We start from the raw sequence: 60948 nt of genomic DNA, 5'->3' as shown, positions 1-60948 counted from the left end.
CTAGAATTGCAAGGTTCACAGCCCAGTTGCATAAGTGGTCACAACCGTTGGATTGTAAGCAAGGGTAAAAAAATAAATAAAAAAAAATAAAAAAACTTCCCACAAACTAGTCAACATGGTCAATTGAAAGCCTGTACAAAACGACCCTGGAATAGTCAAATGCAGCTTTACTGCGGATGAATTAAGCCAAAATTGCATAAACATCCAATGGTAAACAGTATACAAATGCAATCAAGGTTGCACTCACACTAGGCCATCTGGCCGTGGCCGTCGCAACTGTGGCCTGGCCGCGGAAGGCTCTTGTACATACACCATGACGTCGCAAGCATCCAAACAATTCTACCAAACCTTAACCAACTAGTGAAAAATGGAACAAAACTTTAGCACACACCCAGTGACTAATCACTTGTCCAGGGGTGTTCCAACGTGGTTTACCAGAGGGCCTTGTGGACTTAAAGTAAGCCACACATTTGAAAGAGACAGCACGGAATGACGTTAAACTAAGCTAATCTACAGGTTACTAGTGCTAGTGCAATTACATGAGCATTTTGCACAATATTTGTACTCCAATGCTACGTAAAGCAGGCTTCTTCAGAAACCCGTAGCTTGCTACATTGAAGGGCAACTGTAACAAATCCTGACCAAGACCGAAAGATGGCTCTGGAAGCCACTACGGCACACGCAGCAGATTACTGCGTGGACCGTGGTGGCTTCCAGATCAACCCTTCGGTGGACCATTCATACACATGTATTCCGAGGATGTTTGAAGACTAAGTTGGTATGGGGGGGCCCAAGGGGGCCCCCCCATAGATCTTGTCAGTCAGTCATCTAACACCTGTTAAGAAAAACACACATACATCACAAGATACAAATCAGCAAAGCTAGGTTAACAAACAGCTGCAACATGCATGTCAAGGTGCAAAGAGCAGGGTTACTCATGGCTTGTGTCCGAGGAGACAGCCCAAAAACTTCAACATTTAATAAAGGAAAATAACTTTTACTCACTGCGGTGGTCAGTTTCGAAGTACCATGCATGCTGGTAGCAATATTGGTCTGGGCTGCTCAGTCAAATGCCCACAAAAACAAAGACGCAACAACGCATGCTTCCAGTTTGTATAAAGTGACAATAGTGATCTGCAATCTAGATCGAAAACTTTCAACACTACCTAAACTCAACCTCGATTGACACAGGCCGATGCAAAGTAAACCAAACCCATTGTGTCCACCTTTAATAAAGGGGTGCGTGACAGGTGATCTCAATAAGAGCTAATCAGAAAGAACACACTGTGATCGGCCATGAGTGAGACGTTCAAAACGAGAACGAGGATTTAACACCAGACGGAATTGTTACAATTCAAATTCAAATTTCTTTAATATTGGATAGGTTATGATATCAATGATTTGGGCTTTGAGTAGGCCTATATTTCTTAAATATATTTCTTAAATTTTTTCAGCCCTTCACCTTTTGATATGAAATCTATAATATCATCTTCTCTATAATTTGCCCAACACATATTTTATTCTTATTCTTTATTTTGCCATTCATATTGAATCTTTACTGTGTTTTATTGTACAACACAAACATCGAATAATTATTGATAATACTCTCCCATTGTGTTGATATCCATCTCCTTGGCTGCATTAAGACGAGGCTCGGGTCAGAGCAAAGATCGGGATCCACACATGATAAGGGATAAAGTTATTTATTAGAATAAAGTAAGTATCATGAAATCTGTAAAGGGATTAGTGTAGCGTATGGAAGATTAGAAAATGTGCGATTATATGGTTGGGACAGAAAGGTTTACGGATTATCGCGTGATCTCGTGATCTCGCGTGAATACGGCTGGCTCGCAAGGCAGCGCTACGCTGCCGTTACGCGCCCGGTAGGAATGGACGCAGGGCAGAGGACGCAGCCGTTCCGCGGCGCGTACGCGTCCGGTGGAATCCCGGTGTCACCCAGACAGACAAAACAAATACTGGGAACAACAAACCATCTTTACCATGTTGGAAATACCCAAACAAAATGCAACAAACCAAACCTGAACAGCAAACCAACATATGTGACCAACCAACTGAACTACTGACCAAACACACAATTCTTTCGACTAGCCGTATATGGGCAGTGGAAAGTGTGCTGTGGGGATGTTGAATAGTGTTAACATAAAACAAAACATGGAACCAATCCAAAGGTCCAAAACCTTAAGGAACCACCCTAAACAGAACCCAAGCCTACATGCCTCTGTGGAAAGAGAGAGAGACTGGCTAAAGCCTGCGTGGCAGACCTGCACAGGTGCACCTCATCAGCTGACAAGCCTCTCAGCCCCGCCCACTGGCTACCTGCAGCAGGTAGGCAACACAGAGGACCCAGCAGACGAAGGAGAGAGAGAGAGCAGTCACAGCTGTCACATCTGTTGCCTGAAGATTCTTTGTTTGTCTCCAACAAAACCTTCCAAACAGATGAATCATTGGCTCATCCCAGAAGTGTCAAATTACTTCTGTGTGTCAAAACGGGCAGGGTGGTCGTGGACTCCTGAAAAATACTATGGTTGTTTTGTATGTAGAATAAGATGCCATTGTACATTTTAAAAAAAAAGGGAAGACTTTCACAATGCAGGATTCTGGGAATGCAGTGATGGAATCCCGATAACACCTGTTCCCTAATAAATGGGCTCAAGATTCTGAGTCTGCCTGCAAGAGGTTGTGTGTGTGTGTGTGGTGTGTGTGTGTGTGTGTGTGTGTGTGTGTGTGTGTGTGTGTGTGGTGTGTGTGTGTGTGTGTGTGTGTGTGTGTGTGTGTGTGTGGTTGGTGTGTGTGTGTGTGTGTGTGTGTGTGTGTGTGCGCTTGAGAGAAAAATTCTATGTTCCAATAATATAATGTTAACATAAATAAAGAACATTCTGAGCCCCAAATGTCCTCAAATCCCAGCAGCCCCACCGCGTCTCCCAGTGCTCCCCCCCCCCCCCCCGAGACGAGGAGCAAATAAAACCACAGGAAAGCTCCACGGCTGACAGTAGCGTACCAGCGTGCGCCTTGCTGTGTGTCCTCTCCATAATGACTTATCAAGTGGATCCCAACAAGCCAGCAAAGTGGATTTGCTTGCAGGCTGGCAGCACATCCACTCTGCGAGTCCCCCCTTCCCCACTCCCCCCCCCCCCAAGCCAACCTCCCTCGGCTCTATAAACAAGTGAAAGCAGACCTCTAGACTGGGACTCTAATCCTTTAAGTACGCCACATTCTTCATTCCTGTCCCAGCTGCTCTTGTCCCTTCCAATCCTGCCACGGCCATGCCCTCGCTGTGTCTCTCCGGCTGCGCCTGGAGCACGTGCTGCAGGAGGTAAACAGTATTTTCGATTGCCAATATTGAGCGGTTGAATGTTGACCTGTGAAGGCTGATTTATTAGGGACGAATAAACACAAGAACCGGACAAGAATGGAGGAGAAGACGCTTGAAATATGGATGAGTGAGACCATTGAGGCGTTCTTTATCGGTAGCATCTCTCACAAAGCCGTACTCTTAAACGTGTACAAATTGAAGGCTACACTGATGAAGAGGGAAATAATACAGATATTTTACCTGGGTTGAATCCAGTAGCTATCATTTATGTGCAAAGCCAAACACACCGTCCTATACAGCACGGTCCGTCGTATTTTAATACAAACTGGGATTCTCTTTTTCGACGCGAGTGTTGAAATAGGATTCACAAAAGAAAAAAAGAGAAGAGCAGGCAGAGTTATTGTGTATACTCCACTCCCCAAAAACAACAACATCTGCCCGGGCTACCTTCCTGCACCCGGGTTTGTACAGAGAATCTCTTGAGACTGACCTGGATGGCTGCCGGCTGCACTCACAACCCCACCAGCCAGTAATTGACTGATAGTCTTGAGCACGGGTCCTGGTGCGGCCATTGGCATCGTCGCAACCGGAAGATTATCACCTGGAAAAAACAATAATGAATGGCTCTTGGCTGAGGAGGCGAACGTGAGCTGGGGGCTGTTTCCTCCTGGGGGAAAAGACCAGGGAAGCCAGAATGCTCCAACAGCAGGGCCTAAAGATGAAAGGAGAGGCAGGGAGGCTTGCGGGTGCAATTCCCAGAGCAAGCAGTGATTGTTTTTCTTGAGAGAGGCGATCTGCTGGCCCAGTAATTAGCACTGCAGTCTCAGATCCAAGCAGGCTGCTTGGAGATATGGAAAAAAAATATTCAAAGACACACACAAGACAAACACACAACAGCGGAGGGAGAGCGAGAGCGAGAGAGCGAGCGTGAGAGAGAGCCGTGCGCCCACTCTACAGTTCACTCAAGTCTCTCCCAACAAACCGCTTGGGAATTAGCTTCCCAGTTTGACAGGTGTCCCTTATGAACAAATGGAATTAGTTGAAAAGGTAATTGTAGAAGATTTTTTCTAAACCTCTGAAAAAGAGGAAATGAAGATTGATTTTTGTGTTGGTTTGTGTGTGTGTTGTGGCCCAGATAACCCTATTAGTTAAATCCTTCTCTTGCTAAGAATAGATAGGCTTATTAAAGTGTTTAATTATTATGTGTCCAGTAAGACCAGACCCCAGATGAAGCATACTGTGCATAACAATCTGTTGAATGACGTGGTTTCAGTAGGGCCCTGGAATCATAACCCAACCCAAATCACTTTCAAGAACTCATAAACAAGCATTCTTCTGAGTTAATAATTAAGGAATGTTTAATAGTCCAATGGTATTATTGCCGCTGTGAGGAAAACTCGATTCATTTAAAAAAAAAAGAAAAGAAAAGACAGAAAATAAGGATGGAAAACATTGAATAACATAAGACGATACAAAATGAGCTGGGTTCTATATCTTGGGTTGATGGGTTGGTGACATTTTCTAAACTCAATCGCTAAAATAATATTTTCGACTGGTCCTAACAGATAAGACAACGAGGGGTGTCTTAAGTTGTGACCCCTGAACCCTGCCGACTGCTACACATGAAGATCAGGCCCATGGCTTTTCATGTGCGGGCTTTATAAAGATGTATGACATTTCTGAGGGCTCACTCTGTCAATGGCCCGACGCTGGTACAATCGGGAGGCAGCAGCACATTTATGGCGGCTTATATCCACTGTGGACCTTACACTGCACTCTTTCTTTCCTTTTTCTTACATTTGGTTTTGCTATGGTGCAGTAAATCGTACACTACAATTCAGTTTGGTCTGTGCCGACCGAGAGAATGTCAAATAAAACATTTAATATAGTGAAAAATCAATTCATTATTTTTCGTGACGCAATAATTCTCACTATTACCTGGCTTGAAGACAAATTTGCGATAGGCTTCGTATGTTGTTTTGAGTTTCTGTTGCTCTTCCGTTATCGGAAATGTCACCGTCTCTGGTGGCCGTGGGGGGGCGCTAGTGTGCAAAGTTACATCATATCTCTTTAAACACGAGGTAGTTGGCGTTCATCAATCAGACAATACAGTACTGGATCCGATGGAAATTTCCCTTTTCTGTGGTTTTTGGATGAGTTGTATGGATGAATACTTACTATCTTACCACATTCTCACTGCTGTTGGTGGTGTTTACATTTCTTCGGTTAAATTCTTCATTACCCTGCAGAGCATTTCTGCATGCTTCAAGTAAGCAAGCAAGCAAGTATTTGTATAGGAAGTCGGCCTCGGACGACATTTAATGTGTCTCTACAAATATAGCTTCAGACACTTCAGACACTAGTAATAATAGCAAAATGGCGTCTGGAAAATCCCACGCAGTGACCTCAAACTGACAAAACGGTGATAAGAGCTGAAAGATACCGAATGCTAATGGCACTTTGATACACTTCACCGCAGCAGTGCTTTTTTTTTTTTACAGGGGAGAGCATCATTAGAGGTCACACAACGTCCAGTGTGAGCGTCGAGAAGCGCTGAGGTCACGGCGGGTAGTGAGGGCTCTTCGAGGTACCAGACTGGACGTGAACGTCAGCCGAAGCAGGGTCGGCTAGCAACAGCTCTCCTTCAGCCCCCTGAGACGAGGTGTCCACGTCATCGTCCGAGGTGGACGGATGTGTCAGGATAATCCGAGGGATCTGCCGGATGATTGCCAAGCTTTAGAAACAATATTTTGCCGCACAAAGGTCAAACATGAGTTTTGTCATTCGTAGACCAATATATAACATGACACACACACACATGACACGGTTGTAAGCTACGTGCCTACAACCGCGAGGTAGAGCGGGTTGACTGGTAACCGGAAGTTTGCTAGTTCGATCCCTGAGCAAGACACCTCACCCTGAACTCTCTTGACGAGCTGGCTGTCGCCCTGCATGGTTGACTCCGCCGTGAATGTGTGAAAGAAGTCGCTATTGAAAGTGTGCTTCTTGTGTCGTCTGTGCATGCATCCCCCATACCGTGGGGAGCACGCCCTTGAGATGGAATGCTTCATGCTGTATGTGCAGAGAGTGGCGAGCCAGAGAGAGGGACTCAGGAACCTCCATAGTTCTTCTAGCTTTGTGAGACCATCCACATGTTTGCGTATCAACTCACAGGAAGTAAGGGATTGGCTCGCTTTCCCGGATGCTGTCCCATAATACTCAGCATCCACTGGCTAGACAAACCTCGATGGTGAGTTGAGAGAGGGTTGATTGGCTGCTAATTGGTTGTCTGCGTGGTTGTGCCTTCTGTTGATTGGTTTACCAGGTGGAGGCTGGAGTATAAAATAAGGCAAGCCAGTAGAGCCAGCCTAAATCCCACTAAGAGGTGGGTGTCAAGCCAAGGAGTAGTGCTGCAATGTGAATAAATGTTTTACCCTTTCTTGAGTCTGACAGGGTGGTGGGAGGTGAGCGTTTTATGGTTTTAGTTCCCCCGAGATGAACCTCAAGATAGACCTCTTGCTGCGAATACTTTTAGATTTTATGGTTCAATCAAAGTGAGAAATGGGATTTTCTTGGAGACATAATGTAGAAATCCTTCCTTGAATTTCCAAAAAAAAGCCGTAAGGAAATGATGAAATAACCTTCCGGTGGCTTGATGCAGCACTCACCGTCATGGTGCCTTTCTCCCCTTCAAAGGGGTTTGTTATCGTCCGTGCGTCTGGCTCCTGTCGGAATAACTTCCAGCTCGGTTCCATCTCCAGATCTAACTGCAACGCAGGAGGAAGGAAAACAGACAAATATGTGAGGTGTGTATGAAAGAATTTTTTTACAATTGTAGGGTACCAAAGTTAAGCTGTGTTAGCTGTGGTGGTTAGCCACTTACGTTTCCATTACAGGACACACTATCGACCCTCCCGGGCGTGTGCACGCCCTTCGGAGTCTGGCATCCCACCTCCTCGTGGTGGAATCGCTCTGGACTCAACTTTACACCCGTCTCCCGGGCAGCTGGGTTGTCCTGGACACAAACCTGGATTGGCAGCCCCTTCTCCCTCAGCACTTTCATCTTAATGCAACTTCCCGCGTGCCTGAGGGCACTCACGGCTTCGTGGTGGGCCATCCCCTGAATGTCAAGTCCGTTAACCTGGATGAACCGGGGAAAAGGCAGTTCCTCAGGGCAGGTGGGAGAAAGTAGGAGCTTAAAGTGGACGGCTGTTTGTTAAACCTTTGATGGTGTATTCCCAGCCAAGATTAACATTGTCAGTCTATTTAAAGGCTATTTTATGAGAGGATGAAAACATTGATCGTTTTGTTGAGCTTTTTGTTCCTAGAAGCCTACCTCTCTATGGATTCTAACCTAGCTTGTGTCAGGATGCCCTCTGCAGGTCAAAATAATAAAAACAGCTATTTCTCATGAAGTTACGTGCAAAAAGTTAGAGTAGCCTTAGTAGTCACTGCGACATATATTGTATTTGCCTCTGTTGTGTCAGTCAGTGAATTTCAAGTCCATGTCAGTAACAGAGATAGTGTTAATTAAACAATAATCATTTTCTCCCGCACCTCCAGCAATCTGTCTCCAACAAGGACCCCTGCCTTATCGGAAGGACCTCCTTCGGAAACCTTCGAGATGAAGATGCCCTGAAACAAAAAAATAATCCACGTCAACCTAAAAATAAATTCGGCCAAAAAGTGATTATCACAGTGGAATATGGTCTTAGCTTTCGCACCTTAAGCCTTTTGGTGGCTAAGCTGAACTAGTGCCTACCTCATCGTGTTCTCTGTAGGGTAGGGAACCTTTCCCACCAGCGATGCTGAGGCCCAAACCACTGCTCTGCCCGCACACTTTGATCTGTAACTACAAGGTTTCCCTCCGTTAACAACGTCAGCAAAGTGACAACTTCCAGTGGCTTTGAAGCCGACATCACCCCTCACCCCCCCCCCCCCCCCCCCCCCCCCCCACCAACAGGAGACACATCAGAGCTAACGACGGCCAAGCTCCGCCAACAACACATCGCCTCCTAAAAAACACCACGAGACGCACAGTAGATCAAGCAGTGAGGATCTGGAGCAGTTACTCTTAAAGGCGCTTTGTAGACGCGTGCTTCTCGGGGTGGTGTTGGGGCCTGCAGTTCTCTGGGAGACTGGTACACCTGGTCTACCGAGGAGGAGGAGGAGGAGCTTTCGGGGGCCTCGGAGAGACCTCCACCGAGACCGGCCCCTGAGTCCGGGGCTTTGAACCGGGATGACTTCCCGTCCTCTCGGATGTCCCCCCTGAGGCGGCGAAACCCCCACGTTGTGTCGCTCCCTGAAAATGGTCTTTCTCCGTCCTTAGGTGGGGGGGGGGAGAGGGAGAGGGGGGCATATTACCTGTGGTGGCATCAGAGATCAACAGTACCACAGCGAGGGAGCGAAACATCCTTCGTCGATTACAAAAAATACATCTGATATGGTATTTATTCATTTGGTATTTAAACCACTGGAAGATTGCTTCCCTAGGATTGTACTGTATGTTGGACACAAACCTGGGTGCGGTGGTTCATTGCCTCATCCTTCTCAGCGCTGGGGGGCCTCCCAGAGGCCTCCCGGGCCGACACGCGGTCGCTGGCCGGGGGCCGCGGGCCGCTACACTCACCCCCAGCATCGTCATGCCCCGGGAGCTCTCGGCTCCCTGCCCAGGGACGGAGGGCCGAACTGGGCCAGGACGCTTTAGAGTGAGCCTTCCTACCAACCTGGAGACATTCACAGGATAACCGTTTCATGTGCTCAAAAGAAATAAATAATAAAGAAAATGTATCATCCAAAGCTCATCTTTTTTTCCCCCAGGTGTACCAACCTACAGGGCGAAGGCAATCTGGGTCCTACTGAAAGGGGGCGTACGCTGCCCACATTACATGCTGGTCGTGTCGCTGCGCTGCGGCACTCTCCCATTAAAAGGCCATTTGGCCGGCTGCCATATCGGGGACATGCAGATAGGGCAGTGACAGCCCCTGAAGCAAGCGAGCAGCGCTGCCTCGCTAACGGCAGGGCTGTCGTTTAGAGGTCCTTAGTGATGACTGCCAGAGTGGGGAGGAGGTTTACACGTTTCCATTGTGGGGAACTTTGATTGCATTTGAAAATGCCTCAAACGACGTGTGAGGAATTACAAGGCTGCTTCTGTAAAACCCACGTTTCTTTATTCCACTCAATCTTTACCGGATTAACTTTAGCTTCAAAAAACAAAACGTTTACATGGTGTTTGTCTGTTGGGGGAAACGACTTTTAAAACGTGTGGGCTTGTAAAAGCAAAGTCAAGAGTGTTTTATTGCATTAGTCCCACCCTAACCCGCTACCTAATAAATATAAATGTGTTAGTTGCCCTGTGCTGTATTAAGAACACTGCCATACAGTTAAAGGAATAAAATATATTTCCATTGAGGTTATTTTAAGTCGTCTATATTGAATTGAATTGGTTGGGGAACACGCAGAAATATGTTGCAGCACATGTTATGCGGGTCGCACACCAGACGAGCCACAGACCGACAGACCGACAGACAGGCATGCAACATGCATGCAGAACAAGAAACATCAAGAGTGGCTGGGATAGACGGACACAACAGGTTGTCTGAGGGAAGAGAGGAATGGGAGTGAAATTAATTCGGCAAATCAACACCAAGTGGTTGAGGAACGTAGTAGTTTCGGTACGTTTATATGTATCTAATACTTTTTCGATTTTATTGATTGATGGTGAAGGAGCGATGAGTGTGGACATGGAGAGATTAGTTACTTTGTTGACCTAAGGTGAACAAACAAAAAGCATACAAGGCTTAGCACATCTCAAACGAGAAATTCAGGGTATGGTGACTTTGAAGAAGGAACTAATGAGGCACTGCATGACTATGAAGAAATAACAACTAGTTTTTTGCAAAACGTTGCAGCCATTTTTATTGGATCAGTGGTTAAAAGTAGACCAAATCATTTGGCTCAGCATCCATGCTATTTCAGAACTGTTTTGTGCAGTTTGATCAAAATGGAAAATAATCATCAAAAGAATAGACATCCAACCAATTTGTCTGGCCTTTGGCTCACAATCAAAACAAAAAACAAATGTATTCCGTACCATAAAATAGCCTTTATGTAAAATGCAAGAAACTTTGTTAAGTGCATTATAATAAAACCTCTAACAAGTAATAAAAAAAAAAGGATCCTTTTGCAATGATTATTCTATACAGAGCTGGCGATTGGAAAAGAAACTTGAACCATTTTGGCATCCATTCGATAAACATTGCAAAATGACTCCATGAAGCACAGCATAAATTATTATACATATATACCTCAGCCTCATGATCCCCCATCAAACGCCCTCTAGTGGACACGCTGTGGTACTGTGGGTTTTTTAAACAAATCCATGAGTCCAAAACCATTTCAAATCACCCTAAAATCAGACCCAAAGCTTTAAGGAGGGTCAACAGACTAGACCGTCGGTACACCCAGCAGTTCACTTTAAATAAGACATCAGTAAAAACGCATGTTTTTCAATGCTTTTACACTTTTACTTTTACAAATGTACCCAATTTAAAGAAAGAGTTTAGAAAATCGAAATCTAAGAAATGTGCTATACATTTTATTTACATCCGAGCTGCCCGAAAAGTAAAAAAGTATAATTATTCACAAATGACTATACAATAATCCTCAACTCACTCGGTCCACAAAACCTCACGTCTTAATGGATCCTCAATAAGTAAAAAGAGTTACCCAGTGTTTAACAAAGAACAAAAATATAATACATTTAAAGATTCTTGCAATATTATATCAAGTCCTTGTAGTGCAACTACCTAACGTTTGTCTTTCTTATGTACAGAAAAAAAGGCCTTTTTAAAAACTAGTAAAAGTCTTTTAAAATATCTCATTTAAAAAGTATCAAGTTTGTGCAGATTATTGCCTTGGAAATTATTCAAAAAGAGAGAGAAGGCACGTGAAGGAGAACCCTGGCCGACTCGCGAGAAGAACCACGACCCACCGGGACCGGGCTTAAGACGGAGCAGGTGACCGGTGTTCTGAGGAGGACCAGACGAGGGGGAAGGCCACACTGGGGACTGCAGGTCAACCAGGGGTCAATCAGGGGTCAACCAGGGGTCGAAGGTCGGTCGGAGGGCTTGACGGGGATGGTGGGGTGCAGGGGAGGGGTTGGGGATTGTGCGAGACGACGAGGCAACAGAAAACGAAAGGTAAAAGTATTTTGGAGGTTGAAATAAATAAGCGTCGGGTCAGACAGACGTGGTGACCCCGTTATTGACCTCGTTCTTGTTGGAGTCCAGGGCCTTGGCGGCGTTCATGTCGTTGCGGAGGTTTTCCGCCACCTTCTTCATGGTCTTCAGCTCGCCGGGGTGCGGCGTGGCACGCCGTTGCAGAGTTCCCTGTGGGACGGCGAGGGAAGCGTTAGGATAAGAGGGGGGCGCTGACCCCAGACAGGAAGTCTGGGGAGTGACAGCAGGAAGCGCAGGGCGGTAGTACAAGTGAAGAGATCCAACATTTAAACAAGGGTTGGTTAGGTTATTATATTTAAATGCCAGCCTCGTGTGGGGAATTCATCAACATTCCCAGTGCATCGACATGTGCATGCATGTACCCGTGAACTACAAAGCAGATGATAAGTGTGCTGTATCTTGTGAGTTACACAATCTCTGGTAGTTCTTTATTGGATGGTGTAGTGTGACATTTTTTGTGTTCAGATTTTGCATGCGGGCTTGACACCGCTTGTCTTTTCTGAGAAAGGGGAAAACAGAACATAGCTAATTTGCATACTAATCTCCATTCATTCCTAAAATACTTTGCTGTATAATATCGTCAGGAGGAGAAAAAGAGTTTAGTACTTGTTACAACTACAATGCAGCTACTGCTCATTAACTCAAAGGATTTGCAAAATTGATGGTTTGAAATATAAAAAGGGGCAATTTCAGCTCAACAGGACGATTCAGAACATCATAAATCCATTCAGACGTAAATTATCCTCAAAGCGCTACCTCTCGCACTAGTCTTGACCTTGCGTTTAACACGACCATTATGTTGGGACAATAGTTCCCAAAGACCGCACTTAGCCAGACCAATTCGCTAATTAGTACAGGGGCGGTATCAAATGGGCACAGGTAAACAAGCCTCAGGACACAATTGGATGAACCTACAACCAATCAGAGCAACGAAACGTGTGACACGGCAGCGGCAGCGCTTGGTAAACACCTCAACAGCGCCCCCATAAGTCCTCCGTGCTCCACAGTCACCCTCGCACGTGTCCGAGCAAATCAAACAAGAGCCTGCAGGTTCATTTACTCCGCGAAAACAAAAAGGGATCTTTCCCTCTGCTCGGTCAATGTCTTCTCTTGGCACCAGTCCCCCCCCCGTCCCCGTCCCCGTTTATCTCACCTGGTCCTCTTCGTCGTCGTCCTCGCCGTCCTCCAGGAAGTGGATGGCGCTCGTGCGCTTGGCGGTGTGCTCGTCCCAGTCCTCCTCCACCACGTCGTTCAGACTGGTCAGGCCGCCGAAGCGCGCCAGGTTATCGGCCACTGCGCCGAGAAGGGAAAACACCAAATCACACACAAGTACAAACACGCACTCAAGACGCCAGACCCCGGAGGGGCCAGAGTAGCAGATCTTACATCACAGAACGGATCGGGTGACGTCTCGTATCTCTGTGATTACAGCCCCTGGCAGCTGCAGAGGCCAGACGGGCCTCAACAGATCCTCCAAGGCTCGAGGGGAGAACACACACACACACACGAGAGCGAGAGCGAGAGAGAGAGGATATCTGCGTCTCATCGCTGGTTCAGATTCGAGCTTAGTCGGAAGAAGCTTATCACGACGCGACCCACGCCTGGATCCTCAACCCTTCTCCCCCTCACCACCTCTCTCCCTCTCCCCCTAACACCTCACCCCTCACCCCTACCATGGATGTCCCGCATCACTCCACCCGGCCCAACCTCTGCCTTAGCTAACCACACCCATCAGAAACCCAACAGGGGTAAAACGAGCTAAATAAAGGGCAGTGGTGGAACCAGGAAGCACATCAATGGGTTTAATGAGAGGCGACACTCTGATCTAAACAGGGGAGCCAGCGCTGTTTTTTTTTTTTGAGTGAGCGTACAAATGGATTTACAAATGAAGCATTAGATGGCCACACGGCAAAGCCGGCCCTGTAGCTGCTCCTAGAGCCCTCTTCACACGGCTGGGTTTGTACGTGATGGACGCAGGCCAGGCCTGCCTAAGCTGCTTTCAGTTGTCCAATCAAGTTTCTGAAGGGAGAATAAATCATAAGAAACACCCAAGGCCTCAGGGAGGGGGGAAGGGGGGTGTTGATATACTATGGTCGCTGTAGGTCCTGTCATTGGTTGGAGAGAGAGATTGAGACAGAGAGGGTTGGAGAGGGTGGGAGGGAGCGAGGGAGGGAGCGAGAGAGGGAGACAGGGAGGGAGCGAGAGAGGGAGACAGGGAGGGAGGGAGGGAGCGAGAGGGGAAGACAGGGAGGGAGCGAGAGAGAGCGAGAGAGCGAGGGCGAACGAGAGATAGCGAGGGCGAGAGCGAGATGGAGAGACAGGGGGTGAAATCACAGAGCACAGAGTGATTCCTAGATCCCAGAAGTGATAATTCGAGGGAGGGAAAACCTTTTAGAGGGATAAAAAAGGTCCACAGATGTTCCTGTCAGCCCAGACTTGACACAGAAGATAATTGGAATAGCTCCAAGTCTGTTCTTAGAGCGCTGGATGATAATAGTGTCGGCTTGGGCGGTATCACAGCATAGCAGAGTAATAAGAAATACCAAAGGTAGGATTCAATACCGTCCAAAATACAGCAATCCACTGGCTATTCTACAACTCTTTTTCCCCAACATCCAGGAATATGTTATATAACGTGTGAACGGTCCCATGGCATGCCGCTACGAAATCTTCCCCTTATGACATCACAGGTGGGCGTGTCCACCTAGATGTGTGACGGATAGATGGGCAAAGTCCACGGGGTAGGCTGGTCGACTGATCTATCCAGCACACATCTAGGTGGACACGCCCACTTGGGGGGGAAGATTTCCGAAACGGCTTGTAACGGCTAATCACACCACACCTGGTGGCAATCCGTGGGCCCTTTAATATGTATTACGGCCGGTAAAACGGCCGAAATAGAGGAGGTCGTGCGTGTGTACCCTGGAGGACAGCGGTCCACGCACCTTTGGGGTCGGGCTCGCAGGGCTGCTGGGGCAGCAGCACGCAGGTCAGCACCTTCTCCCCGGTGTCGGGGTCCTGGTCCGTCTGGAAGGTGAGCAGCGGCTGGGACTGGTTCTCCGACAGCCACAGGGCCTTGAGCTTCAGCGAGGTCAGGGACAGCGGCAGGTGCACCAGCCTGGGGGAGGAGGAACGCCGCGCGTAAGAGGGACGCATTCTGTAGCGGGCTCGGCCTAGCCCAGGAGGTGGAGCGGGTTGACCGGTAACCTGGGAGGTTGCTGGTTCGATCCCCGGCTCCTCCTAGCTGAGCGTCGAGGCGTCCCTGAGCGAGACGCCTGACCCTGACCCGCTCCAGACGAGCTGGCTGTCGCCTTGCGTTGTCGACTCCGCCGTCGGTGAGTGAATGTGTGTGTAAACCGTTGTAAGTCGCTTTGGATAAAAGCATCTGCTAAATGTCAATGTCGTGCTGGGTGGATACCCGTTTCCTGGCCGAGCAACACACGGCTCAGCTAAAGGAAGCGATATATCAAGCAATTGAAAATCGACATAAGCTGGTGAACCACAACCTTAATATGCCACAAAAATATCACTTACTACAATATTTTGTCTCCAATAGTTGAATTGGATCGTTTTTGGTTGAACACAGCTCAAAAAACCACACAGTAGCCCCAACAGATGGCGTTACAGCAGGCGCGCCCACCAGGGCCGCACCACGGCGGCTGGGAGCAGCCCGCCGCGCGTAGGGCCGTACCTGTTCCCGGAGACGTCGAACACGTGCAGCTCTGTCGCTTGGGAGATCTCCGAGGGGATCCTGGTGAGCCTGTTCTCCCGCACGCAGAAGACGTTGAGGCTGCTGCAGCCGCCGATCTGGGGTGTGGGGGGGGTGGTGTGGGGGGGAGACGGTGGGGGGGGGGGACGACAAGTGAGGGGCTTGGTACGCGTTGAAGCAGAGAAAGAGGCGGCGCCATGGGACCGTCGACAAGAAGCTTGGAGATTTAAAATGATTGAGTTGCGCAACTCGATGGTGATTGGAGCCTTCTGTGATTACCATAATAGGCATCGGAGATCCATGTAGACATTGTCGCCAATTAAACTTTTTACCCATTCACTATTGCAGCTGACCCCATTCTAAGGGTTCGTTCTTGGCAGACGATAGAGTGGTTAAAGTCTTTGTGGTTTCTTAAATTTAGAATGGGAAGCTCATCAAGTTTCTCAAATTCACATTTTCACAGCCGTTAAAAAAAGATCGTACTTGTCACTACCAGAGGAACTACTTTACATATGACTAATGGGAACCCAACCTCAGTGAAAGGATTTGACACACTAAAAATTCCACAGTAAATTGAGCAAGGCCGCATAACTAATACAACCCCATCATAAGCATCTAATCTTTGGACACGGGGACAGCAGCGTTAAATGATTGATTTGGTCAACCAGATAGAGAGATGCAGTCCGGCCTCTGAACCGGCCGTCGTTATCAACCACTAATCCGAGATCGATCATAAAACCATTACAAAGGGTGCCTAGGGTCAAGTGTACCACACACTCGATACCAGAGACCCACGCTATCGCTGGGATGGTGAAGATATGACGCCATGCGCTCGCCATGGTTCCAGGGAGAGAGAGACACACACACGCCGTAAACTCATTCCGGGCCAAGTGTGTCCGACTGTTATTCTCTCCTGAACACTGCGGTCTTTGCGGGGCTCAAACACTGGGCCATTGTACCCGCTGGTTAAAAGGCTATTGAGATTACGCTTTAACAGTAAGCTGCGTCCAATTCGACCTACGAGAGGGTTTCTAGGAGAATGCCTGCCCTGAATAGACTGCGATGCAATGTGCGCTGAACCAACCCCACTAATAAACAGCACAATGAGAGGAGGACAGCGAAACAATCTAGTGTCCTCGATTCTATTGGAAACACAAACCGCAGTTCTTCAAGTGGTTTTCAGTTGGGGTTGCAGAGAAACCGTTGTAATTGTTGTTTTCTGAAATGAAACGGGAAATTAGGATAGAAGTCTTACCTCTTTAGGCAGGGATGTTAACTGATTTCGATCACAGTTGAAGTTGGACAGTTTCTTCAATTTGCCAATACTTCTGGGCAAGCTCTGGAACGAAAGAACGAAGAGGACCATGAACAGCTGGTGGACATGCGACATCACAGAAGGATCATGCACGTGTTCAAACTAATACCGTCCTACTTTGCAAATGCCGCCAAAACGGAGGAAAGAAATGTCAACAAATTGCTCATTTAGATTAAACCTTTGAAATTGTTTTCTGTCCATATTTTTGCAGACTTTTGCGGGAGGAAATCATTGCCATTATTTCGACTGGTTTTAAACGTGCTGGAAAATTACAATTGCAACAAAAAAAAAAATCCTCATATTGGGATTATTCGTTCTTATTGATACAATATGAATTATGATGGCATTTAAATAAACTTGAGCTCACTGCAAACATATCTCTCCATCTAGCTTCCACCATCTGATGTTGTACTTGAAAACACAAGGATTGAGCACATATTTACTTAAAATGGCATGACCTTATGCATATTCCTCCATAAAACTGAATTAGTGAGGATGATGCCTTGATATTGTCTTGAATGATACTGTTCCAGTGGCCAAATATACGTCCATACTGTGGGAGATCTACCTATCTATAAATATCTATCTGTAAATGTCTGTCTGCCTATCTATGTATGGTTTGTCCCCACCCACCTGCAGCTGGTTCTCCGTCAGGACGAGTTCAGTGAGACTCTCACAGTTGCCGATGCCCTCTGGAAGATGCATGAGCCTGTTCTGGTCCACCTTGAGGATGGAGAGACGTCCTAATTTACCTGCAGAAATAGAAGTTAAGTCGTTACAGCGGGTGACTTAGCAACACACAATGAGAACACGATGCTGTTCCATCAAATAGATACTCCGAAGAAGAATACAACTTGCAGCGTTCATTTTACAATGAATAACTTCATATTCTTTGTTTTGCTATTGGAACAAGGTTAGTATGAAACGGATATAAAGTATTCCAAGCTCACTCGAATCAGTTAAGAGGCTTTGTTTTTTGAACTGCAAGTGATACGATTGCCTAATAAAATCTAGAACCAACTGTAAATCTGAATCCAAATCAAATATGGTTGAGCTTCAGGAAGCCTTTGTGAAGTATTGTAGTAAGCCCCTTTTAGGGGGTCATGTGTAGTACAGTAGGTCAAGGCAAGTCCTCAACCTCACCTGAACACTCATCCCTGAACAACAGGCCTCACCCATTAGCCTCTCCTTTCAGCTCACACTATGACTACGTAGTGAGGGGGAGAGAGAGAGAGGAAGAGAGGAGGAGGAGGAGGAGGAGGAGGAGGAGGAGGAGGAGGAGGAGGAGGAGAGGAGGAGAGGAGGAGGAGGACAGCTCACCGATGCTTTCAGGCAGAGCCTCGATGTTGTTCTGCGAGACCAGCAGGTCTGAGAGCTGCAGAAGACCCCCCAGCTCTTCGGGAAGGTACTCCAGCTTGTTCTCCGACACGTCCAGGCACACCAGGCTCTTCATGCTCCCCACATCCTGGAGGGCAGAGGGTCAACTCAGGACTACTAGGCCATTGTACTCATTGAGCCTATCCAGATGACCTGCGCTATATGCAGGCGATCTACCTGAAAACACTTTACTTTAGAGTCACTGACTTAAGTTAGCTTAATTTACATGTGTACTCTTATTTTTTTTTATCTATCAGCATATGTTATTAGATACGGTGGTTGGCTAGATGAATATATTATCTATAATTACGTATATTTATTGATGTTGTATTTTGTGTTTATAATGCTAGTTGCGTTTATTCTATTTTGTTTACTGTGATGTTCGAAGATCTAGTGATGAAACCCTGAACTGGCCTGTACAGATTTAATCTTGATGAATAGAACGTTGGAAGGGTTATTAATGTCATATTTCTTAAAAACCCTATTTAATGTTTAAAGAGTCCAAGAGGGTTGTGATGCCAATGAACGAAGAAAATAAACAGCACAAATACATTGTGTTCAATGTACTGTTTACATTAAATCTCCCAGTGTACAGTATAATATTACAAAGCGTTGAATACTGAAGTCATCTTTTACAAAAACAGCTGATCCAAAGCCGGCCCCTCCCTAGTTAATCACCGAGGAGGGAAAGGCATATTCTCAGTTGCTATTCTAGGCTGTGAACATTTTGCTCACACCTTCATGTGGCTCCCATAAGTAACTCTCAGAGGCAGCTTCAGCTTGGCTTTTGCAACAACCCCCCCAAAGAAAACCTTGTATTTTGGTGTTTTAATGACCACACTTGCGCAGCATTAGCTGCAGGTGGAAGAGACGCCTCGACAGCAGCCAACTCCTTTCGGAAGGGTAAAAATACACATGTCAGCGCAGACTCACCGCAGGTATATCGGCCAACTGGTTTCCATCGAGCCACAAGTCCTTCAGGCTGACAAGGTGGCCTATTGTCTCAGGCTGCGTGGGAGGACGATGGGTAGGAATTGGAAAGAGGGAAAGAGAAAAATTAGACGAATGCAGGGGAGGGATGGACTACGGCATCCATCGGTATTGTGCTGAATTGTTTTAGAGCTATTATTTGAAAGCAACGTGTTTTAATTTACATTGAGTAAAATAAACAGTGAAATTTACTTCTGCAAACCATGTCTTGACATGGTTTGCAGGTAGGTCTTGACACCACTTGACAAGTATGTCAAGTGGTGAACGCAGTGCTCAGGGGGAGTCAATTCTCTCAATATAAATCTGAGCCAACTGCTGCAATATATATACAAACCTCCTGGCCTCAGACTTACCAAGTTGTACAGCTCGTTATTGCCCAGGTCGAGTTCCTCGAGTTTCTGTAGCTGTGATAGCGACCTGTCGGTAACAAAGAAAAGACAGCTCATGAGACCAATTAATGTACTTTCCCATCCTCTGGCCACAGGTAAAGACAAGGCGAATATTCATGGCTAATATTGACACGCTTCTAAAATCAGCAGAAATTACATTTTGAATATATTGAGGCACCAGATAAGAACATTTTTTCTTTTTCCACACATAGATCCGACAGGTGGGGCGGGGGGATAGTGTATAATATGCATAATTCATGAATAAATAAGCAGAGGAAAACGACTGTATAATCCGACAATGCTTACTCTGGTAAATATGTCAGCATGTTCTCTCTGAGCTCCAGTGAGACAAGGTTGGCGAGGCTGGGGGAAAGCAGAAGAAAATAATTATCAGGGAAATCGTGCTATTCCTCTACCGTCATTTAGTGTACTTATTGAATGAGATTTAAATGTCGGTTTGAAAGAACAAAAACAAAAAAGGGGAGGCAGACATGAAATCTGAAACCTTCCCCTGGTAGTAGATATCAAGATTGTAGGAAGAGGGCCCAAGGTGTGTCAGTCTTATCTTGTTATAAAGTCCAGTCCAGCATAAACAACCGCTTCCAGAAAGCCATCAGGACATCCAATGGCCTGCAGCCGGTTGCATGAGCTTGGCGTAAGTTTACGCGTAGTGTAGTTATAACGCAATCGTTCACTAAGTCAACATTAACTCAAATATGGTGTAACCACGCCTGGCCTCTATGACGTTCTGATCTTTTCCCCAAAGCAATATTTCACATCAATTTATTGCCGTTTATGCAATGACAGATAAGAACAGATTATCTTGTCCAAGAAGGTTCTCAAACTCTGCCCTGTCCAGCATTGGCAACTTCCACTTAAGGACGACTGTGGGGTAGAAGGCTCTGACAGAGAGGCACGGAGAGCCCTGCTCTGCATGTACCACGGGAATAAGCTAGAAAAATACAAGTCAAGACTTAGCGCGGAGGATTACCACAATCTCGTACATTTGAACATCATTTTTAATCTAACTTGCATGCACAATTTCTGATGGCCTCAACGAGACTGAGAGTCTATCACAGGGGGGCGGTAGTCACAATGCAGGGTCACTGGGCTAGGGATTACTGCGATGATTCTAGTAAAAAAACTGTCTGCCGTTTGGCTTCAGCATTGGTTCAATAGATTAAATATCTCAAAACGCCCAACAGCGTCAACAAACTTTTTATTTTTACCAATGCTGACGGTGACTAAACCGCAGTAGCAACAAGCGGTTCAGGGAATAGGAAATATTTATCTCACACACACACACACACACACACACACACACACACACACACACACACACACACACACACACACACACACACACACACACACACACACACACACACACACACACACACACACACACACACACACACAAGAGTTCATGGCTGTCTTAGTATAAATGTCACACCCCACCCCCCCTTGAACGTATTTTTCCCGACTGTACGATGGTTTTTATTACGCTGCCTCCTTGGGAGACAGAAGCCACTAACTCAGGGCGTTATGTGAGGCAGACACGGGATGCATGCCGTACCAGGAGGGGAGAGGAGCTGACGAGATGCACGACTCAGGCACATTCCCGCTGTCCCAGAGTCTGTCTCCAACCTGCCTCTTCTACTTATTGCCCCACCTCCCTCTGTCTGTCTGTCTGTCTGTCCGTCTCCTTCTGTCTGTCTGTCTGTCTCTGTCTGCCTGTGTCTGTCTGTCTGTCTCCGTCTGCCTCCGTCTCTGTCTGTCTGTCTGTCTGTCTGTCTGTCTCTGTGTCTGTCTGTCTCTGTGTCTGTCTGTCTCTGTGTCTGTCTGTCTCTGTCTCTGTCTGTCTCTGTCTCTGTGTCTGTCTGTCTCTGTGTCTGTCTCTGTGTCTGTCTGTCTCTGTGTCTGTCTGTCTCTGTGTCTGTCTGTCTGTCTCTGTGTCTGTCTGTCTGTCTCTGGCTGTCTCTTTGTCCGTCTGTCTCCGTCTGTCTGTCTCCGTCTGTCTGTCTCCGTCTCTATCTCCCTGTCTCTATCTCCCTGTCTCTATCTCCCTGTCTCTATCTCTAGTCACTCCCTTCTCTGTCAGTCTTCCTTGCGGCCTGTCTTTTCTCTGTCTGTCTGTTTCTCTCTACCCACCAAATCTTGCATGAGTCACATGCAAATGATGCAAAACCCCGTGCCAAATTACACACATGGTAGGACTTTATCTCACCATTATCATCCCTAGAAGACAAAGACGGTTGCATGGACAAGAATGATCAGCAGCATTTAAAATGGGTTATTAAACTAAGTGCCACGGGTGATGGATTAATATATTATATATTAACAATGCCCGAAGTGATAAGGTAGATAAGGTTTAATTATGTTCTGATGAAGTTATCAGCAAGGTTTTATGAGGTTTAAGACCTACAATGTAAGAGTAGCTCAAAATAAAACATACCAAAACAAAAACACTAAGATGTTTACCCTCAGTGGATATCAGGCAATCTTTTTAATCGAGTCAAAACATTTCCCTTTAACATTTCCCAACAGTGATATCCATCTATGCTTTCTTTTTTTCTTTATTCATAATACAAATGTTGTCTTTGTTGTAAACTTTAAATGAGGGACTGATGGGTAGCATAAGCCCTGCAGTTACATTTGATTCCAAACTAATCTTCTACGTGAACCGACAATTCAGACCAGACAAGAAGGCTTAAGCTGGATTTAGCGCAGACAATATCAAGGTAATACAAAGAAGAAATTAATCCGATTTCCTGGGAAAACCGGAACAATAATATGACCGATATCCCTCAATGTCCCTTCGAAGAATTATTAAAGATTGGATTTGATACGTAGCCAAATACAAAACAGTAGTATAGTATCATAATCCTCTTAGAGGTACACTTATGGTCAAACCAGAAGCATTTAGGGTTGTCCGTCAGTGAATGTTATCCTACATGGTACAATAAAGAACAGATTTAATTATCCTTCTTCCTGCTGTCTGTCTTTGTATACTTAAGTTCTTTCCTGGCCGAGTAGGAAACTAGTAGTGATTCAGAAGTTGATGACAGAACATTTGTAACAAACAACAGTTTGGTACGGCTGTTCGATCTCACAACTGTCAAACTTCCAATCCAGCGTAGCTAAAACAGAACCATAATATCAAACAATAGTACTCCCACTCACAACACTTTAATATCCTCATCACATATTTTACAAACCGCTTTTTTGCTTTTCCAAACCATTTCATTTTGTCTACTTTATATGAATACTAAACCATGTAAGATATTGTGATAATGAAACATGCAATTGTAGGCTTGGGCTTTTACTGCACTATAATAATGTATTCATTTATTTCAGTTGAGGAAAAATTGCTGTAGCGATACATTCATACAACTGTAGCAATAACTACTTGTATAAATAGTGTAAATACTTACTTTCCGATGTTCTCTGGTAGGGCCTGTAATGAAATATCATTGATTGAAAGGCATGTTAAGTTCCGCAGCTCTGGAAAGCTCTCGGGTAGTCTGCAACAAAACAAAAAGAACAAAACAAAAATTAATAATTGTACTCGAATAAGATGGCTGGAAACTGTGTGAAATATTTATCACGAGCACAACATCCACTACAACATTGAAGAGAACTTCACTCATTGCCTCAAGCATGTATCTAGTCTCACGAAAAAATATTTTGAATTATTTAGTTTGATGAAGTACTTAAATCACAGAATTCTGAAAGCGTCCCATCACCAAGGTGACTTTGTGCATCAACAGATACCTCCATGTGACTATCGTATACATTTAGCCACGCGTCAGCTTCTATTCCACAATAAACCGTATGGCAAAAAGAAAACCATCCAACCCTAAACCTAGCACATCAAATATACACAAAACACCTCATCACTAAATCTAGAAGGAGCCCCGCTTGGTGCACGTCGAGCAGACTGCATAGTGTGGTGTTTGTCGTCGTAGCAGCACTCTGAGGGGGTCCAATACCGCGTGCGATCAGGCCTTGTGTTTTCTGCCTTCCAAGCGGAGGCATGTGCAGTGTGGCGCAGACCCCCGCTGAGGTGCTAATCAGGCTAAACCCCGACCAAACAACAGATAGATCACGCCGTGGCAAACGTTTACCAGCCCCTCCAACACATTGTGTGTATTTAAGGATCCGCTGAATTATCGAAGGTGAGTCACACAGGGAAAACTAAAATCTAAGAAAAAAATAGAGACTAAATGAACAATAAATAAGTCTGTTGGTAATCAGTTGTACTACATGCACTGTTCGATAAGGAAAGAAAAAAATGGTTTTTTTTAATGCTTGTAAGTAATACCTAAGGTGCCACAGAGTATAATATCATCAACTAGACTACCTTTGTAGAGGGTTTCCACTGAAGTCTGCCACTTGGAGGGCTTTGCAGTAGGAGATGGTGTCTGGAATTTCCATTATATCTACATGAAAGAAAAAGAAAGAAAGATGAAGCCATGTCAAATCGTTTCCAACATAAAACATTTCATAACACTTCAAACTATCCGAGAAGCTTTTTCAATTGGACTTCAGCTAGGCCTTATTTCACCATATCTTATTCTTATTCTAGGCTGATGTGAGCAAAGGACTGTGGACCCGAATGGTAACTAAACACACACCCATTAACACCGCAAAAAATATTAAGACCTAGCAAAAGCACAAATACTTTCATTTTCCTTTTCTCCCATTTCAAAAAGTCCTTGGACTCCATATGACATGATAAAGCAAACAAAAACAAACTAGCAGGGAAACGGTATTTTTTTAGCATTCAAGATAAGAATCCTGCTCCGCGGCCATAACTCTGAACGCTGCACGCACAAAACCAACACAACAACCGAGGTTAAAAATGTTTTTTAGTGTGTACAGAAAAACGAAATGCTGCAGGCCGCAGGTGTTATTTTAACGCTCAGCAAACTAGCCACAAACCGAACACATCGAGTCCAAACACAGCATGTTATTTATACGTCGGTGTGTATATGTTGCCCTTACCGTTCCTAGACACGTCCAGCTCAACCAACTGCATGAAGTTTGCAATCTCTGGCGGGAGCCTCTGGATTTCATTATCGCTCAAGCCAAGCTTCCTCAGTTTTATCAGCTGGAAGAATGGCTGAAAAAGACAAACATTGAAATAGAGTTGAAAATATGTACACACAAACCCAACGTTGGTAGTTCTTCCCACACATTCAAAGTATTTCTTTGAAAAAAACAGTAATGACAAATACAATCAATACAACAATATGTCAGCCTAACTCATCAGATAAACTCATCCGTGCACAACTAGCAGTTATACACTTGTAGTTATATAGTTGTCTACTTGTCACCAAAGTCAAGAGTATCCAAGTCACATGTTCAAACTACAATTTTGGCTATTACAATTTTACTGCTGTAGTGGGTTCAAATGCACAATGACTTAGTGTCATTGCATAAATAATTAATTTCTGAAGGTGAACTGTTATGGAAAGCATCATATTTGTTTGTTTTTAAAGGGATTGCATGTATTGGACCCACTAATACAGAGTAGTAGGGTGCTTTGTTTATGGAAGCCTAGTTAACTTGTAACGTATTACGATAGGCATGACTGCACACGCCACATGCACTGTGGTTACCCAGAGGCCAATACCGATTATGATCGTATAGTTAAAGTATCAAGTGTTGTTTGGCTTTGCCCAGAATTGCCCCAACTCCTAACTGAACAGCTTATCTTGCACCGTCAAATAACCTTCAACAGAAACACTCCTTTGGATTCTACAGACCTAAAAACCTGTACCAGAATCAGCATAATTTAAATGAGCATTGCACACATCAAGTCAACCCAAGTGAAATGTATTTGTATTTTCTACCACCCTAAAATCCAGATTAAGTAACACACCTTTCCTTAGTTTGTTAACCAAGCAGTTCTGGATTAAGTTCCTTGGTTCTGTGTTCTGTGACCGAGGGTTCAACGCTCAGCATTGGATCCTTCTAAACATACTGCCAAGTGGGTGGATTCATACCGTTTCAGACCCTGACTGGTGGTCCCTGAAAAATAACTCATTCCCTTCTTTGATAGCCGTTTACTAGCTGGTCTGCCTCGGCTATTGAAGCCCTCCTTCGTGGATTGGGCTCTGCAGCATGAAAACACATTCCGCTTCGTTTTTTTGGGGTTATTAAGTAAATATGTGGTAACCAGTTGTTTGCTTCGACTACACTTCTGTTTAAAAAATGCATCTCGGTGTGTATAAGACATAGTTGTTCCTACGACGTTCCTCTTGGAAAATGAATCTATCGTGACCGCTGGAGATATGCAACATAAATAAGTTTCATGATGGGCTGCCTTCGGTCACCCGCCAATTCCAGTGTTCGAGATCAGGATGTTTTGGTCTGAACATCTTTTGCCTCCGACTCCCCACCCCAGCCTCCTCCTGCCTGTGGGAAGAACCCATTGCAGTGTCTCCATTCCAACCAGGCCTTCCCTATCATCTGGAGACAATATGCACAATGCCCACTGAAACCAAACAGGACATCTCCTGATCACTGCAATAATAAACTGGTCCTTGATATCTCCCAAAAGACAGATGTTGGCGACGGGTCAGGTAAAACAACTTTGTGTATTTTAGTTTGTCTTTCCAAGAAAGATTAAACAGTCTCTTTCACTATACACGCTGTTCAAGGCGGCCTAAGTTTTGTGTTAAGCCTAACGATTTTTCTGGTTTCTAGGCTATATGCAACATGTCACATGTCACGGAATCAATGCAAACCTTGTGAATCGCTGATTCACAAACCTTTTCTAGTTTCTCAATCCCCGATTTTCAAACCTGAATCCCACAAATCTCACAGTAAAAGTATCACTTCTCTTTCCCATCGGATGCAATTAACGGGATGTGAATCAAATCGTGCTTGAAAGGAGAATTGCATATACCTGTATAACTATCTACTAATCTCTTCCACACATTGATCTCACAAAAATCTGGAAAATTGTTTATGTCCATGTTGGTATACTCTCTTCAAAAGGCACGATCAGGGACGACGGCGGCGAGGTGTGTTTGGATGTACGGAGCTCTGTCTTGGACGTGGTATATGTTGATTGCGCCGTTGAATAGAGGGATAAGCTTCCACCAATAGTAAAATACCACCGTGTGTGAAGCATTTATAATACAAATTTTAAACACTTCTACATGACTGTAGGCTACTAAAAGAGAATAACAAAGGTGCCCTGGGGGGGGTAACACATTCTTTTCAATGTCCTACGTTTGAATTCCAGCTGACACGGAAATCAGCTGTAATGGAAGACCAATGAAGCCCAATGTATCGATCATAAACTCATCATAAAGCCCAAACAACAATGATATTGTATATGTATGCTACCTTCGAGTAACAGTTGAATGGGCTGAGGTTGTCAAACTGAATTTGAAAATGTAGCCCATATGCAACGGGGTGATGGGTCGATACCACATCACAGGAGGCAAACAGTAAACATATTCCGCATCACCCATGTCCATTGACAGAGCAAGTTTAAGACTATTAATAAACCTCTATATTCTATTTATGTCACGTTTTGTTACAAGAAAGCCCATGAAAATGACATTCAAGCCTATGGGCTAAATAATGATACATTATAAAGATAATTTAAAGATAGTACTAGGTTGTATATAGGGTCTGTGTGGCAGCACTGCTTTTATAATTTGGCTACCATAACAGCTGAGCAATCTGTATCGGCCACTTGGGGCATCATTAGTGCATCACTGGTACTCATCTACCGGTAAGTACAATGCCTAGATATTTGAGGTGATTCCCAGAAACAGGTAGATTAGAAACGGCTTTTATCTGTACTGGCCATCTGAGTGAATCATGAAACATGTTGGATAAAGTGTTGGTTGAATAAAAAAGGAAGATGACAATGACGAGAGACGTTTGATTAATGTAATGTGGTTCTATCGGCTATCGTTTTTAGGAAAGGCTTTTGTCCTTACTCTATTAGCGTTAGACTAACCCGTTCTTCCTGTTATACTGTCATTCGTCACACCCATAGCCATCATCCTGTCTGACAAAACAACTAAAATGGACTGTCACCTGGTTGCTGAACAATAGCCCCATAAACCTTTGTCTTGACACACGAGTCAAAGAGTTATAGCTATCTTCAGTCTGAGCCGGTTGACCTTCACCAATGGGTTTTTGAGCATACCAATAATGCTGTAAACTCTTGTTAAGTGTGATTAAATGTTATAAACAAATTTACTAAAGTTAGACACGGCCAAAAGAAAATAAAGAAAACACCCTCTCCAATATGTTTTTGGTCTAAACTGTGTTCTGCACTAGCCTTATGTTAATAGACATAGGTGTGTTGTTAGGAGGGTCAATAGAAAGGGCTGGGTGTAGAAAAAAATAAAGTGCAACCACGAGTTACTAATTAAACAAATGTATTACACATTACTCAACAGCGATATGTAGGCTGCACACCAAGCACACACACACGCACACACACACACACACACACACACACGCACACGTGTGTATCCTCCAAGCCTACACGCGTTACACAATATCACAGTCATCTACAGTCATACAAATAGCATTCCTGGGTGCTGGAGTGAATTTCAACCACTAACTTTCCAAACCATGTCAAAGGACTTTGTGGCTAATCAGCCTGGATAACAAAATCAATCAAAACGTGATTCAAGGCTAATCCGACTACAGTGCTGCGTAGGAAACGGTTTGTTTATTCACAACAGAGGGCAAGGAGGACTGAGGCAGCCCCAGAGGTATCCGTGAACCCCCAGGGATGTTCACGGTGTTCTGTCGATGAGTGCGTGCCGAGAAGCCAAGTGGTTTTTAAAACAGATATCGATGTCTGGTTATTTCCGAAAGAAAGAAATTGTCCCATTAACTAGCAGTTGAGGTTGTAATTGGGAAGAACACTCAGACTGTTCCCTTTATTTGATGCTGTGAAGGGAAAAGTAGGCTCTTAGTAAATAAAATGGCTTGGTTGATTCCTCTTGTTAGGTTGAAGGACTAGGCCAAATCAGACTTTAAAATAGCTTTTTGTTATGTAGGCTACACTCTTACCCTACATTAGAGAGGAATGGTGTGGAGGAGGTTTTCATTTTTCAACTGATACAAGGTGAGGCTGCCTAGTGGCATATGGCAACTCGCCCTTTGTTTAGGCTGCTCTGTATAAAGGAATTAGTAAACACATAGAAACCAGGTTAATGTCATGCAAATGGACCAAAAGGCTAGAAGGAAATCTTTGAACAAAGACACTAAGGATTTAGTGTGCCTGTTTAGGACTTAATGTAAACGTGAGTTCCAGGAAAAAGGGTTGAGCAGTAAAAAGACAAAAACAATGTTGAATAAAGAAAGTATCAAGACCAGCCCTGGCCACTTAGGCAGGAATATTATGAAATCTGACGCATATTTCCGGTTCAACCTGAATGGTGAATAGATAAAAGACAGTTGAAATTCTAATAAGTTCAACAGGACAGGTGAAAATTCAGACCCATTTACCATAACCGTTCTAAAGATAGGGTTTCTTCATCCCCAACCTGCGGATCAAATGATGGATCTTCATGATGAAGTGATTAATAATGATGACGGAACAGTAGCATTCCTGAATGATGCTAAGTACTGCTATGGGGTCAACTAAATCAATAAGCACACTGATCATAACAATACGCGCGTAGAGCGAGTTCCCTCCTGAGCCAGTGTACCTGGAGGGAGACACAACTCGGCCAGAGAACAGAGCATTGAGCTGGAGTCATTTAAAGGTTTATCCAATTTGACGCGTCTTGGGTTCACTCCGAAAGCCGCAGACGACATTATGTCCAGGCTGGGCAGCACAATAAACAACGGCCTGCTTTGTTGTCCTGCCAGGATTCCCTTGTTCTCTTTATCTCAAACATACTGGTGAAATGTATAAAAGAATAACTGGGATATGGCACCACGATGCACATTGCAAAACAGAATGCTTTTGTAGTCGTTCAGCTACTTAAGATGATCATAAAATATCTGGGCCCGACCCAAAGGCTAATGTGTTCCAACCGCAGAGTGAGACAGGTGACAACGGAGCGTACCTTTCGGCACTACTTGTGTTCAACCAATCGGCAAGACCGGTTCCATCGTTCAAAACAACAGCTGAATCATCAGCCTTTATTCCCTGCACCCTGAGGTGTAGGCTACGAGAACACCCCGAAGCAACAGGATGACACGTTATCCCCGGAAGGTGAGGAGGTAACACTGCACGTGTTTGCAAACAGGACAATATGACACTTTGGGAATCATAATGTCAACTCTGACGGACAAATGAACATCCATTATATACATTACTTGATATAAAAGTAGTAAAGCTCTATATTATAATTGTTTCTACACAGATTTGGGCCGATAGATTCCAGTCCAATAAAATTGTGAAAGAGATGGTATACTAAACACAACAGATACACTGGTTGACTTAAAGTTAATTGGGTTTCAGGCGCTCTTGTGAAGTAAGTTACTGCAAAGGCACAAGGTAGGTTTTCCACCTCTACTTTTCATCAGAGGATAGACAGACAGGTTTCATCAGTCCTGTTAGGATAGGACTTGGGCCAATTGGATTAAACCCAATTGGCCCAAGCCCTATCCCAACATGACTTGTGTTTCATGAGGTCAGGTGAGTTGATCCGGCATTCCCTTATTCCACTCCAGCCGCTGATTGGGAAGTACCGTAAAACGGGCCAATTTTTGGATGTAGGTGACCACACTCCCATACAAGAATGGGACATTAGCAAATTACAAGAGGTTCAAAAGCAAGTTATCCCCCATCAGAATTGAGTGCGTTCTGCTTATAAGCCTGTTTGGTTGTTGAGTCAGGCTGCTTTGACAATAGGTCAGGGCTTATCAATGCACTAAGACCCAACAGCTTAGAACATAAAAGGGTAAACCACTGCAAAAACAGAACCAGAAATGTATGGGTAAAAGACTCGGACAGATGAATCAACCGCATCGTTTGGCCATAAGGATCGACCACAACTCTAGCTTCCACACAATTGCACAGGACAAGCTTGCAAACAAACTGAATACAGTCCTCTTCTAACTCAAAATGATCCTCTCCAATTAAAAAACAGTTACCGACAGCGTGCACAGGTTGGGTACATACAGCGTCGTCAGCAGCAGACATTCAACAGCTTGGCTTTTGTGGCAGAACAGGCCTGTCAAATGCCAGAGCCCCTGCACAACAAACACCAGCATTATCCGACCGGAATTTGAGTAAGCTCAAACAGGTAGGAAGTGACTCGGTGCCGGATGCCACGCATGCTAAAATGTCTAAAGTGTAAGAGAGACAGAAAGGATTTCAACGGCCAGACTTATTTGTCTCACGTGAATAGCAGGGTGACAAACTGTCCCATATGGGGACGTGCTATTGTAATGTACATCTCAGGACAGAGTTTCTCTGAGTTACAGCAAGCTCCAATTGAGATAGAAAGGACTATATAACGAGCCAATTGAGATAAACATCTCTATGGCTCGAGTACCATACGGGACAAGAGGGCAGGTGGAACCAGGTGGGACACTTTGACAGGCTATAGTGCGCGTACCTTGCTGACCTTGCGTAATTGTTGTCCCTGGTTCCCACGAGATACAGATCAGGACATTGCTAACCCGTTGAAATTAAGTGACCGTGGGCCAAATGCATGAACGCACACATGTTTACTTTGACAACGTTTTACATCATTACAATTCTTTTTCTGCTTACCTTGGGCAAGTCTCGGAGTTGATTGGCATCCAACAACAGCTCCTCCAGACTCCGGCCGTAGCGGTAAATCTCATCGGGCACATACAGCAGGGAACAGTGGCGTTTATCGATCGTCTCGACGTGACGGTTGCACCGCCACAGGGGTATACAGTGAAACATCACGGGGTGATGGATGGGAGAGCCGCTCTGAAAACCGTCGTGCCCGTGCGTTGGACAGGAAGGATGCAACAGATTGTTCGTCTGGCTGAAGGTGGTTCCAAAATTAAAATTCCGCACGAACTAAGCTTGCTCGACACGATCGCGGCTAAAAGTCGAGCGGCGAGTGGTAAACATCGAAACGCAATCTCACCGAGCGTAAATAAATCGCACTGCCAGCGAGGTCGCAGCGAGCACTCGTCGTTCACTTACTTTTTGGTTAGTTTGTAGGCACCTGCTTTTTTGTTCGTTCGCGTCTTCGCTGCGTCACACACGCCACGGACACACATGGATCAACTTTCAATCCCCCTTATCCAAAAATATTAGCCGCATCTTAGTTTCGATAGAGGGTCGCGTTTCTCGTTTTCCTAGTGCCCGAGTTAATTTCCTCCCAGTCCAGATTCTGACCCGGAACATTCCCTCCCTCATTCCAATCCTACGTCATCTGCCAGAGTGCTCCTCCCTCTCCCGGTATTATTCCTCCCCTTCCTCTCTCTCTCCAAGCCTGCCTGCTGTCACCCACAGCCTGTGACACGTTTGCGTGGGCAGATAGTTTGATATCCGATAACAAAATCATCCACCAAAATGCATCAATGTTGAATTTTGATTTTAGTAAAAACTCTTCATAGCCGGACCATTGCGGTATGCAGTAGTGCTCAGATTTGATGGATAAATCTGATCTATTCACCCAGTAGCCTATCTACAACTTGAACGGCTGTTGCTAGAACCTGAACCACATGCATTCAAACATTTGTTGCCTAATTGAAAGCAAAATTACACAAACATGCTTTATTCTTCTTGAATAGGCTACCACTTAAATTCCTGCTTCGTACCCATTTTCCTCAGTTTAAGTGTTTTTATTGCAGTTAACCTCAGCTTGAACGCTAAAGTGGTACAGAATGCAGGATAGACTATTCTGTGCAGGCAGAGTAGACCATTTCTTCAGACTTCAAGATGTCAATTATAATTTCAGTAGCACAAACGTATGGGCATCCATTTGACATTTTTTAAATGAATGATTGACTTTAGTCTACAATCGAAGTCAAGGGAACTTAGGAATCTAAACTAAGACAGCACACAGGGCATGATGTAACCAATGAAATCACACTACCTTTTAGAACCAGAATATTCATTGCTTTTTTCCAGGCGGCTAATGTCCAAATGCTGCCTTTTAATCCTCTGAAATTGAGTTACGATATTATTGTATGGACTAGTGTGCTTTTTCTTCCCAGAACAGAACTGTAGCCTAGTGTTTCAAAACAAAGCACACGAAGTTGGCCTCATTAATACTCGAGTAAATCAATAAATATTATATGCGCCAGTTTCTTTCCATGAGCACTAGAGGGAGCCAAATCATACCAAATGACCGAGAAGTATCAACCACATAAACAGACAAAACCAAACAGCACAGCATTAGATTGCCCTTTCAGATGCTCGTTTAATAGTGAATATTATGAAAGAAACAAAACTATAATCTCTTACAAAGCTTATCAGAAATCAAGATAATACAAGAGTGACCTATGCCTACATTGTCTCTAGTTATGAATGGATAGTGCAATTATAATTCAATGTTGTGAACCCTTGTTTGTGCGAAGATTTATTCAGTGAGAGCAATCATCTGCGTCCTAGTTGTTTTTTGAAGGCTTTTAGTGACTTTGCCATCATTGGAGCGACTCCTGCAATAACAGAAAATACACTCATTACTCTGGTTGGTAATGGTGCCAATTAGTGCAGGAGAAGGGAAAATAATGAGTGAAGTGCCAATAATTAATTTACATATCCCCCATCACTATGATAACACATCACAGACCACAAAAACTAGAAAATCGAATAAAAGTGAAAACCGAGTTGAATTACGAAACTCATTCTGCCCCTCCCCCCCAAAGCCAAAACACCATTCAATCGAGTCTTACTTGTTCTTTTACGAGGGTCTTGTGAATTTGCCGTCCCCGAATTGGTGGGGTTTGATTTAGGGGGCTCAACACAGCTTGGTCTAGGTCGGTGTTCGTGAATCTTGACGCTGAAAGGAAACCACAGTTCATCTAGTTGTCCCCAAGGTCAAAGTTGAGGGTTGTTAAAATGCCACCCAGTTTCTAGAACGACAAATAAAAAAATATACACGCACCCGAGGAAATGCAGGCAATTACAATTCATGCTTGTTCATGCAAATGTCAACACGGCAACAGGGTGGGGTTGTAGGTCTCACGGCTGACGGAACCCACCTGGCTCGGACGGCACTGGGCTGAACGGCACCAGCTGTTCCGTACATCTCCTGCTGGATCCGGACGTCCCTCGGAGGCTTAGCAACGGTGTGGATGAACGCCATCTTCACCTGGCGACCTGCGCAGAAGGGGCCCGAGCAGCGGTCATTTTAACGGGATGCGTACTCTCAAACAGCGTAGAGCACGGCTGTTCAAACAAACCACCGGGTTCGACTCGCTATGAAAGGAAATGTTTTGTTTTAAAAGTGAAAACATTTACCGGTGAGTTCAACAAACCAAGTGCAAAATAGTGCTCTTTTTGGTATTGGTTCTCTTCTTCCTGCAGCCTACAGCAATTCAGCTTTTTTTTTTTTCTTCAGACTTGACCAGCGAACAGGTGCTCGGGTTATATTAGGCTGGACAGAATTTATGGGTCTGCCCGATCAGACAAACTAGTTAAATCACAAAGCCCCGACAGCATAAGAACCCTACAGCTAAACCTCCCGAAAAGGATGAACCAAATTAGGCTATTTTGCGTGATAATTTATAACTTTGAAGCCCTCTCGTGGCTAGATAATGAGGGCATGCTTCTAAATAAATTAGCCAACCTTTCATTTAAAAAATGAATTGTCACCCATCGTAACGTTCATTTATCACAGATAGATATCTCATTAATACAAAACTGTGGGCGAAATGGGATTATAGCGCTACATAAATTCAAAACAATACAATCAACATCGAGGCCTTTTATAAAAAACATTTCAAAAGACGCCCAGTTGAGTTCTTCAATTCAAGTTGATCATATTGAACGGCAAACCATGTTACGCTGGCCTAGTAAAATAACAGAAGACACAGGCCAGTACAACAAGCTACCTTGAGGTTTCTTTGAATGAGCAGAGACGATGGTCTTGGCCAGTCTTTTGAACTTGTTCTCCCTCTCCTCAGATAGCCGAACGTACATCTCCTTCCAGGACTCGTATTCCAGGAGCCTGGCTCCTCGGAAGTCTCTCTCACAGTGTCTTCCCCAGAAGTGGTCGGTCTCTCCGATGTAGCTCTATGAAGGGGGAATAGTGTTTATCCTTTCCGGGGCAGGATTGTCTCGCGGTTTGTGGTGTTTATGTCTTCTATGCGTTTGTGTTTTTTCTGTTTTCCGTTTGTGGTGTGTGATGTAATGCCCTACAATGGAAACTATGGACAATTAATGTATGCGTTAAGACACATACATTAATTGAGCAACTAAATGCAAAACAAATTTCAGAACTGTCTGACAAATGAAGTCAATTATTATTTGACTCCATAGTCAAAGGAAATGGGCTCAGCTTCAATCCCCAATGCTACCTGCAGGCGTACTTGAGCAAGGTGACTGTGTGTGGTTTTGGATTAAAGTGACTCAATAACTAAACCGATGAGTCAACGGAAAATGAGCTTCCAAAGAGATTACCCTATTCCAATTGTCTACGAAAAAAAAAAAAAAAAAAACACATCTCCAGATCTTACAGGGTTGTATTCTTCAATGCGCAGCAGCTGATCCGGTGTGCATCTCTCCAGCACCGGCTCCAGGATCTCAAACGGGACTCCCCCGGTGTCGTACAGCACTGAGGGAACATTCCAACATAAACATTCACCACATCGAAACGCCCGAACACGGGATGGCCGGCGTCACTCACTGTCGATGTTGTTCTGGAGGGCACGGATGCACTGTTGGTACAAGCTCATCATGCTCGGCAGGAAGGCACTCTTGTTTCCCGAGTACACTTGCATTTTCTTGTTAGAACGATGGCCGGTGAAGTGTTTCTCCCCAGCGTCATCGAACGATTCTTTCTCTACTGTAAAGAAAAATAAATAAATGTATGGAATAAAAGGTTGACTTGTATCAACAGTTGGCCTCAGTGATGTCACACATTTCTTACAACTGAAAGACGAGATGCTTTCAGATGGTCTCCACAGCACCCATGTTTCTACTTATGTACACACAAACCAACCTCTCTTGGGCTCATAGTAGTCAACAACGGAGAACTTATCGCATTCAGGCAGGAATTCTGGCAAGGGAGTGTTGAGCAAGTCCATTACATTATCTTTAACCTAATATAAATAAGAAAGGGTTAGTCCTGAACCTGGTGGCGACAATCGCTGTACTTCATTATGTACTTCATGCATTCATTATACACTTGAAACTGTCCACAAGATTGCGCTATACCTTATTCATGCCGACGCCATTTTCCAAGAGTGGAGGCAACTTGAAGGTCTTCTCTTCTCGTTGTTTTGGGGCTTCCCCCTTCTCCCGAGTCTTCGTCTTCTTGGGAAGAGGCTGCTTGGATGTGCTTCTCACCTTCCGTTTCGATGTATTGGTGTCATAGCTCAGGAAAGACTCAAAAGACATGGACGGTCCCGCTAAATCAGCCTCGCTTGAATTATTGACCTTTATTTTGGACTTTTTGCTGCTGGTGTTTGAATGTCCAACACTTTCCGACTTTTTCATAATTTTTGGACACCGTTTATTTTCTTCAACAACTTTCTTCTTCTTACTTTTGCGGTCCCAAGAGCTTGCCAACGTGTCTGTGCCATCCTCTTTCTCACTGGCTGAATCAGATGAAGTCATTGAGTATTTGGCTTCAGCTTTAGAAGGGAGAGGCTGTTGAACAGGCTGCTCTGGTGTTGATTTCGGCTTTTGATGTTTATTCTTTGATTCTTTGTCCTCGTAGAGTTTTTCAGTGTCTGTTGTGCCGAGAGCTTTTTCTTTAGGGGTCAGTCTGCATTTTGAGGCCTTGTTAGTGGTTTTGCTTCGATGCATAGTGTCATGATGCCTGTCATGTTTATTATTATTTTCATCTTCATGGGGGATTTTTTTATGGCTTTTGTTTACATCGTCTTTTTTTAATTTACTAGATTTGTCCTTTGGGACTTGAGGAGTTTCTCTTTCCAGAGAGCTTCCCCACAGATCATCTTCCCTCTTCTTCTCCTTGCGTTCCTGGGGTGAGGCAGGTCTTTTGTCGTCAAATTTCTTTGAACCCTTAATTGCTGTTGCCGTTTCCTTGCTCTCACCCCGAGATTTTAGACATTCTCCTCTTTTGTCTTTCTCTCCACTGCTTGTGCGAGTTTTCTCCTCTAAACCATCTTTCGATTGTGTAGTTTGTGAAGTGTCTGAATCTACTGGATTGCTGTGTTTAAGCAAACATGATTTAGGAAAAATTACCCAATGAATTACTGCATTCAATTAAAAAACAAAGCAATGTGAAACAGCACCTTTTGGAGTCCTGAGGAACTAATTTCTTCCAGTATCTTACTACCGATTTGGCAACTTCTCCGACCTCCTGGTGATTCCGCAAAGAATTTACAGTTTTGCCGATACCGGTTTCCTGTCAGGATTTTTTAAATGGAAATATAAGATCAGCTCCAAAAAAGTCTGAACTAGGAGTACCGAGGCAACAATTGTAGTCACATGTGTTCAAATATATAAAACGAAAGTCTTACGGAAAGAATATCCAAGGAGACATCCAGACCCTGAAGCTTCTGCAAGGTTTTTAGAAGCTGTGAGAAAAATAAACAATACATTAACACCACCATTATATTTCCTATCTGTCAATCAATTTGCAAATACAATACAGCTGAATCGTAAACCATTCATGCGTCTGATAAATTGCATGAATTAAATGTTCAAAGGAATCCAATTTTTGATGAAGCTTAGGCCTTCATGCCATATATGGTGATCCTGGATTTGGATCGCTAAAGTGTGACTTGCTGACCGTGCATTTTGAGAAGGGGGGTCTATCTATGGGAATCCTGAACACACCCACTTTGGCTGATCATTTTACTACGACCTGTAAACGGGTAATGCAACTGCTCCCAAGTTTGGTTTAAAAGGCATCAGGTTACACACAGGCAGGCCATTCAATGAATTAAAACCACCCATGTAATGTCTGGGGAGTGAAAGTCTCGGTCATTACTTCATGAACAACGATTGAGTCGTCGACCAAACCAAGTGACCAATAGCAAGCCGACAGAGAACTCTTGCAGTAATGACGGACAGCAGCCATAAGTTGAACAACTGGGAGTGAAGTTAATTTTAGCACCAAGGCAATACAAACTGGCCCCCTGCCGCAGAGAGTCGACTGTTATAGCATTCGGTCAGCAGCCTGCGTAAAACCTAAGCTGTGTGCAAGGAATGGGGCTTCAAGGAAAAGCCACCGGGACACACCATTAAACTACCCTTTTGAATCACTGTTTTGTCAACATTTCAACGATCATTAACAATATTTTTTTAAACCTAGTTCAATTAAGCAAAACTAAATGTTGTGTATTCTATAGGCATCACAATATGCAGAGTTGTGAAGGAAAACAAAAAGCTATCTTAATGTGTTAACATGACCTGGTTTGTCATGGCCTCGTTTATAAGCCCTTCGTTCGAAATGGGCCTAGGTCGTTTCATTACCTAAACAACTGTGAACGTGTGGACACATGAGTGCCTGAGAAGCCCAGCTCTCGTAAAGCCATGTGTATAAAGTAAAGCAACAACACTGGCCAACATGGCCCCACCTTACGTTTGTGGGTGTCCTTCTAGGCCTGCATAAACGTAGCCTACCGTAGTAGACTTCGACGCGTCCTTGAGTTGTAGTTTGAGCTGTATCACTTTTTTCACCAGATCCGAGCTGGCCATCACTCTTTGCTTTATTCACGTGCAATCATTTACACACGCGGAAACGGATACCTATGACACTATATAATGGGCGGCACCCCTGAACCTATAATCCGTCCCAGGTCATTATTCTATAGATTGCATTCACTGGATCAACTCATTTGAGCCATTTAAATGGATGGTCGATTAGAACGTCACTTCTTATAAAAATAACATTAACATACACTCAGCCCAAATGTCTCTAAAGGGACCATCAATTAATTGTTTATTTTATAAACTGCAACCACAAACACATTCTGACCCATTTAAAAAAATTGGCATTCTATTATACTTTAAATATTTATTTATGCTTATTCTTGTATGGAAGGATAATAGTATACTAGTATCGAAAATATATGGACTAGGCCTATATGGACATATGGATGCAAAAAAATCCCAATTAAATGGCCTTGAATCTATTCGCAGGGACGACGCGTGTGCATAAATCGATCCAAAGGTATTGAGACAACTGTGTTGATACTTTGATAGACATGGAATATTGGCTTGAAATGATCCTATCCTTTGTAGTATTTGGAGCATTTAAGTGGCATCGGACGATTCTGCTGGATCTGTGCTTGTGCGTGTGTGCGTGCGCGCGCGTGTTGGGGGTCTTGCTGGGTCGGTCCTGCTAATCCGTTCATTATTGCGCAATACTTTGTTCTCATGCACTCCCATAGAGGAGGGGTTAACCTTATGTCTTATCGAGTAACGGTGTCCCTCGGTCTCTCTCTCTCTCCCGCAGACGATTTAGAGCCGCAAGGGCTTTTCTCATCGGCCTCATCCTAATTCCTCAGGTGAGTAACTTCTGATTTATAAATTACGCACGTTGTTTTATTGTGTAGTATTATGGATTCTACAGTGTTTGGAGAAACAGTGGGTGTCCTTGCTTCCGTGCTTTGTGTGTGAGGCCAAATATAAATTGGCCAAAATACCTCATGAGCGCTTTCAAAGCAAAGCAAACTGTTTGTATTTGATAAACAATTTAGTAGTCTACATCGCCTACTGTGAGCAAACAAACCTATCATGCAAAACCACCCCTTAATAAGCAAATTTGAGAATAAGTCAAGGAGTTATAGGGCCTATTTGTCTCACTTTATTAAGACTATCGTATTTGTTTCAATCTAGGAATAGGACAACAAACTCCACAATAATATGGGTTTCATTTATATTTTTGCTTAAACAATACGAGAACATGAGGTGGTGTCTTCTGGCCTCAAAGTCTATAAAAGGAACGCCATGCTGGACCCAACGCCGTTGCTATTCCTGGACACGTACTGATAAATTGTGACAGATGCAGAGAGAGGAATGTTGACGCTTGCACCTACTCCACTATCACCAAGCCCTGAGGCAGCTTTCCAATTTGTTAAGGATTATATGCTGTAAGAAAAACTAATATTTTATGGTTTTTTTTAATCTAACTGTATATTGACTTAGTTGAATGTGCTTTGGTGAAGGGTCGTTTGACAAGGCAATCTACAGAACACTTAACGTAGTGAGCGTAGTGAACAGGGCAGTAGCCCCTTAACAATACAATCAGATCAGTTATTAATCAGACATGTTGAATTCCTGATTTCCAATCTGTTTGTCTATCATCAAGGCATTCTATTTCTGTTGAGAAACAGACATTTGCAAGAAACACACAATAAACCCCTTAAATCGAACTTATCTTCAGATTGTGCGTTTTTGCTTTCAGAAGACCTGGGCCGTGACACTCTGCTTCAGCCATGGCTCCCAAGAAGAACAAGGCAACCAAGAAGAACAAAGGGGAGATCAATGAGATGACCATCATGGTGGAAGACAGCCCCGTCACCAAGATCAACGGGCTGAACACCCTGCTGGACGGGGGAAACGGCTTCAGCTGCATCTCCACCGAGGTCACGGACGCGGTGTACGCCCCCAACCTCCTGGAAGGGCTGAGCAAGATGAGGCAGGACAGCTTCCTCTGCGACCTCACCGTGGCCACCAAGTCAAAGTCCTTCGACGTCCACAAGGTGGTCATGGCGTCCTGCAGCCAATACATCCAGAACATCCTGAAGAAGGACACGGCGCTGCAGACCATTGACCTGAATGAGCTCTCCCCTGTGGGTCTGGCCACCGCCATCACGTACGCCTACAGCGGGAAGCTGACGCTGTCCCTGTACAGCATCGGCAGCACGATCGCCGCGGCGATGCTGCTGCAGATCCACACCCTGGTGAAGATGTGCAGCGACTTCCTCATGCAGGAGCTGAGCGTGGAGAACTGCATGTACGTGGCCAACATCGCCGACACCTACGACCTCAAAGAGACCAAGAAGGCGGCCCAGAAGTTCATGCGGGAGAACTTCATCGAGTTCTCAGAGATGGAGCAGTTCCTGAAGCTCACCTTTGAGCAGATCTGCGACTTCCTGTCGGACGACTCCCTGCAGCTGCCCTCCGAGGTCACCGCCTTCCAGATCGCCATGAGGTGGTTGGACTTCGACGAGAAGAGGCTGAAGTACGCCGCCGACCTCCTGACGCACATCCGCTTCGGCACCATTTCCGCCCAGGACCTGGTGAACCACGTCCAGAACGCCCCTCGCATGATGCAAGACCCCGAGTGCCACCGCCTCCTGGTCGACGCCATGAATTACCACCTGCTGCCGTTCCAACAGAACATCCTCCAGTCGCGCAGGACCAAGGTGCGCGGGGGCGTCCGGGTGATGATCACCGTCGGCGGACGCCCTGCTCTGACCGAGAAGTCTCTGAGCAAGGAGGTCCTGTACAGGGATGCTGATAGTGTCTGGAATAAGCTGACGGAAATGCCAGCCAAGAGCTTTAACCAGTGTGTGGCGGTCCTGGATGGTTTCCTGTACGTGGCGGGCGGAGAGGACCAGAATGACGCAAGGAACCAGGCCAAACACGCCGTCAGCAATTTCTGCAGGTGAGCAAACTGCCGTCAGACAATTCTTAAAGCAATCTGTCGTCATGACTTTGCCGTCGTTAATCACCGCAAATCCTTAACCTTTTGTGTTTGACTTTTATTCAAGGTATGACCCCCGCTTCAACACTTGGATTCACCTGAGCAACATGATCCAGAAGCGCACCCATTTCAGCCTCAACACCTTCAACGGCCTCCTGTTCGCCATCGGCGGCCGCAACTCGGACGGCGTCCAGGCCTCGGTGGAGTGCTACGTCCCCTCGTCCAACCAGTGGCAGACCAAGGCCCCGATGGAGGTGCCGCGCTGCTGCCACGCCAGCTCCATCATCGACGGCAAGATCCTCGTTTCCGGAGGGTACATCAACAACGCCTACACCCGGGCCGTGTGCAGCTACGACCCCTCCACGGACACCTGGCAGGATAAGAGCAGCATGAGCTCGCCCAGGGGCTGGCACTGCGCCGCCACGGTGGGAGACCGGGCCTACGTGCTCGGGGGAAGCCAGCTGGGAGGCCGCGGGGAGAGGGTGGATGTCTTTACGGTGGAGTGCTACAGCCCCCAGAACGGGCAGTGGAGCTACTGTGCGCCGCTGCGCACCGGGGTCAGCACGGCCGGCGTGGCGATTCTCAACGAGAAGGTTTATCTCCTGGGGGGCTGGAACGAGGTGGAGAAGAAGTACAAGAAGTGCATCCAGGTTTACAGCCCTGATATCAACGAATGGACTGAGGATGACGAGTTGCCGGAAGCCACTGTTGGTATCTCGTGTTGTATGGTCAACATACCCACACGTAAAACACGAGAGTCTAGGGCCAGTTCAGTTTCTTCTGCCCCAGTTAGTATATGAACTGTCAGATAAATGCCTGTAATGCCTGTATCGTAGGACAATATATTGGTAACAAATTCTAGAAACAGTAAGATTCATCGGTAAACAGACAAGAAGAATATTTCCATTATCAATGATGTCATGGGAAATGGCTAATAAATTGGTTTACACTTGCATTTATCAAAATGTCATAACTGAAATGCTAACCCTTTGAAGACATACAAAGGGAATCAGTATTATTGATTACGTAAATCATGTTGTGTAATTGTAGCTGACAAAAATGAAGGCACAGAAAATAATACATCAAACTCATCATCGGACAGGAATTTGCTTTGGGTCCAATCAAGATAGGATTTATTTTGTCCAATCTGAAGGCACAGTAGTTATGTAAATGTAATGGTTTTATGGCAAAGCAATAAATTGACAAGCAAGTAATGGTGGCCACATATTGTAAAGTCTTTAGAACTCAATGAGGTGAGGTGAGCAGGCATATAATATTTTAAACAATGGAAAAAAAAATGCAATATCTGCCATTGTTAATACAGACACTTAATTAAAAAAAAACAGTTATTGAAACACTTTTTAAAGAGAATTACAATGTTTCAATTTATCGAATATCTGATAATCCATCTCGGGGCAAAGCATTGCATTCATATAACAAGAATGGTTGGAATGAGCGGGTTCAAACTTTGAAATGAAAGCTTCTACCAGGAGTAGGTGGTTTTAGTAAAAGCCAGTTTCAACACATTTCTCTTCAGGGTTCAATTCGTCTGTATGCATGTAATATATAGAGTAATACCCAGGCAGGCATTGTGTGTCTAACAAGCCTATCCATGAAAGGAAATTGATTATGTTCTGCAGAAGATGGAGTGGTAGGGGTTTCAATGGTTTAGACGTGATGTTTTGTAAAAAAATAAAATAAAAAGATGCTATAGGAAAATAAAATCTGCCTGAGCTTTCAATGGGGGACAGCAAAAGGAATGTAAAAACTCCTTGACTGCTCATGATCTATTTATATACTTGTATTTAAATCCAATAGTTGTGATTGTGTGATACTGATCAACAGTTATTTATTTAAATGCAAAATAAAAAGCTATTATTTTGTGCAAACTTGTCTTTATAATTTTTTTCTTCGAATCATATGTATTACCACACTTCCCAACCCAATTAATTTATATTGAAATGGGACATTATTTTTGAGCACTTTTTGTTTTCTTGTTTACTTTAGCTTTCATTTTATTGTACTTTAGCATATTAACTTTACTTTTGCATTGAAGTAAATGCATATTGATCATATTGTGTAGTAGTATAAAGGAAGATTTAATGGTAAATATCTGATTATCCTTTATTATATATTTGTATGTATTTATTCAACGTCTAAGTGTCTTATTATTGAGACTCTTATATGATACTGAAAAGCTTGCTACAATCGAATAACAGCGATTTCTTGTCTTCAAGTCTTTTGTTTTTCATTCACAAACTAATACATTTTTATAATATCTAAATAAGATTCACAAATTGAACACATGTTGAATCATAATCATAACAAACATCAAGTTGTGTCTGATTATCAAAGTGACATACAATTATTTTCATTAAGTTCGAGATTCATCATTCTCAAAAGTAATAATAATTGTTAGGATTCAACCTATTTGCATATCTGAAAAGACCAATTCACAATATTGTCCACAGGCTGTACTTATGATCCTGAACCTGTTGTGTAGAATAGATCATGTATGTGGGGACATTACCATACAGAGAGTCAAAGAGTCAAAAAATAGTATCCATGATGTGTCCTTGGTGTAATTTTTAGCCAGACAATAGGCTCCACCTAAAATCAAAGGTCCCGCCACTATATTAGTATCTGATGAAAGATTCCAGCAGGGCTGCCAAGTTCTCAGAAAATATTTGAGGGAAGGCTCGCCACCGCATGCTTAGGGCATTTATTTATTCATACTTACTTGAAGTAAAGAAACAAAACAATTATCAACCATTTCCCAAGGTTTGTCAATTATAATCCTTACCCCAACTAAACATTGTTTAACATAAAAAAAAAAAGGGTTATGGCCACCAGAGGGTTCGTTGACCTGTAAGTTAATGATGAATATTGACCACCAGGTCTTTTTGACCCAGACCACACCTTTTCACATCACCTCTCACTTTTCAGCAATCCTTGAACACCTCCCTTTGAACTAGTGGTGGCTGTAAAATGTGGTATCGATCCGATACCAAGTAGGCCTAATACATGACCAGAAGTGCTGATATCGATACCGATAACGGCATGCTTCTTCATGCAAACCTCAGTCACTATAACAAATCTGTCTGCATTTTGAGGCATCAGCATCAGTAAACAGACAAGAAGAATATTTCCATTATCAATGTTGTCATGAGAAATGGCTAATAAATTGGTTTACACTTGCATTTATCAAAATGTCATAGCTGAAATGCTAACCCTTTGAAGATATACAAAGGGAATCAGTATTATTGATTACGTAAATCATGTTGTGTAATTGTAGCTGACAAAAATGAAGGCACAGAAAATAATACATCAAACTCATCATCGGACAGGAATTTGCTTTGGGTCCAATCAAGAGAGACCTGTTACAACCCCCCCCCCCCCCCCCCCCCCCCCCCCCCCCCGCCCCCCCTGACCTAAATGCCCTTTCTGAAAGCAACTTGTAGCAGTATGCAGAGCATGTATAGTTGTATTTACTGCATGACAACTCAAACAAGATTTCAGTCATGCGTAGGCATGTCTTACATCACAATGTGTAACAGTTGGTCCACAGCACAAAACGTATTGCTGGAGCAAAGAGGGTGTGATATGAATATTGAGTGTGTCAAAATATAGTACACACCGTTTTTTTCTGGGGTTAATGGCGGGCAACCACCTTTCTAGTTCACTGACATCAGCAGCTAAGCAGTGACAGGAAGAACCTAAAACGATCCTAGTGATGCACTGCAGTTCCTGTAAACCTGCACCTTCACCCAAGCTTTCTTTTTTGGACAGTCACCTCATGACTCGTTGTAGAGAGAAAGATTATGTCAACATTTTGCAGCTTGACATATTTGTCCTGGGAAGAGCAGACCTTTTGGTAAATTATCATAGGGGCTAAAAAGGTGTCAAAGCATGTTGGAAATCAAATGAAGAACAGATAAAACGAACTCTTGAGCCAATATTCATATCTCTAAGCATAAGACGAAATACAGACTGATATCTAAATAAAGAATTAGCAAGCAAAGTCAATGATCCGCCTCAAACCAGAATGTGGAGTGGTCATGTGTGTCCCTCAGCAGTCTCAGAAGCACAAACATTCTGTTCAGAAGCTGAGCCTCACACCTTCAGGCTAACAACCCTTCTTAGGTGATCATGAACGGCAACTCATACCATTCGTCGTGATCAAATATGACCATATACAACCTAGCTTATCTTGTCTTCGTGGTGTAAGACATGCTGGCTATTCAGCCTTCCTTGTAATAGATAGAAAACGACTTGGGTCAACAGTTAAAGTGTAACCAGAGGAACGTGACCTGTACATTTAGACAGTAAACTAAGACGCAAGTGATAAAACTGAACTGCTGGTTCTCCTTCCTACCCCTCTAACTTAAACATACCTATGATGATTATTATAGTTATTGTTATTATTATAATTCTGTGAATACATACTAACAAACCAATCCATCAGCAAGAGACAGACACATAATTTGATCTCAACACCAGCTAACAACCGACAAAACGAGTTTGTCAGGACCGTTGTTGACTACTACTATGGATGATCTTGTTGTTTGAATTGTGATAACAACTCCAAAAAAAACATGCAGTTGTGCACACACACTTAGTCTGCCACTAATGGTGTTAATACATATGAATGAGTTATGATTACAATATCCCACAGCCCCTATTGTTATATATGATTCCCTTCTCAACCCTCTCCCCTCCTTCCTCCCTCACAGTTGATGACTTTGTTTACTACTTTACCCAGAAGGTGAGGGACATCAGTTCCTCTTTTACCCCCGCTGCCATCCTCCCGCCCCTGTCCCCACCTCTGCTGTACCCCCTTTATCCCTCTCTCCTCCGAAGATGTCAACAGAATAGTTACCACTAACAACGCCACCACCTGCCCCCTTTCCCCGACCCCCTCACGCCTCCAGGCCGTCTCGAGCGACATCCTGCCATTCCTCACCACTCCTCCCTCACTTCAGGCCTTATTCCAGCGTCCTTCAAGACAGACAGGCAGAATCAAGTCGCTCCTTAAGAAACTCACCCTGGACACCATCGACATCCAAAACTACAGACCGGTATCTCTTCTTTCATTTCTAAAACAATGGAACATGCCATCTCTAACCAACTGTCACCAACAAAAATAACCTTAATTGAGCCTCATCAGTCAGGCTTCATTACCACACACTCCACAGAGACAGCGCTCCCTGTGGTGACTGAGTCAGTCTGCCAGAGCCACGTCCCTCTCATCGGTTGTCAATCTCCTTGACCTGTTCTCCGTGCTAGACACCGTGAACCATCAGATGAGAAAACGCAATCACTTTCATGTCAACAATTTGACGTGACATGTCAAATCATCCTAATCAGTCACCCATACACTGATGGCAACGATTCCTAGGGCTTGCCCTCAATCAACCGTCAAAGATGCACGGAGGAATGTGGGATTGGATTGTGCCCAATGTGCTGCAACTTTTCACCTGCTGCTTCACTCAATAAGCAGACCAGGGACTTCTCTCTTCTACCCAGTCTCAGGCCTGATGTTCTACAAAACAGCAGAAGCCTATATGTGCATTTCAGCCAACACCATGTTGGGATGCACATGGACTGGTACAAGACCGGTACAAGTACCAGAGCTCATTCAACGCCCTGGTATTGTCCGCCTCTCAGTCCTCTTGATAGGGATCTGAAAGGCATTTGCCTTTCAATCTTTCCCAGGTCCATACATGACCTAGGCCCCACCTTCCTACAAAATGAATCCTGCAGAACACTAATGTGGGACACACCTTTTATTTGTCCAGTCAATTGATTGACTTTACTGCTACTTTTTTTTGCTTACTACTCTTACTAAGACTGCTATATTTACTACTACAACTATTACTAACTACTAATATTCCTAATACTACTACTACTTATGACTTAATATAAATAATAATAATAACAATAGGTTGTCTCGCAACTTTGTTGCTTGACACCCAAAAATAATTATAACCTAATAATAATAATCATAGGAGTAGCGTTAGTGAAATAGTAGCCGATCACTCTTTTCAATTCTTTGTTTATGAGTTAAATTAATAATAAATATGAATATGTAATTTCCTAAATTAAAGTATAGGCTACACCACTTGAAGTTAAAATTGGTGTATACTTAACACCACTATTTTAATGTAAGGAATAAGCCTTACATTGGTAGGGCTTATTCCAATGCTAATTTAGAAGAGCATTATCATTTATCATTATCATAACCTAGGCTAATAATCTCTTCCATATCAGCTAAATATATTGCCCGGTCTTTCACATGAGATACGTTGTGACCGTTTCCAATACGGCATGTCTCCCCTTAACGACAAACAACTGCCTGATTAATTACCTAACAATGACCCAAACACCATTACTACCGATAACATGCTCCCATAGTTCCGAAATGGTCTTTGCGGTGTGAGGTTACATTGTACATGTCCTATAATATAAGTCCCATAGACTCATAAATTCTTTACTGTTCATTCATATAACTTTAGGCCTTATTATAATTAGGGTAAACACCTTCAAACGGCCGCTTAACATGAATTATTTATTAGGCTTTTCATTTATTAACATCAGCTATAAGGTGTGAGGTAGGCTCTATGTTTTGAAATGTGACAAAAAAAAATACACGTGTACAATTGCATTGTGCAAAACTGCTCCGTCATTCTTACTACGACACATTTGTTGACGTACCAACAATGTAGTAGGCTAAGTAAAAACCGAAGAACCAGATCCGTGCGTTGTGGACTCCTTTATTATGTCCATGGTTGTGGAGGGAGTTGCAAATGTCCCGTTTTGCTGAGTCATAGGATGACGCGGCTCCGCCTGACGGCGTGACGTGTTTCCAGTCTGCAGCGCCCTGCCGCTTATAGGAGGAGCCGCAGCACAGCGCGCAGTAGCCGCTCAGTCACATAACCTCGTTAAACCGCACAGATCGGTGTACAACGAGCACCAGACTCACCCGTTAGTCGCTTTATCATAACCATCACCTATTGTCTCGCTTTTGGGCCACAGAGAAGAAATTCAGATGCAAGTGTAAGCTGGGGGATTTGAGCGGTCTGTGCAGTGTGTGTGTCTTTACCTTGCTAAACACACATTAGCCAGTGATGCACACGGGCCATCTTGATGGTCAGTTCACAAACGAAACCAAGGAGAATTCGCATTGCTTTTCTCATATCTGCTCCTTTGTTTGGATCGGTGTCTAAAACCTCCGCTCATCTTTTATTTCGGAAGAACTAGCCAGCCACTGTTGTGTTTTAGCAAACTGGTTTGCACCACGCACCAGTAGACAGCATAGGTCAGCACTGGTCTCTCCGCGATGGGCTTGCTGTCACAAGGGTCACCGCTCAACTGGGAGGAAACCAAGAAGTACGCAGATCACATCCGTAAACATGGTATCATTCAGTTCCTCAACATCTACAATAAAGTGAAAGACCGCCAGAGAGACGTGTTGAAATGGGGAGACGAGGTAAGCATGAATGAAAGAATGAATGGAAAAGGTTCAAGTTGAACTCCTCTTATTCACAAAGCCTGTGTGGGTGACAACATTTTACGTAGAAATGAACTTATCACTGGTTATTATTGTGATACCTTATGTTTCTTGTGTGTGTATACTACAATATAATAATGGCTTACACCTCATACGTCATTATCCATTACACATTAACCTACACCTTAATCTTTGTACTTCTATCAATTTGTAGGCCTACACGTTGATGCGATTTGTTATCACTGTGCAGTTACATGTCTATTGACCTTATTTTCTACTTCTGCTCCTGACTGAATATTCTCTAACATTAGAGTAAAGACACTTTTCTTTCTTAAGTAATTCACATTTTCAATCGAGCACTGGCTGTATTCGTTGCTGTGTGGAGCACATACGTTCAAGCAACGTGGAATGTTGTTGTGATAGATTAATCCACCTTGCAGAATGGGGATTACACAATGGGGGATGATGGAAAGTCCTGGAGAATGATTGATGATTGATGAATTTGTAATGAATGTGTGATCTTGTGCTTTGCTATAGAAATGTAAAAGAAACAACATGCATGTGATTAATGCAAACAGTTGTCAATGCTGACATGTTGGGTTTTTCTTGAACTTTTTTTTTAGGTGGAGTACATGTTGATTGAAATGGACGAGGCAAACGAGAAGGTTCGAATTGTTCTGACTGGAGAGGAAGTTTTAGAAACGCTTCAAGAACAAGGTGAAAAGATCAACCCTAAGTAAGCAAGCATTCAACTACACCTTTAGAAACACACCGAATGAATACTGTGAGCTTACAAGAGTACACAAGCAACTCCTGGCATAGTTTAGTATTATTTAGGACTCAAAAAAGCAGTGGGGTCAGTAATGAGCAGACATTTCACTAAAAATGTCATAAATATTGCATGACATAAATGTGTCTTTATTGCACTGTATGCCACTCCTCTGTATCAAAACACTTTCAAAGAAAACAAAGTTCAAGTACTTGGGGCGGTATAGATGGATTACTTTGATAACCAGTTCATAAATGTATAAATATTTGAAAGAAATACTGCACAAAGTGCATAATGTATGCCATTTCCTAGTGGCCACTTAGAAATGACACAACAGCATTGTGTAGGAATATAAAGTGTCTCACGGATTGTTCAAAGCCAAAGCGGTATTAAACGAGATTACGAGTGAACAAATAGTCAAAGTCACACTTACTGCCGCTGTTATAATTCCCACCGCAGTCTACGGGTCGCTTATTACTCAGTCATTTGAGCGGCTTGGCTGGAAACTTGGGAGACAAAGGGGGCCGATGGAAAGCAGAAAATAATTGAGGCCAGCCAGGGTAAACGGGGGGGCAAATTCTTGTTTGCGTGACTGAGCATGTCGGCGAAACTGTGATAACACGTGTGGCTTTGTGGAAGCACGCTCGGCGCGTCGATGACGTCACCTGGCTGGTTCCTTCCTCCCCCGGGTCTAAATCTCTCTTTTGTTACCCCAGCCACCCCACCCTGTGGAGGCCGGAGTACGGCAGCTACATGATCGAAGGCACCCCCGGCCAGCCGTACGGAGGCACCATGTCGGAGTTCAACACCGTGGAGGACAACATGGACAAGAGGCGACGAGAGGCCTCTGCCGCGCTGAAGCCCAACGAGACCCTCTGCACCATCACCGCCTTCCCCAGGTAGACGGGACAGACGGCAGCCCCTCGCTGGAGAGGAGGGCCTGGGGCACTTCCACTTAGTGCCTCATGGAGGCCTATAAAGAACGCTCAATATGTTACCAAAATATCCTCCCTCTCTCTCTCTGATATGTATTTATTTATGTATACATATATTGAGATGGAATTGTGCAGTAAATGTCTGATGTTTCTAGGTTAGGTTGTCCGGGTTTCACCAAACCAGAGTATCGCCCGACACCTGTGGAAGCGGGGGTCTCCAGGTCTTTGTTCTTCCCAGACGAAGCGATCAATACACATCCAAGATTCAGGTACGCTCACGGGACAGCTCGGGACTCGACGGCCTGTTTTGGTGGGAGGAGGGAGGGAAGTCCTGCCTCCCTAAGCCTCCCGATGTGTGAGGCTTAATCGTGTGTGGTTCTATGTTGATGTTCCGTACCCTCTTTTCAGCACGTTGACCAGAAACATACGTCACAGGAGAGGCGAGAAAGTGGTCATCAATGTACCAAGTAAGTGTTGCGAGTAGCGTCTTGTTTCCATGGCCTTCAAGTCTACATGTGCAGCTCATAGCACGGAACAGAAGTGCTATATTGCTTTTATTCTCATGGTCTTGTGTCTGTGTCTGTTCCAGTCTTCAGGGACCAGAAAACCCCAACTCCCTTCGTGGAGAACTTTCCGGAGGACGACGGGGAGGGGGCGAGAGCCGCGCTGCCAGACCACATCTACATGGACGCCATGGGCTTCGGGATGGGCAACTGTTGCCTCCAGGTACACACAGAGACCAGGACACGGACCGACACGCACACACATCAAGTCACAACTCGACCGTGATACTGGATATGCTCGACGGCTGTGCACGTAATCTACACTGGTAGCTTTTTCGATTTGCATCGCTGGCCAGGGGCCAACAGGAAGAGCAGAGTGCGATTTGCAACACAGACCAGGCGTTGCAGTGCTGTACTTTGACCCGCCTTCACCTCTCTTTACCGCAGGTGACATTCCAAGCGTGCAGCATTGCCGAGGCAAGATATCTGTACGACCAACTGGCAACATTCTGCCCTATTGTGGTAAGTCGATAAGGCATTGGCGGTGTTATAGTCAAACATTCAAGGTCCATTACTCGGCAGAGATTGGCCTTCTAATGCATTCTACTCTTGAATCTGCTTGCTTTAGTCTTACCATCTGATTCTTTTTGAATTACCAAGGGAATAGGACGGTGATTAATGAAGCAGCCTGCCAACAAATGCGGGTTGCATGGCTCTACATGCGCAGCATCTGAACAGCATCGAAATGTCACTCAAAAAAGAGAAATGTAATTGTTGTAGAAAGAGTAAAAGAGTAAATATCACGGTCCAGACAAACCTTCTATAAAGGCAGAATCTAGCTCCCCTTATCCTGGGAGTTTGGAAGCCATTGTGGTTTTTTTTGGGCTGCAACCAAACAAACAAATGGACTGCAATAAAGTGGAGCGCTTGTTTTGCCCGCTCCTCACAGATGGCCCTGAGTGCTGCCTCGCCCTTCTACCGGGGGTACGTGTCCGATATTGATTGCCGCTGGGGGGTTATTTCTGCCTCGGTGGATGACCGCACACCAGAGGAAAGAGGCCTAAAGGTGAGCTGCTGGAATCCGAGGGGTTTTATTGGATGAACTTTAATTGTGGGAGTCGTTGCTAGAGGCACGTGCTGACTCCAGCGACGCAGGTGTCGGTGTTGGAGGAAGTTTATGAGTAACCTGAGCCCGACCCTGTGTTATGTGTTTTTGCGGCCTGGTGTAGGTAATACAACTCTGCTGCTCTGGTAAAGGGTGTGAGGGCGGTGAAATAATAGGCTCTGCCCTTTTTTATGGGAACTTGAGTATGGTGTGGACCCTGTGCCACATGTGATTGGGCTGTATATACCACCAGATGGATTTGTTCTCCGTTTTAGTCTTCAAACATTGTGAAAAGCTTTCTTTTTGTCCTTTTTTGCAGCCTTTGAAAAACGACAAATACAGAATCTTCAAGTCGCGCTACGATTCCATCGACAGCTACCTCTCCAGCTGCGGGGAGAAGTACAACGACATCGACCTGACCATCGACGAGGACATCTACAAACAGCTCCTGGATGGAGGTACGTTCAAATTCACATTCACCTTTCAGATTTCGAAAGAGTCTGGCCTGAACGCTGTAATTAGCCGGCGCGGTGCGTATTGTGAAACCAATGGTCTGAGCGCTGTGTCTCAGGGATCGACAAGCTGCTGGCTCAACACATAGCCCACCTCTTCATCCGAGACCCTCTCTCAATATTTGAGGAGAAGCTGAACCTGGACGACGAGAACGAGTCCGATCACTTCGAGGCAAGTGTTTGCCTGTGATTGCACCAAGTACCAGTACTAACAAAAGGCTCAGCGTAGCCAGTGAGGTCTGCTTAACTTCGTGTGGACAGCTTATTGATCATCATCATCATTGTGTTTTGGTCCATAGAACCTCCAGTCCACCAACTGGCAGACCATGAGATTCAAACCCCCGCCCCCAAACTCGGACATCGGCTGGAGGGTTGAATTCCGCCCCATGGAGGTAACCACCGGAGCCTCGCGCGCGTTTTAATGAGATTCGATCTGAGAGAAGGAAAATTTTGATTGACACTTTTATTTTTTTTGGCGTTCTTCCAGGTGCAGCTGACTGACTTTGAGAACTCGGCGTACGTGGTGTTCGTCGTGCTCCTCACAAGAGTGATCCTATCCTACAAACTGGACTTCCTCATCCCCCTGTCTAAGGTACATATTATCTTTAGTCACGGGTTGTTCTGGCAGTTGGGCTTGCATGTGGTCTCGTTGTTCTTCTTCTTTTCTCGTCTTTGTCGCTGGTGGGTTATGTGACAGTTTCCCATTTCTTCACTCAGTCCACTCAGCATTTTTATTGAACCCTGGGAGATCCCTTTGAGCTGCACTGATTGGGTAGTGGGGGGCAGACAAGGCAGTGCTGCATTGTATGGTCCTCTTCTCCACATTCACAGTCGGTTTGGCCAGCTTCATAGCCACATCTGGCCTTGGCAGCTTTTCATCGTCCTGTTCTCTTACGGTCCAGTGTCTTCCACTTGCATGTGGAGGGGCATGTACCCAAACACAGTTTTTTTCTTTCTCTTTTAAGTTTTGTGAATTCTCCTGGTTCTCGCCGACAGGTGGACGAGAACATGAAGGTCGCGCAGAAGAGGAACGCTGTGCAGGAAGACATGTTCTACTTCCGGAAGGACATCTTCAAAGGCAAGGGGGGCGTTCCGCGGTGGGTCTGCTGATGCTGTCCCAGTGGGGGTCCCTACTCATCGCGGGCTCCTTTCTCTCCCGCCTCTAGGGTGCAACCCCGGGCTGGACGGCGCCACGGCGTCCGCCCAGAACGGCGTGGAGACGGACGGCGACAGCGAGGAGTACATGCTGATGAGCATCGACACCATCATCAACGGGAAGGTGGGAACGCCCCTCGCATTCAAAACGGAGGGAGAAGTCCTTTCTTTGAAATGGAGCCATTCTTTTTTTTTTTTTCGATCAACTTTTTATTGTATTTTATAATTCATACAGAAAACGGTTACACATATACGCAAATAAGACATCATACGACATTCAACCACACTCACTCCCCCCCCAACCCATCCAACCCCAGGTCTAGCCCCCCACAAAGAGAAATTCAGTTATTTGAAATAGATTCATTCCTGAATGGAAATGGTAAACAATAAAATAATTATTAATGTAAATGAAGTAATGACGAAAATAGGATCAAAATCCTATTACAGTAAAGTAAATTAAATCAGATACTCACACAATTGCGGTGCATGTATTCACAGTATTATGTGGCGAGGCTGATCTTTTTGTTGTCCGCTAGGAGGGCGTGTTCCCGGGGCTGATCCCCATCCTCAACTGCTACCTGGAGAACATGGAGGTGGACGTGGACACACGCTGCACCATCCTCAACTACCTGAAGCTCATCAAGAAACGAGCCTCAGGTACGCACGCACGCACGCACGCACGCACGCACTCACTGTCACGCACTCACTGTCATGCACGCACTCACTCACTCACTCACTCACTCACTCACTCACTCACTCACTCACTCACTCACTCACTCACTCACTCACTCACTCACTCACTCACTCACTCACTCACTCACTCACTCACTCACTCACTCTCTTTCTCCATTGTTCCTATTCGGAAAAAATTGCAAAATCGTATAGCGCTTCAAAGTTAATGCACACCATTGTTCTATAAATATTACATATATATTGCATTTTTCCCATGCATATGAAGAAGTTTGGTTTTATCAGAAAGATTCTGGGCGTGACCGTTGCCTCTTAGCCTCAGGCTTGTAGTAGCGAGCCGCGATGCCGAGGGCCTCACCCCACACGCCGTGGCCTCTGTGTCCCCACAGGGGAGCTCATGACCATGGCCAAGTGGATGAGGGAGTTCGTCTCCCAGCACCCGCAGTACCAGCAGGACAGCGTCGTCACCGACAAGATCAACTACGACCTCCTGAGGAAGTGCGACCGCATCGCCACGGGGCAGGAGCGCTGCCCCGAGCTCTTCGGGGAGCCCATCAACCGGTTCAAATGAGAGCACCGCCGCGGCGTTCTACTGTAGCGTGAACCGAACCGTCGCAGGTCCCGTCGGCATGTAGAGACCAAGTATGTGGCTTGTCACGGGGGTGGGGGGGGTGCGTTTCAGAGTGCCACACGTGCGCAACTTAAGACACCCATTTGGCACTAAGTGTGTACATAATTGATCAGATTTTTATGATTATCGACTTATTTTAATAGAACGGAGAAAGAAAAAGAGGTTAAAGCGCGAGGCGTTGAAATGTGTATATATTTACTTTCTCACTGGTGGTTGAAGGACGCCAGCGTTGGTGAATGTACATTTTAGCAGTGGTGTACAATAGCGGGCATTTAATCGTTGTGTGTTGTTGTTTTTTTTGTATATACAGCACTTACTGGGCTTTTAACATTAACGTGGGTTCTTTTAAATTAGTCCTCTCGGCATGTAGTAGAAATCTTTCGCTTTTGAAGTGCTGAATCCTGCTTGCCTTGCTCTGCTGGCACAATGTAGAAATGAGAGCTAAATGCAAGTGGAGTTTGAGACTTTTGCAATGTTTGCTGCTTCCAATAAATCTGCACAGCATTCAATCATGTTGCACGCTCCGCTTTATGAAAAAATAAATGTGTCTTTTCAATATTACACACGCATGTGGTGGTTATATTTTTGTACTGGTTTTTCCGCTTGAGGTGGTGAAAGACAAAGCAGACCTAGTTTAAACAGCTTCAAAGGAATGTTTAAAATAAATTGAATACTTCAGTAGACTAGTATTTTAATTGCATACATTCGGTCTTGGTACAAAGCAAAGGTTTGCTTTTATCTTTACCTCTAGAATTATGCTGCATGTTATATTTCAGATGAGGTTTTAACTTTTCCACCCCCGACATTTGTCTGCAACAAAGGTGGTTTGATCTTCGCTCTCTAAACAACGTCGATTTCATTCCAACCATGTCCGCATTTTCTAGTTGACACCCCGCTAGGAATTCTACCAGTCAGCACATTTGCGTGATCGGAGGAGTACTGTGGGTCGTCCGACACTGCGTCCAGAAGGCTTTGGTATTCATTCAAAAATACGTTTAAAAGAATTAAAGGATAACTTGCATTCTTAAATCAAACCCACTTTATGCGCGTCTTTATCAAAATAAAACGTAATGAAAATGTAAGACTATAAACACATTTCATGAGCACTCCACAAATGGTGTGGTTATCAGGTTTCACTGGAGTGTCCTTTGGACGAGACGCCGCCGCCCTAGTCCTATTCTACCGCTAGATGGCGCCAATGCTCTGGCTCTTAAGGACAGTGCTCGTCTGACTTATGGCCAGCTCAGGGCTTTCTAACAAGATGTGCTTTGATGCAGATAATTATAAACCCAGGGATTAATCCTACAGAATACCTATCTAAAATCCTAATCCTCATAGAGAGGTTAACACGATTCTGACCTTGCCCCCGAATAGACTATTCCGATCGATAATGTTTTGATCAGTGTAAAGAAATGTGTAATTGTAGTGTGCAGGCTTCCACCGTAAAATCTATTAATACTGTATTATTTCTCTAATGTATAATAACTCTGGTTTTGCTATTTACTTACTTTGCTTATTTAGACAGGCATGATTAATATTTTGATCTTTGGGTGCAGGCTTGCTGTAGACATCCTGATACTTGATTAAACTTTAAGGTCAACTATAGATCTTTAGTAGGGTACACCACCCTAAAAAGTGGGTGAACTGAATTAATTGTGTACTTTGATATAATCATATGATTCGATATAGCCTTAAAGCACAGCCATTCATTCATTCATTCATATTCCATCCATCAAGTTTCCGGGCGTTTAAGGACTTCAAGATTAAAAAATAAAAGTACATCTTTCACTAGACCCCGGTAGTACCGTAGAGATGCACGGTTTCACTGGTGTATGTTAATCTAGTAAAGAGAGGGGCACGGCTTTGTTTGAGATTATTTTGGCCTGTTCTGCGATAGCAAACACCGGCGCCCTGTTTTAATGCTCGCACACGGCACCCGGCCAGTCGACGTGTTCCTCCCACTCGTTTCCCACTCCACCACAAGGCTGCACGTTGTGCGGATACCGGGAAGCCAAGGTTACACAGCGACTCCCCCCCAAGGTAGGTAACATTGCTTCTTTTTTTTTACCGCGTTATTCGCGCTTCGCTAACAATGTTCGCGTTTTTGTGTGAGGAACGACCATAACAGCTCGACTTCCGAGGGTTTTGCGGATTACTCGTAGGACTGGAATGGCGTCAGACTGGATGTTTGTCGGCTGATGATGAGGCGGTGACCTCTGTTGTGCCGTAGCCTAGATGCGACCAGGAGGCGACACCACCGCCAGGGGTGGTGGAGCCCTCCCGCGCCCCCTCCCCTCCCCTCCCCTCCATGGGGTTATTCAGAGAACCACCGCGTCTAGAGGGAAAGAACCGAGCTCCGGACGCCACTCGCACTCTTTTAAAGTTTGACGGAGCCAACTGTTGGTTTTTGTACGCTATGGTATGTTGATTGCTTTCTGTTCTTTCGCGATGAAATGGAAACTAAAGACTTGTTAATAATGTTATTTTCCATAGACCCTAGTCCTGTCAGTAACGAGGAAACACGTTGGTTGATTGAATCGCATGTTGGTGCTGGTTGGAGCATGTGCTTTTTGGCTACGTTTTAAAGTTGAATTCCATCATTATAAATGTATGAATGTATAATATACGGATACATACTCACGGAAGTGCATCGATATAAGTAAATCCGCTTATTTTGGAATATAGAATAAAGATAAAATGAAGCTGGATCTAGGCCTCTCCATCTATATCAGGATGTTTTTGCCTCCGGAAACATTATTTGTTCATCCGCTTTCATTTCAGTGATAGGATGTTGCCCAGAATGGGTTATTCTTGTTTGATATCCAAATCATTTTAAACTCTTTTCGCTTTAGATGTCTGTTGTGTTGATATGCGTTAGTCCTCCAATAAACATGTACTAGTCTGTGGAATGATACTGTACTTTATAAACAAACAGATGATCATGCAGAGGTATCACTTGACCTTTGTACAGATATATCGTTTGGTTGATAACCCTATCGGGGCTAGGTTATGATACACAAAAGCCAATTGTTACCGTGTTATAAAATATATTGGTATGTAAAACATTATAGCTAGAGAGATAGTGTAGCTTAGCTACCAGTATAATTTGATAGGTCCTCTCATTAGCGGATCTGTTTCTCTGTCCACAGAAACCCAGGGCAACGCGATTAACCCCTCAGTGTATTCCACATACATTCATCCCATTAATCCAATGCATGCATATTTTATCAAATTACTCAGCAAAATGAATACTGCTACACCAACGCTTTGTATGAAATTGCTACTAATAACGGAGTGCACTGGCTTATCGACTTGCAGAAGCGTTTCACATTACACAGTGACACGCGTGGCGCCAGGACAGCAGCATCTGACATGACATGGCATCGCAACGCACGTCACAGACGGATCTCCTGCGCCTTATCTCCCAATACACATGCAATATAGATGATGGTTCTCTGTGACATGATTCAATTTAACCTCGAAGTAAGAAGTGGTACACGGACGTCTTGAGTGTGATAATTATGTGTGTGCCTTCTTTGCAGGGATAGTTTGAAAGTATGGTGCGATTCAGAGGAGTGCTCTACAGGCAGTGGCTTTGTCTTGTCCATGCTTATTGTTAAAATATCCTTAAACACATTGTAGTACAACTTTTATTTAATGAAATCGACTATGAACTCACAACATTTCAAACATGTATCAATGCGTTGTATAGTTTAAAGTATAAGCGATACATGTTGAAACTGTAGAACGATAAAGTTGCTGATCAAAGATTGGACAGGATAGCTATAGGGAGATCTCTTTCCAGCCGTAAGGTACTGTGTCGATCCCCAATGTCTGCAGCCTGTAGACATCTTGAGCAAGTTGCCGTACCCTGATCAGCTCCTAACCGATATACAATCGTAATTCCCTCGCGGTGTGTCAGATCAATAGTGAAATTGTAAATCTCCTATTATACTATTGTGTTTTTGATATCGTTCCTTTGTGTGTTGTCATCACAGGTGATAAATGGAGCCATTCAATCACAGATTAAACATCTACATTGAATCATGGATGGGGCCAAGAGGTAAGGTTCCACATCCATTGCCTTTCGCTGCTGTTCGTGTAACTCCTGCATCACTTCCTCCATAGCTTCCTGTCATTGTCTGGGGTCCCGAGGAGCTTTTATCATCCACCTCAAAGTCTGAGTTAAAAAACAGCAACAAAGAGAACGGCGGGAGGCTAGTGTAGTGGTGGGTTGGACTCCCAGCCAAAAGGAACCAGGTTTGATCCCAAACGTTTTCTTTTGTTCTGTCTGCCTGTAGGCATTCCTGAGCAAGATGACTAACTCTAGCTGCTCAGTAATCACACTGAATTCACTTTGCTTTTGGACCTGAGCGTCTACTAAATAGCAAAACCAGTGCATATCATTCTCATTATTGTGGATACTCGTTTCTTGAGCCAAATGTTTCTTTTCCTACAGCGTACTTCCGTTCCTGGCTATCTTATGGTACCTATGTTAAACATAACCCTTTCAGATGTTAGACAAACAGACTTCTGGGTTTACTGCTACGTTAACCGCTTAAAAAAATTAATAGCGAGCTCTTGGAAGATACATTTGTTTCATATCGTTTTTGTTATTAAATGTCACTCCTTCTTAATAGCCATTCAGAGTTTGACTTTGTGTGCTATGAGCCGACCATGCCTTAAGCCTTAGTTGAGAGAACAAATGTGACAGAGACACTGACCTTCAACAAGCAGTTTTTACCCATGCAACACACACTCTGCCTTTAGTGGTTTTGGAGAGAGTAGGATTCGCCTTCGCCCAGTATGTCCTATATTTAGAACGGGTATGTCTACACTCTCTGTCCCTACATGTACTGTATACAATTATTCCTTACATGGCAACACCCTTCCTCGCTTCCCACTGCTCAGTCTCTCTATTAATCCCCCCTCCGCCACTTCCTCAAACCCAAACAAAGGACAACTACGTGTCCACCGATGACCCACTTTATCTCTAACCCCCCCCCCCCATCATCCCTTCTCTGACCCTTTCGTTGCAAGGACGCTAAAAGTGCACTCGACGCCAGAAAGCCACACACACTGCAGTGTCAAAGTAAGACATGTACCCCCCCCCCCCCCCCCCCCCCGTTCAAACTCCTAACACGCGCTTTGGCCTCCAGACCAGCGGGTGAAGGGATGGCTCTTGCTCGACAACTACCCCCCGACCTTGGCGCTGTCGCTGGCCTACCTGCTCATCTTGTGGCTGGGGCCCAAGTTCATGAGGGACCGCAAGCCGCTGTCCTGCCGACCCCTGCTGGTGGCCTACAACCTGGTCCTCACCGTGCTCTCCTTCTACATGTTCTATGAGGTGAGGAGGTGGGGACGGCTTTGACGGGCCCCTCGCCGCTAGTGCTGCATGGTAGCCAAAGTGTTATGGTGCACTGGTGTTTGTTTGTTTTTTTCGATTCCTCTCGGTTTCTGTTAGGATGTCACTAAAGCGTAGTCCCCGGTGGCTGTATTAGGGTGTTCGATCCCTGATGTCCGCAGCATAACCTGTACACGCCCCTTGAGCGAGATGCCCTTCTGACCCCTGAAGGCTCGTGAACCACATTTATCGGAATCGTCCGAGTCGCCAGTAAATGACTGAAAGGGCTTAAAAGTCAAACAAAAGCCAGCTGTGGTCTCATTCAAGATGAACCCTTGATCGGTAGATACCGGTCACACGCCACTCAGCATCGTGTGCTGTGGTTTGAATTAAAAAGGACTGGTTGGACTGGATGAGACACAGGCCAGTGGCCTTTGGTGTGGTTCACCGAAACCCAACCACCAGAGATAGGGGGTGGTGTCTGGGGGGGTGGTGGTGGGGGGGGGGGGGGGGCACAGCTGGGCTGTGACAGGGGTCATTGTTACAACAAACAAATCCTCACAGACATCCCTACAGCCTCCTTTTGTCTTCTCACGACGGCCATGGTACACACTTGCTTAATATCTAATTTACAAGGTTTGCATTGGATATCTTAAAGATTTAGAGGACCTAATTATTAACGGGGGTCAAACTAATGTGCCTTACAGGCTGC

The 60948-nt window shown here is 44.6% G+C and overlaps 6 protein-coding genes and 1 long non-coding RNA gene across 13 annotated transcripts in view; 4 read left to right on the top strand and 3 right to left on the bottom strand.

Moving 5' to 3' along the window:
- Positions 1-3233: 3233 nt before the first annotated feature.
- Positions 3234-8230, bottom strand: LOC130404297 (uncharacterized). 3 transcript variants are annotated; one of them, XR_008904214.1, is made up of 5 exons: positions 7892-8230; positions 7218-7475; positions 7003-7101; positions 5273-6049; positions 3234-3935 (listed from the first exon to the last, which is right to left on the bottom strand). XR_008904214.1 is itself a non-coding variant. In XM_056608953.1 (4 exons), exons 2-4 carry the CDS (start codon positions 7449-7451, stop codon positions 5894-5896), a joined length of 489 nt encoding a protein of 162 aa, XP_056464928.1. In that variant the 5' UTR covers positions 7452-7475; positions 7892-8230; the 3' UTR covers positions 4217-5893. The 3 variants fall into 3 exon arrangements, 1 of the variants encoding a protein (XP_056464928.1); XR_008904215.1 differs by lacking the exon at positions 7892-8230 and having other exon boundaries at positions 7218-7883; XM_056608953.1 differs by lacking the exon at positions 3234-3935 and having other exon boundaries at positions 4217-6049.
- On the top strand, positions 6676-8253 carry LOC130404298 (uncharacterized). 2 transcript variants are annotated; one of them, XR_008904217.1, is made up of 4 exons: positions 6676-6798; positions 7031-7140; positions 7231-7512; positions 7898-8253. It is a non-coding gene; the product is annotated as an uncharacterized LOC130404298 (long non-coding RNA). The 2 variants fall into 2 exon arrangements; XR_008904216.1 differs by having other exon boundaries at positions 6680-7140.
- A 1967-nt stretch (positions 8254-10220) lies between these two features.
- Positions 10221-31751, bottom strand: lrrc1 (leucine rich repeat containing 1). The gene is made up of 14 exons (XM_056608952.1): positions 31077-31751; positions 24362-24479; positions 23718-23796; positions 22789-22878; positions 19661-19717; positions 19319-19382; positions 18909-18983; positions 17919-18063; positions 17232-17350; positions 16539-16622; positions 15266-15381; positions 14520-14692; positions 12728-12867; positions 10221-11724 (listed from the first exon to the last, which is right to left on the bottom strand). The coding sequence occupies exons 1-14, from the start codon at positions 31233-31235 to the stop codon at positions 11575-11577; spliced, it is 1569 nt and encodes a 522-aa protein (XP_056464927.1). The 5' UTR covers positions 31236-31751; the 3' UTR covers positions 10221-11574.
- Positions 31752-32542: 791 nt separating this feature from the next.
- eloal (elongin A, like) lies at positions 32543-38168 on the bottom strand. 2 transcript variants are annotated; one of them, XM_056608950.1, is made up of 11 exons: positions 38052-38168; positions 36944-37000; positions 36716-36828; positions 35670-36630; positions 35455-35554; positions 35140-35298; positions 34970-35067; positions 34346-34526; positions 33494-33611; positions 33185-33291; positions 32543-32947 (listed from the first exon to the last, which is right to left on the bottom strand). In XM_056608950.1, the coding sequence occupies exons 1-11, from the start codon at positions 38124-38126 to the stop codon at positions 32886-32888; spliced, it is 2031 nt and encodes a 676-aa protein (XP_056464925.1). In that variant the 5' UTR covers positions 38127-38168; the 3' UTR covers positions 32543-32885. The 2 variants fall into 2 exon arrangements, with proteins under 2 accessions (XP_056464925.1, XP_056464926.1); XM_056608951.1 differs by having other exon boundaries at positions 32544-32947; positions 38011-38106.
- Positions 38169-38820: 652 nt separating this feature from the next.
- klhl31 (kelch-like family member 31) lies at positions 38821-42241 on the top strand. Of its 2 annotated transcripts, none has more exons than XM_056610013.1 (3): positions 38821-38938; positions 39838-41043; positions 41150-42241. In XM_056610013.1, the coding sequence occupies exons 2-3, from the start codon at positions 39869-39871 to the stop codon at positions 41880-41882; spliced, it is 1908 nt and encodes a 635-aa protein (XP_056465988.1). In that variant the 5' UTR covers positions 38821-38938; positions 39838-39868; the 3' UTR covers positions 41883-42241. The 2 variants fall into 2 exon arrangements, with proteins under 2 accessions (XP_056465988.1, XP_056465989.1); XM_056610014.1 differs by having other exon boundaries at positions 38826-38938; positions 39841-41043.
- A 5733-nt stretch (positions 42242-47974) lies between these two features.
- gclc (glutamate-cysteine ligase, catalytic subunit) lies at positions 47975-55678 on the top strand. The gene is made up of 16 exons (XM_056608817.1): positions 47975-48571; positions 49216-49328; positions 50078-50260; positions 50452-50565; positions 50705-50763; positions 50886-51022; positions 51247-51321; positions 51749-51865; positions 52224-52362; positions 52476-52588; positions 52716-52808; positions 52904-53008; positions 53413-53494; positions 53583-53695; positions 54108-54228; positions 54651-55678. The coding sequence occupies exons 1-16, from the start codon at positions 48422-48424 to the stop codon at positions 54830-54832; spliced, it is 1896 nt and encodes a 631-aa protein (XP_056464792.1). The 5' UTR covers positions 47975-48421; the 3' UTR covers positions 54833-55678.
- A 1007-nt stretch (positions 55679-56685) lies between these two features.
- Positions 56686-60948, top strand: part of elovl5 (ELOVL fatty acid elongase 5) — an 11273-nt gene continuing 7010 nt past the window's right edge. The window contains exons 1-3 of one of the 2 annotated variants that reach the window (XM_056608820.1): positions 56686-56932; positions 58891-58955; positions 60052-60239. In XM_056608820.1, coding sequence (XP_056464795.1) covers positions 58898-58955; positions 60052-60239 — 246 coding nt within the window. In that variant the 5' untranslated portion in view covers positions 56686-56932; positions 58891-58897. Of the gene's footprint in view, positions 56933-56996; positions 57312-58890; positions 58956-60051; positions 60240-60948 lie in introns of those variants that run through there. The other variant, XM_056608819.1, reaches the window with a different exon arrangement.

This window comes from Gadus chalcogrammus, chromosome 15, assembly GCF_026213295.1.
Source record: "Gadus chalcogrammus isolate NIFS_2021 chromosome 15, NIFS_Gcha_1.0, whole genome shotgun sequence".
Lineage (NCBI taxonomy): Eukaryota > Metazoa > Chordata > Actinopteri > Gadiformes > Gadidae > Gadus > Gadus chalcogrammus.
Note: the sequence above shows the minus strand (reverse complement) of the source record. Positions and strands in the feature narration are given on the sequence as shown.

Excerpts from the sequence above, each read along its gene's own strand:
- LOC130404297 (XM_056608953.1), bottom strand. The coding sequence starts at position 7,451 with ATGGCCCACCACGAAGCCGTGAGTGCCCTCAGGCACGCGGGAAGTTGC. Across the intron at positions 7,102-7,217 it reads GTGTGTCCTGTAATGGAAAC|TTAGATCTGGAGATGGAACC; the intron begins GTAAGTGGCTAA and ends CCTGCGTTGCAG. Across the intron at positions 6,050-7,002 it reads GGGAGAAAGGCACCATGACG|ATCCCTCGGATTATCCTGAC; the intron begins GTGAGTGCTGCA and ends ATCATCCGGCAG.
- lrrc1 (XM_056608952.1), bottom strand. The coding sequence starts at position 31,235 with ATGTTTCACTGTATACCCCTGTGGCGGTGCAACCGTCACGTCGAGACG. Across the intron at positions 18,064-18,908 it reads AGTTGGCCGATATACCTGCG|GATGTGGGGAGCATGAAGAG; the intron begins GTGAGTCTGCGC and ends TCTGCCCTCCAG. Across the intron at positions 11,725-12,727 it reads ACGACGACGAAGAGGACCAG|GGAACTCTGCAACGGCGTGC; the intron begins GTGAGATAAACG and ends GCCGTCCCACAG.
- eloal (XM_056608950.1), bottom strand. The coding sequence starts at position 38,126 with ATGGCCAGCTCGGATCTGGTGAAAAAAGTGATACAGCTCAAACTACAA. Across the intron at positions 35,555-35,669 it reads ATGGCGTCGGCATGAATAAG|GTTAAAGATAATGTAATGGA; the intron begins GTATAGCGCAAT and ends TATTTATATTAG. Across the intron at positions 32,948-33,184 it reads AGACCCTCGTAAAAGAACAA|GAGTCGCTCCAATGATGGCA; the intron begins GTAAGACTCGAT and ends CTGTTATTGCAG.
- klhl31 (XM_056610013.1), top strand. The coding sequence starts at position 39,869 with ATGGCTCCCAAGAAGAACAAGGCAACCAAGAAGAACAAAGGGGAGATC. Across the intron at positions 41,044-41,149 it reads GCCGTCAGCAATTTCTGCAG|GTATGACCCCCGCTTCAACA; the intron begins GTGAGCAAACTG and ends CTTTTATTCAAG.
- gclc (XM_056608817.1), top strand. The coding sequence starts at position 48,422 with ATGGGCTTGCTGTCACAAGGGTCACCGCTCAACTGGGAGGAAACCAAG. Across the intron at positions 50,261-50,451 it reads ACCATCACCGCCTTCCCCAG|GTTAGGTTGTCCGGGTTTCA; the intron begins GTAGACGGGACA and ends TGATGTTTCTAG. Across the intron at positions 52,589-52,715 it reads ACGAGTCCGATCACTTCGAG|AACCTCCAGTCCACCAACTG; the intron begins GCAAGTGTTTGC and ends TTTGGTCCATAG.